Below are 70,968 nucleotides of genomic sequence, written 5' to 3' on the forward strand. Positions count from 1 at the left end.
TTTTCAACTGCCTTGACTCCCATACCTCATTTACTGTCTCTGTTCTCACTCTTATGCCTGATCCAGGGCATTTCCAAACAGAAGGCGCTGGTATACACGGATGTAGATCGGGTCCCCGAAGCCCCCTTGGGCTCAGGATGAGTACCATTGCCTCCACCTCCCGGGACTGAAGAAGAAAGACCCAGCTAGTACAGTAACCTGCTGCATAGTAACCAGGAGGACACAGGAGGAGACCCTTGCTCCGGGAATGGAGCTAGCTCGGGACTGAACGATGTTTCAATAACCTCTGCTGATCACCTCACTGTTTACAAGTCAGGGGAGGTTGTTAGCCCTCACTTCTCATGGTTTAGGACTAGGACTCCCTCCTGGGCAGGCAGCAAGAAGAACAGGGGAAATTAAGGGGACATGAGAAGGGAAAGATGCCCCTCACCCTGAGTTGTACTTTGCTTTTTCGATGATTGATCATCAAGAAACCTCAGTACAGCTGACAACTCTAAAATTGCCTCCAGAGATAACGTGTGTGTTTTCCAAAGACATCTCAAGCACGGATGTTTAAAATGACAACTCCTGCTCACTTAGGGCCGGAGTGCTTGGAACTTTGAGTTTTACTGTATTTACACTCATTTCTGATCCTTAATCCAAACAGTTCACCTCCAAAAACTAACTTGCCATTTGATTTACAAAAGGAAATTCTTCAAGAGAAAGAAGTACAGATGTTCACTTATTCTTGCTCCCCCCCCCCCCCCCCCAAGACAGGGTTTCTCTGTAGCTTTAGAACCTGTCCTGGAACTAGCTCTTGTAGACCAGGCTGGCCTCGAACTCCAGAGTGCTAGGATAAAAGGTGTGTCCCACCAGCGACCGGCCCTGACTTCCTCTTAATTCATTACTTACATTTAAAACCTTACTTAATTTTTAAACTTCATTGTAAACTACATTCTCTGACTAGGGTAATTTAGCAGCCACAGCATCACATGTATGGATGGCAAAGACACCCAAGTGCCACCTCCCCCTTGCAAAGCCCTCACCCACATCTTGGGCTGTGTGATTTTGGTTCCCAAGCACCCCTCCCCACCAAACCAACCTAAAACGTGCACTCTTTTTTACCGTCATAAATTCATGAGCCCTGCTTCATTCTGGCCCGCTTTACAATTCTCTTCTGCGGTACCGTCAAGGATCCAGCTTACCTGAGTGGAGGCTGCTTAGTGGGAAGGGTTGAGGTCAAGAGGAGTTGAAGAACTGAGCCCAGGCCAAGGCTGTCAGGGAGTGTGGTCATGATTTCCGGTGACCTGAGAATTAGATGGAGGAAGCCCTGAAGGGGTGAAGGGGCGGGGCGTCCCAGCACAGGGCTTTGCGATCTCCATTTTCCAGCCCCTATTTTGTTTCATTCCAGAGGCCGTGGGAAAAGCTGAGGTCCATCCGAGAGCTGGGGCTGCGTGCTCAAGGATGGCTGTCCATTGCTGGGCCTTTAGGCAGTTGAGGTTAAAAACAGAGAGGTCATCCTGCATTTTGGACACTAGATGGCGACACGTCCCTTCAGACAATTAAAGTGGCCAGCTAGGCTAACAAAACACACCCTTTGAGGTCAAAGAGCTGTCCCTGCAGTTTCTGGGTCCTCATTTGTGGATTTGGAGTGGGACATTTTTCTGTTTTGTTAGACTGGCCACGTTGATTGCTACGGAGCTAAACTGGTTCTAGATCTAATTTTCACCCAATGGGTTCAATCAACAGTTAGCTAGAGCTTGCTGTGTGCCAGTCATGGGCTATGTGCTCGGGCAGGGAGCTGGAAGGGATGCAGCAGCAGCAGCAGCAGAAGCAGCAGCCAGAAAGCATCCAGTATCTCCGCCGCTCCTGCAGCTTTGAAAGGGAGCCAGACACAATGTAAATGGCCACAAAAGAATGGACTCCTATCAAGAAATGATCGATACAGGGTGCTATGAAACCATATTAACTGGAAGAACATGACTTGCCCAGGCTTTCAAGGAAGTCTGCTCTGTCAATAAACCATACATATCCTGACAATTCCTTTGCTGCACGTGCACCATTATACCTGCCAAACATGCTTAATTATAATCCCATTCTACACCCAGTGAGCCCCCAACAGTCTATTATACCCCGCGTAAAATCCCATCCTAGACTCCCCTGTAGGCCTCAACTACAGATGTTATTCCACTATTTATTCCTTCCTCCTGTAACCACGCACAAATCTTTTTAGAGATATTTCCCCCATCCCCACATTCTCCACAATACCATGAATTTACTGACACATCTATTAGGAGAAATCTCATCAAACCATGAACTCTGATCTTACTGAGCTTCCTTCCTTCCTTCCTTCTCCCTTCCTTCCTTCCTTCCTTCCTTCCTTCCTTCCTTCCTTCCTTCCTTCCTTCCTTCCTTCCTCCCTCCCTCCCTCCCTCCCTCCCTCCCTCCCTCCCTCCCTCGCTCCCTCTCTTTCTTTCTTTCCTTCTTTCTCTCTTTCTTCCTTCCTTTCTTTTATTATTTTTATTAAGCTCTACATTTTTTTCTCTGCTCCCCTCTCTACCTCTCCCCTCCCCTTCAAACCTCTCCCAAGGTTCCCATGCTCCCAATTTACTCAGGAGATCTTGTCTTTTTCTACTTCCCATGTAGATTAGATCCATGTATGTCTCTCTTAGGTTCTCTGGGATTGTGGTTTCTAGGCTGGTTTTCTTTGTTTTATGTTTTAAAACCACTTATGAGTGAGTACCTGTGATAATTGTCTTTCTGTATCTGGGTTACCTCACTCAAAATAATGTTTTCTAGCTCCATCCATTTGCCTGCAAAATTCAAGATGCCATTATTTTTTCCTGCCGTGTAGTACTCCAGTGTGTAAATGTACTACATTTGTCTTATCCATTCTTCGGCCAAAGGGCATTTAGGTTGTTTCTAGTTTCTGGCTATGACAAACAATGCTGCTATGAACATAGTTGAGCACATGTCTTTGCTGAGCTGCCTTCCTAATGTCACTCTGCTGCACCTTACAGGTTCTATATTTTCAGAAACACGCGGAAAACCCAACGTCCCATATCACAGTCCTTTCACAGGCCTGCCATGGCTGCTGTTCCAGGGCCTAGGTCACTGCCTCCATCTAGAAATGCACAGACCTCTGTTGTCTTCTTTGCTTTAGGAAGGAGGTGAGGAGTAGGAGTAGAAGGAGGGGAGGAAGGAAGGGTGAGGAGCCTCTAGGTGCTCTCCTGCCTGCATCCAGTCTCACCAGTCCTAACAGCTCCCAGGACGGTAGGTAGCACAGGCTCCAGATCTGAGGCCTGACTTGGTCTCTGTCCATCCTGAGATGGGTGCCCACTCATTGTCTCCTCCTCCTCCCCAAAGGAGGAGGAGGCACCAGGCCCTTGTTATGGTTCAGCTAACTGATCACTTAGCCAGCCGCTTTCCCGGCTCCCCTATACCCTGAAGAGGAAAAGTACTTGGAGGAAAACATCTAAGGTTGGAAGAAACAGACTTGAAGGAACTGCCTGCTTCAACATTCCATGTCTCGCTCTCTCCCTCTCCTTTCCTGACCCCTCCTGTTTATCTGGTTTTTCTCTCGTGGTATAATTGCGCAGCTAGCTTCTGTAGCAGACAAGAGCTGGAAGGAAACATGCGACCCTCACCCACAAGCCAGGAAACTGAGGCTCAGAGACAGAGAACTATTCTGCCCAGGCTCTGCAGCTGGTCGGGCAGAAGCAGCGTTCCTGACGTGCCTCATGGAGTATTCCTCTGGCAGCTGCCCCTCATGCGCCTCCCTGTTCACATTAGTCAAGAAATGCTCCTTGCATTCAGAAGGCACGTCCAATGCGAACCACTCCAGAGATTGGATTTCAAAGATTGATAGACATGGCTTTTGCATTATCTGCTGTTTCAGATTAGCCATGCTGTGGCTTCATTCTTTGGGGTTGATATTGGGGGTGGGAACCAATTCTGAGTCCCTCTTCGAAGTCCTTAGCTCTATGTAGCCTGTGAGACTGGGCCTAGGAGGGACAGGGTGATCCATTCTATATTTTCAGTCTGTCAGGAGATTTCATTGTTTAAACAAACATTTCAATGAAGCCATCCAGCTGGGCAGTGATTTATGGCTCTGGCTACAGTTTTTCCCCAACAAAGATAAACAATCCTGCAACTCTTGGGACTGGGGCTCCTGGATCTAATAACTTGGAGCTGGCTGGACCACGCCAGCCATAGCCTGGTCTGGGGTTTGGTTAAGATCTGTTCACACTGGTCCTGCGGCTGAGCCACAAACCTTGGGGGACCATGTTGTGCTTGGAAGCTGGAACTACCTCTGTGGCAGGGAAGAATGGCAGGAAGGAGAGAAATAGCTCAGGGGTGGGGGTTTCTAAGTCACCCCCTCTCTTTCAGGAGAGGAGTCATGGTCTGTGTTCTGCTAAGTAGGTATCTGGTATTTCCGCACAACAGCTTCTGTTATTGTTGTTATATTATTACAGTATTTATTTTGTGCGTTAGGCAGGTGAGTAAGAGAGTTGGTTCTTTGCTTTCACAATGTGGGTTCCGGGGAGCAAACTCAGGTCATTAGGCTTGGCAGCAAGTGTCTTACCCACCAGGCCATCTTGCTGACCCCATGCTTCTGATCTTGCTTATCTTGGTAGTAGCACTTCGGTTTCCTTCTGTGGAGTTATGCCATGCTGTACACTGTATGTTTGTATAATCCTCAGGTCTTGCCTCTGAACTCAGGCCTGACTAACCAGAGTGATACATTCTTGAGGTCATAGCTGTGACCAAGGGGGTAGAGGTACATTACATCCTGTGAAGAACAGAGAAAGTCAGCTAGAGCTGCGGACAGGGAAGCAAATAGTTTCATTCCTCCTGGACTTGAAATGGGTGATATGTGAGTGAGATCAATCATAAGAGCTGTTGCTGCCACTTAATATCCAAGGGAGACAGACAGTGTGACAATGGATTGAGTGTTAGGATGTGGGAACTGAGGACCAGAGAGCAAGTCCTCTTCTGAGTGAGGTAGGTCTTGACTTGCAGTTACACAACTGGAACCCATATTTACCATCAGGAATAGCAAGAGACCAGCTAGGGTAGACAGTCCCAGTCCAGCGTCTGACTTATGTGGTTTACCACATTGGCAGTGGCTCCCCCAGTCTGACTACTGGCGTGGACGGCTAACCTCAACAGAAGGGTGTGGAGTTGAGGTAGATGCAGAACAGAGAGAAATGCAGCTCCCCTTCATACTTTTCTGAAGAATTCTTGGTGAAGTTGAGGGTGGAAAATTATTTTTTTCAAAGATTTATTTATTTATTATGTATACAGTGTTCTGCCTGCACACCAGAAGAGGGCACCAGATCTCACTATAGATGGTTGTGAGCCACCATGTGGTTGCTGGGAACTGAACTCAGAACCTCTGGAAGAGCAGTCAAAGCTCTTAACCTCTGAACCATCTCTCCAGCTCCCAAAGGGGACAATTATTTAAGGAGATTCAGATATATATCTCAAGAGAAAAAAAAATCAAATACTTTGAAGATGAGCATTATTTGATGGAGACATCACAGAAAATGAAATTTGGGGGTGAATTTTGAAAAATGAGGAACCTTTTTTTTCCGGTTTTTTCGAGACAGGGTTTCTCTGTAGCTTTGGAGCCTGTCCTGGAATGTGAGGAGCCTTTTTATAGGTAGAGATGGGCAGAAGGTTTGACCAGTGAATGAAGGGGGGAGGTAGAAAGAGCTATTCAGGAGGCATTGAGAAGTGGAGTTGGACGAGCGGCTGGAGACCATGTAGAGATACAGCAACTGAGAAGTTGGTGTCATAGTCAGATGCCTGTGTGGTGAAGCCAGCGCTTAGCTCAGTGGGCAATGGAGAGCTATTGAGCTCTCACCAATAGGAAAGGAGCCTTACAGGAGCTGCTTGTTGTGGAATATTGGTTTAAGACGTGTTACATCCACTTATGCTGCAAAATATTTGTTTAATGATGCAAAGATGGGCTGCATTCTTTTATGTTGCATTTGTTTAACTCTGTGAAGCTGTGTCACTTTGCCTGTCTAGAACACCTGATTGGTCTAATAAAGAACTGAACAGTCAAAAGCTGGGCAGGAGAAAGGATAGATGGGGCTGCCAGGCAGAGAGAATAAATAAATAGGAGAAGAGAGAAGAGGGAGAGGAGGGAGAAAAGGAGACAGAGAGGAGGATGCCAGGGGCCAGCCACACAGCCAGTCACGGAGTAAGAAGGAAAGAAAGGTATATAGAATAGAGAAAGGTAAAAGCCCAGAGGCAAAAAAATAGGCAGGATAATTTAAGAAAAACTGGTTAGAAACAAGCCAAGCCAAGGTCAGGCATTCATAAGTAAGAATAAGTCTCTTGTGTGTTTATTTGGGAGCTAGGTGGTAGGCTCCCAAAGAGCAAAGATTAAAAAACAAAAAAAAGCTACACTTGGGGCTCCAAATTCCCTAAACAAAGTCAAAAGACAAGGGCATGCTGGGAAAGTACTTGCTACACCAATGCCACAGCTACTTTCCTAAATATATAGAGTTTATCTTTTAGAGAGACCAATGCATGCTCTGTCTCTCTGTCTCTCTCTCTGTCTCTCTCTGTCTCTCTGTCTCTGTCTCTCTCTCTTTCTGTCTGTCTGTCTGTCTCTCTCTCACACACACAGAGACAGAGAGAGAGACAGAGAGAGAGATCTCCAAAGTAAAGGTCAAGAATAAAAAACTCAAAGACATTGAAGAAATTAAGGAAGTTGCCCAAGTCACTCAACCCTTTTTTTCGGTTTCCACTTTTCAAGACAAGGTTTCTCTGTGTAGCCCTGGATGTCCTGGAACTCACTCTGTAGACTAGGCTTGCCTTCAGTTCAGAGATCTACCTGCCTCTCCCTCTTGAGTGCTGGCATTAAAGGTGCAAGCCACTACACCTGACATCAACTAATGTCTTAAGTTTCTATTGCTGTAATAAACATGACCAAAAGCAATTGGTGATGGTTCGGGGGAGGTTAAAGGGTTTATTTCAGTTTATAGTTCCACATCACAGTCCATCACTGAGAGAAGTCAGGGCGGGAGCGAACTCCAGCAGGACAGGGACCTGGAGGAAGGAACTGAAAGAAGAGGCTGTAGAAGAACACTGCTTACTGTCTTTCTCCCTGTGGCTTGCTCAGCCTGGTTTCCTATATAAGCCAGGAGCACCAGCGTAGAGGTGGCATTGCCCACAGTGATCTAGATCACCCCACATCGATCATCAACTAAGGAAATGCACCACAGGCTTGCTCACTGGCAAATCGAACGGAGACATTTTCTCAATGGGAGTTTTCTCTTCCCAGGTGATTGTAGCTTGTGTACTGTTGACATGGAGCTAGCCAGCACTGCTAATACGCAGTTGTACTGGGATTTAGAGTCAGGCATTTGGGGACCAATTTGTCCTTCCAAGCATGGCTTTCTCAACTTCACATATCCATAAAAGAAATCCAAATTAAAATTGTAACAAAATATATTCTTCATACGTCATATCGGAAAATATCAACACACATGGAGGATGACGTTTTTACTCAAGTAAAACCACAGTCACATATTATTGGTGGAAGCATTAAGTAGGCATTCTGGAGGGCAGTCTGGCAGTATCTACCAACATTTTACACACACATTTGTTTTGACATAGAAGCTCTATTTCGGACATTTTTTCTAACATTTAGGTAATGGGAAACGTGGACATTTATTGTAGTATGTTTGTGACAGCAAACGTCTAGAAAGAAGCCAAGCGTCCACCAATGGGACTTGTGTGTGGGTCATGGAACGTCAAACTAGTAGAAGAGCGTTATAGAACAGCCCTAGATACCGTGGGGAAGCGGCCAGTGACCCGGGCAGACAGAGTATGATCCACACACGCCCATTTCTATATGCTGGCACAGAGACAGTCTCTGACTCTAGGAAGAAGGCTTGATGCCTGGGTGAAGGGAGGGAGGGAGGGAGAGAGAGAGAGAGAGAGAGAGAGAGAGAGAGAGCAGTTTATTATTATTTTAGAGAAGAGTTTATTTTGTTTTTTTGCTTTTTAAAAATTTATATGGTTGAAAAAACACATTTAAACTTGTATAAAGATCAACAAAAATTAAAAATGTACAGAGAAATAAAGCTCTGCTGTGGGGTTGTTCACAGAACTGGAGGGTAGAAAATGAAAGTCTGCGGTTCCACAGGTATTATAAGGGAATCTTACCAAGTGATTATTACTTTCAGATAGAAACACACAGCCTCATTTGTTTCTATTTTACATTTTAAATTGGTTTTTATTTGATAAACATGTGTGCATATGTACCTACACATATGTGATATCATTAATAGTTCATATGTTAATAGTTCATAGCACACACATACTGAATGCTAATATTTAATAGTTCATCTGGGTGTGTGCACATGTACTTGGAATCCAGAGGTTGATATTAGATGTCATTTGATCACCTTTTTTCTTTCATATGTGACGTGAAGACTCAAGTTTGCATGTATGTAGGCACACATCTATGTGCAGGTCATACATGTGCGTATACATATGGAGATCCGAGGTTAACACTGAAGAGGTTTCATCAATTGCTCTTCACCATATTCACAGAGTTTGAGTCTCAGCTGAATCCAGAGAATATCCGGAAGGATTGGTCTGGTTAGCCAGGGTGTTTTGGGAGCCCCATGTCTCTGCTTCTCTGCTTTCTGAGTGCTAGAATTATAGGAAGACCACCATGCCCACCCAGTATTTAACATGGATTGTGGGAATCCAGACTCTGGTCCTTGAACTTGTTCAGCAAGCATTTTATCTTCCTAGCCCTTGTTTCTGTTATTTTTTTAAAATAAAAATACATTTCTCTTCCCATTCTTTCTCTCTCTCTCTTTCTCTCTCTTTCTCTCTCTCTCTCTCTCTTTCTCTCTCTCTCTCTCTCTCTCTCTCTCTCTCTCTCTCACACACACACACACACACACAGAGAGAGAGAGAGAGAGAGAAAGAGAGAGAGAGAGAGAGAGAGAGAGAGAGAGAGAGAGAGAGAGAGAGAGAGAGAGAGGTATTTTGGTGAAACTCAGACTACACGGATTGTGCCCATGCAGTCGGACGGGCAGCAGTGTGGCTGAGCTGGGGAAGCCAGCTGGATGGATTCACTGCTCTTTGTCCCACCATGGTCCTCCTCAAGACCACTTCCTATGCTTTTCCAAGTGTGTTCTCTCTTCAAGAGTCCCCTGAGAGTCTCTAGGGGACTTGTGGAAGACCTGAACGAGGTGGAGAAATTAGCTGGGGCATGAGGCACTGAGAAGGGGACTTTAGAATGAAGACTTGGGGACTTTCAGAATATTAAAGAGAAGAAAGAGGAACTGAACAATGGCTGATGCCCAGAAAGCAAAAATGGAACAAAGTCAAGGTTGGAAGGATGCAGTTAGTTCACAAACAACACTTCAAAGACCACCTCAGAGGATTTCTTTAGAAGTTGAGTGACTAGGGCAGAAGTTATATGTGTTTACAAATTTGATACCATTTCTAGAGAGAGAGTGTGTGTGCCTGTCATAGTGCACATAAAGAGGTCAGAGTACAACTCTGGGAGTCAGATCTCCCCTCTGTGAATGCCAGGAATTGAACTCAGGTCATCAGGCTTGGGGAGCAAATGTTTTTTACCTGCTGAGCCATGTCACCAGCCTGACTATTAGGGTTTTACTGATCTGACAACGAAGTGTGAAAAGTCCCCTGTTTCCACCTTAACCCAACTAATTCAGAAAGATTTTAAGACAGAACAACAGAAATTTGAGGGAGTTTGAATGAGACAATCTTAAAGTCATCTTAAAATGACCAAGAGCATGATGGGGGCTCCTGGTGGGAGAACTCAGGCAGAGCTGGGAAGTGAGCAGGCAGAAGTAACAAGCTCAGAGCCGTGGCTCAAGGAGAACTGGCAGCAAGGTCAAGAGCAGGTGGGAACGAACAGTGACCTACTGCACTGGCCCCTCTGATTCTTTGTTCTTATGACCATGCCCCTTGCTCTGTAACAGTTTTAGGCGAGGAGTTTTAATGAGAAAGGGAATGGGATGCACAATTTAATTGAGCTCCCCAAGTGCGAGTTTATGCGTGTTATGTTTGTTATGAGGCATGCGACAACGAGGTGAGTGCTCCCAAGGTGCTCCAGTCCAGTCACAGAGCCAGACCCATCCGCATCCATTAAAGTGCAATGCAGGGTGGGGAGCAGTAGAAGAAAAGGCTACAGACGACCCTAAGGAGGATCCGTGACAAGGCCAAGGCCAAGGCCAAGGCTGGTGTTTAAGGCTGAGCAGGAGAAATGCGCACAGTAAGCTAACGGAACAGGGAAGCCCTAAGTAGACACTTGACTTCCAGCAGGAGCTAGGTCTGCCTTGTAACTGAGAAAACCCATCTCTCATTTAGCTCGTGGTCTTTGTGGGGTTTGGAGCCGCTTTTCGGGAGGTGCATGAGAGTTGGTGATGGTGCTGTGGGGTTGAGAATCTAACTTCCTTTTAATGAAGACTTAGGTATCTAGATACATTATGGAGGTGGGGTGGGAGCACACTTGGATGAGGAGAGGACAATTTGGCTCATGACGCTTTCGTGGAAGAAGGAAGGCCTGACAAACCCGATGAGGAAGCCAGTGGGGGCAGTGGCTGATGGATGGAGCCCAGGGTTCTGGGAGCCAGCTCTGACCTTCACAGAGGCCTCTGGTCATCATGCTGTCCATGCCCTCTGTGTGAGCCCCTCACAACCAGGACTGTGCCTGGACCCACCCGCCTCTCTGCTCCCATCTTCCCTTCTCTTTCCTCCCTGTACCGTTTCTGAGGATTCGTCATCGTTTATTTTTATGGGTACACAGGATGGGTGGAGAGAAGCCCTATTCCCCCTCAAAATGTTTCTCATAAATGCTTTAATCTTGTCCAGATATAAAAGTCAGTCTTCTCCCTTCTCCCCATCACAGCTCTCCCTGGAGGCAGACAGCATCCAAGATTCTGGCTGCCTGCATAGGAACTGGGTGAGGGGTGGGGATTGGGAAGACAGATGGGAACCCCTGGGAGGAAAAACCAGTCATGATCTCAAAAACCGCTTCCTGTTGCATTATAGTTGTTGGCCATGAGACCACTGTCCGCTGGTGGCTGCACATGCGACTTGCAAGTAATGTGATAAATGAGAACGGCCTGGGGATTCTTTCTGACAACCACGATCTTGAAAGTGGCACGCATGCGTGTTCAAGAGATGAAAGTAAGGGCTGGAGAGATGGCTCAGAGGTTAAGAGCATTGCTTGCTCTTCCAAAGGTCCCGAGTTCAATTCCCAGCAACCACATGGTGGCTCACAACCATCTGTAATGAGGTCTGGTGTCCTCTTCTGGCCTGCAAGCATACACACAGACAGAATGTTGTATACATAATAAATAAATAAATATTTAAAAAAAAAGAGATGAAAGTAAGAGCCAGCCTGTGTAGATGGATCCTGGCACGGGCCCCTCTGGATCTTTTTGTTTTCTCAAGGAACGCAGCATACAGCTGGAGGGACATGCATGTGAACTGTGCCTCTGGTCACTGTCTGACCACATCAGGGAGAGGTAAATTTGGGTGGCAGAGATTACATTTTCTGCATGGGAACAAGTCAGTAGCACATCAGAAAGGAATGCTAGTCTGAGGTCTCAGCCTCTTTTTATTTGTCTATTTGTTTATTAGTGTGTGAATGTGTTGTGTATGTCAATACACGCATGTCTGAGTACGCTCTCAGAGCCTGTTGGGTATCCTCCTCTGCCGTCTTCTGCCTATTTCTTTGAGGCAAGGTCTCTCCCTAAGACCTAAGGCTCATGTTTTCTCATCTAAGCTGGAACCTAACATGCCCCAGTGATCCCCTGTCTGTACTCCTCTTGGAACTGGAGTTAGAGGCATGGGAGTGCTATCTGGCTTGGATGGATGCTTGGATCCAAATTCCAGCCTTGGTGGTTGTTCAGATGGTACTCTTAACCATTGAACCATCTCTCTAGCTCCTTCCTTCCTTCCTTCCTTCCTTCCTTCCTTCCTTCCTTCCTTCCTTCCTTCCTTCCTTCCTTCTTTCCTCCATTCGTTTCCTTTCTTCCCTCCTTCTCTCCTCTTCCTCCTCCTCCTCTTCTTATTCCTCCTCCTTCTTCTTTTGGGTGAGCTCTCAAGTAACCCTGACTGGTCTTGACCTTGCGCTGTAACTGAGGTGACCTCAAATTTTTCTACTTCCGCTCCCTGGCCCCCAAGTGTTGGGATTACATGCATGTGCTACCATGCCCGGTTTTACGTGGTATCGGGATTTGAACACAGAGCTTCATGCATGTTAGGCAAGTATTTTTTTTATTTATCAACTAAGCTGTATCCCAAGCCCCCAGGCCCATTTTTGTTCACTGAGACATATCTGGAGTCCTATTGTCTCCCAGCTCTTGCCAGCCTCCTGCTGTACGCCCACAGGAATTCTTCTTGGGTCTGTGGCATGTGTATCAGGGGTGGGCTGAAGGCGGGAAAGGTGAGTGTGGCCAGCAACTGGGAATGGAATTCACAGGACACACAGGACTTTGGGGAGGTAGGGGGTGAGGGGAGACTCGGGGGTGTGAAGAACTGCCAAACAGAGAGTAGGGTTGATGAAAGTTTGATAATCTTTCATCTTCAGAACTTTTCATCTGAAGCATGAAATTTAATCAGATGTTTAAAGATCCTACAGAAACATGCGGGCAACACAGGCACAGAGGCCAGACTCTGTGGGCAGGTGCGGAATCTGTCTTATTACTGCAGTAAAGACAGATATTGGAACTGGCTGTGAGATTAGGTTTGGAACCCTGTTACGTTGCTGTGGGTAAACAGGCCCTGGGGGAGAACTGCTTTTCATTTCCTGAGATAGGATGAGCAGGAGTGGGGCGAGAGGAAGCGGTCGTGAATCTCTGGAGACAGCAGCATCCGCATCCTCGTTAGCTAGGGAGATGGCAGGTTTAAACCAGATGGCAAATATTTAATCACAAAGAGTATCTGTCAGAGAGAGAGAGGGAGAAGGAAAGAGGGCACGGCCTGGGTCAGGGAGCCCACATGTCTGGTGCCAGCACTGTCAGCCCAGACATCAGCCTCCCTGAGCTCCTACTGTGTGCCCAACCAGCGCTCTGCTAGCAAGCATCCCAGGGCGTTCACAGTATATTTGAAGCAAACGTCATTTCTTGGAGCACGTCCCAGTTAGCTATTGTTGCACAGGAAACTCATACAAAAGTTTGAGACTCAGGACGACTTAGTTTTCTTTACGCTTTTGTGGGTTGACTGCCTCAGTCGGGTGGTTTTCACTTGGGGTCCTTTATCTGGCTGCAGTCACTGTGGCTCACTCACAAGGCTGAAAGTTGTTGTTGGTTGGCCATCTGGGGCTCCTCCAGGGCTGTTCACTTATCCAAGTCTCCCCCCCCAGGGCTTTTTTCAGTGCGCATCAACTGTGCTCTAGGAAGAAATATTCTCAGAGCAAGCATTCCACTAGGTCCGGGCTTCTTGTAGTAGATGAACCTTGGAGGAACAAGGACATCATTGCCAGCACAAGAAAGGAAGGGGATGACGCTTTGCCTCTTACTGTTGGAATGCCATGTAGGCACAGGGAGATAAGGAGTTCATGGTGGCATCTTTTGAGACAAATTAACATATACATTGCCTGGGTCCATGGCAGGTTCCACTGGTAGGGTCTTCTGGGCAGCTGTATGGGGTTCCACACTTAGGACGGTCCCTTACTTCTTAGTGTAATGCTCTGTTGCTACTGTCTTTCACTGTTAAATTTCTGGGGTGGGGAACGTAGCTCAGTTGGTAGAGTGCTTGGCTAGCATTCAGGAAGCCCTGGGTTTGATTCCTACCACCGCATAAATCCCATAGTGGCATAAGCCTATAGTTGAAACACAAAGGGAGTGGAGGCAGGGGGACTAAAGATGAAGATCATCCTTGGTGACATAGTAAGGGTGAGGATTCACTAATGTTTCCCTCCGTCCCTCCCTCCATTCCCCTTACTCCCTCCTTTCATTCCCATCCCTCTTGTTCCTCCCCCCTCCCTTATCCTTCTTTCTTCTTTCCTTCTGTAATATTGCAGATGGGACCGAGGCACCAGGGCTTTAGACACCCTAGGTAAATGTTCTACCCTAAGCTACGGTCTTGCCTTTTCACCAGTTGCCAACATTCACACTGAAACAGCAATCACATCTGGTACTATATCCGGACAGCCTGGGGAAGAGGCATTGTGGAGGTTTTTCCTGGATTTGTGTGATGCAGCGAGGGTGGGCGTGTGCTGAACTCTGTGCTATGAGGATCTGACCCCTGTTCATGGGAACTTACATAACACCCAGAAACCAGTAAACTCCAGCCTTTGAGTCTGAGACTGCTGAGGGATGTTCTGGGTAGCATACAAAGACTATTCATCCTTGGAGTCTGTGATTGCTGAGGGACTGGTGTGGGACAATTGTCTATATTCTGTCAATTATGTTTTAAATAAATGCTGATTGGCCAGTAACCAGGCAGGAAGTATAGGCGGGATAACCAGACAGGAAGTAGAGGCAGGTCAATGAGAACAGGAGGATTCTAGGAAGGAGGAAGCCCATTCCTCCCCAGTCCTGCCCAGACATGGAAGAAGGAAGATGTGACCTGCCCTGCCGAAAAAGGTACCGAGCCATGTGGCTAACATAGATAAGAATAATGGGTTAATATAAGTTATAAGAGTTAATAAGGAGCCTGAGCTAATGGGCCAATCGGTTTATGATTGGTGTGGACCTGTGTGATTTCTTTGGGACTTGCCAACTGCAGGACAGAAAACTCAGTCAACAAGGGATGTTTTAGGTAGCATACAGAGACTATTCATCCTTTGCATGTTCTTTTGGACTCCTGTTCCAGCTCTCAGTCCACACTGGGAAAGGCCAGAAAAGCTTCCGAGAATTTTAGAAGTATCCTTTGACTTTTCCCACGCTCCCTTATTCTCATTCCTAGGCCCCTGTGTTGAGGATTTTGAAGGGAGGGGCTTCCTAGAATATCAGGACTGGCTAGTGGAGTGGATGTGGAGAGTGGCACGTGTTATGCCTGGGAGGAATGATGAGCTTTGGAAGCAGAAGAATGCCAGCTCAAGGTCAAGTTCCTGAGGGAAACCCTTTGAAAAAGCCTGGGGGAGGCTGGATCACATGCATCTGGGTTTGGGGAAAAAGTAGAGGACTGGAAGAAGGAGGAGGAAGGAGAGAAGAAGGAGGAGGAGGAAGAGGAGGAGGAGGGAGAGAAGGAAGAGGAGGAGGAGGAGGAAGAGGAGGAGGGAGAGAAGAAGGAGGAGGAGGAGGAAGAGGAGGAGGAGGAGGGAGAGAAGGAAGAGGAGGAGGAGGAGGAAGAGGAGGAGGAGGAGGAGGAGGGAGAGAAGGAAGAGGAGGAGGAGGAAGAGGAGGAGGAGGGAGAGAAGGAAGAGGAGGAGGAGGAGGAGGAGGAGGAGGAGGAAGCCTTTTGGTTTTCTAAAAGAGAATAGTGAGAGTTTCGATGCCCTGGATAAGAAGGCCTCCCTTCTAATCTATAGCCAGACACCTGGCAATTCCCCAAAGCACAGGGAATGTTTTCTAACAAGGCAAGAAATTGCTCCAAGAGCCTCCTAGAGGAGACCAGGCCCAACCTCTGATAAAGACAGATGGCTTGGTCGTCGCCACTCTCCGAACTTCATCATGCCGCCCAAGCATGACAAGAAGAAGAAAGATGCTGGAAAGTCGGCCAAAAAAGACAAAGACCCAGTAAATAAGTCCGGTGGCAAAGCCAAAAAGAAGAAGTGGTCCAAAGGCAAAGTTCGGGACAAGCTCAACAATCTAGTCTTGTTTGACAAGGCTACATACGACAAACTCTGTAAGGAAGTTCCCAACTATAAACTTATTACTCCAGCCGTGGTCTCTGAGAGACTGAAGATTCGCATTTCCTTAGCCAGGGCGGCTCTTCAGGAGCTCCTTAGTAAAGGGCTTATCAAGCTGGTTTCAAAGCACAGAGCCCAAGTAATTTACACCAGAAACACAAAGGGTGGAGATGCCCCAGCTGCTGGTGAAGATGCATGAACAGGTTCAATCAGCTGTACATTTGGAAAAATAAAACTTTATTAAATCAAAAAAAAAAAAAGACAGATGGCTTCTGGGAAGCACACCTCTTGTTTGTAGGTGAGGCTCAGTTTCCTTCAGGGAGTAGCATCCTACATGATGTTCTTAGTCACTTTCCTGTTGCTGGGATATACATCATGACCAAAAGCAATGTGGGAAAGAAAAGGTTTACTTTAGAGCCCTCAGGTCACATCTACCATGGAGGGACACCAGGGCAAGAACTCAAGCAGGAACCTGAAGACAGGACCTGAGGCAGAAACCATGGTAGAACTTACTGGTTTGCTCCCCAGGGCTTACTTAGCCTGCTTTCCTATACACAGGACCACCTGCCCAGGGATGGCACTACCCAGAGTGGGCTGGGCCATCTTGCATCAACTATCAATCAAGAAAATGCTCAATGGACTTGCCTATAAGCCAGGCTTACAGAGTGAGTCCTCTCCGAGGATGCTTCCCATGGGGAACTACTTCTAGATTTCTCTAGAAAAGAGACACTGTCAAAACACTCATCCAAGGCTTGGTGTGGGCTGCCAATCTTCACTAGTGATTGCCAGTTACCTCTTTGATTCTTTGACCTTCTTGGGCTACTCTTCAGGGATTCTGTATTAGTTACTTTTTTTTTCTTTTTTTCTTTTTTGTTATGAAAAAATGTACATGTTTATACAAGGCAGGTTGTGGCAGGACACTGGGCTCTCCCTGCTTGGGTGGCCCCAGAAGGGGGCTGGCGTCTCAGATGCTTATGTCTCTGTATCCTCCAATCACCCTTCCCAACCAGTCCCCAAGGAACCAGCAGCGCCCTGCCCCTTAGTAAGTGCATGCACACCATGTATTTCCCAGGGAAATAGTTAGCTGACCTTTGCCATTTCCCCCACACTTCTGAAGGAAGGAGCTGGGATCAGCCAGGCCCTCTCCCATGGTTATTTGTCTATTGTTGTAGTAGTAGCCATGAGAACAACAGGTATGTGTTGTGGAATATTATTTTTTATTTTATATGCATATATATGAATGTGTGTATGTATGTATGTATTTATTTTTCAGTTTTTTGAGCCTGAGTTTCTCTGTGTAGCTTTGGAGCCTGTCCTGAAACTCATTCTGTGGACCAGGCTGTCTTTGAATTCACAGAGATCTGCCTGCCTCTGCCTTCCAAGTGTTGGGATTAAAAGCATGCGCTAACACTGCCCGACTTTTCTATTGTAATAAAACACCATGACCAAGACAACTTAGAAAAGAAAGCCCTTCTTTGGGTTTCCGGTGCTAGGGTTAGAGTTCATGATGATGGGCAAAAACCTGGTGACATGAACAGCTGAGAGCTCACAGCGCTAACCACAAGCAGGAGACTGAGGACTAACTTGAAATGACCTTGGTCTTTTGAAACCTCAAAACCTGCCCCCAGTGACATACTTCCCGAAGCAACCCCATACTTCCTAATCATGCCCAAACAGCTTCCCACTGGAGATCAAGTATTCAAATGTCTAAGAATATTGAACATCTCAAACTACCACAGACTCCATCTTCAGGGAGTCCCTCTTCCAGACTCCAAGCCTTATACTTACAAGTGAGTTTAACCAATGGGACCCCGGGAGAAGATTGAAAGAAGGTAGAGAAGGGAAAGTTTGGGGAACTCTGTTCAATTCTATGGGGTCTCTAGCAGGATCTGGGACTCTTCATGGTTCCAGTTCATACCAGGTGTCTCCTCTCCATGGCTGTGGTTCCTACTAGACAGCCCTGGCTTCTTGATACTGTCAACTGTGCATCTCCTATGACATTTCCTCTGTTGCAAAGAGCCAGTCTGCTATCATGGACAGCCTGCCTTTTATGCACCCAGGAGGCCTGAAAGCCAAGGGGGATCTGGTTTTTCAATCACAGAGCCACAGTCCTAACTCCAGAGGGATGCCATAGGCTCAGCTCTGGTAAAAAGGTCCACCTTCTTTACTTATTCAGGTTCTTTTCAAGACAAGGTTTCTCTATAGAGTCTTGACTGGCCTGGAACTTGCTATGTAGACCAGGCTCACCTTGAACTCGCAGAGATCCACCTGCCTCTGCCTCCTGAATGCTGGAATTAAAGGCGTGCACCACCGTGTCTGGTGAGCCCATCTTCTTTCCATTAGCAAGTTTACTCTATCCCATGGCTTCTTACACTGACCCATATGGGATCAAGTGACCACCCAGTCACTTATGAAGGTCACAAAAAACTGGGAAACAGTAAAAGCTTTCTAAACACAAAACAGCAAAAATTGATCAAAATGTAATGATGATGGTGGTGATGATAATGGTAATGATAATAACAATAACAGCAAGGGGCCAGCAAGATGATTCCATGAGTAAAGAAAGGCATTTGCTGTGAAGCCGGATGACCTGAGTTTGATTCCTGGAACCCACATGAGTAGAAGGAGAAAACTAACTCCTGCAAATCGCCCTCTGCCCTCCACCTACACGATACACACACAAATAAACTAGCCTATAAATGTAATGAAATATTTTAATGTAAACAAAAATTTCAAAATCAAATGTCTAATGATTTCCAGGTGTTTCTGGCGGTGCTGTCCTGAACTGTGTCACACAATTCCAATACAGTTTTAGTTCTGAGCACACACAGTAGGCACATTGCTCTGTGCACACTGTCACACCACACAAAGCCAGTGTACACTACCTGAAACACCCTGGCCGCACAAAGCCAGTGTACACTACCTGAAGCACCCTGGTCACACAAAGCCAGTGTACACTAGCCAGAACACCCTGGCCACACAAAGCCAGTGTACACTACCGGAAACACCCTGGTCACACAAAGCCAGTGTACACTAGCCAGAACACCCTGGCTCAGATTAAAAAAATACTGAGGGCTGTGAATTAGCGTTTCTACTGTCCACACAAAGCTTTCATTGTTGTAAAACATAATGGTTTAATTAAGAAAAACAAGGACTTTTTCGTCTTTCCTACTATCATTTCTTGGTGTGTAAGTATCACATTAGTACATATTTGGATTATACTGGTTCATAATGTTCAGTTTAGACTGCTGCTATCTGAGTTGCTGACAGGATTTTACAATAATTATTCAGTGAGCTTTGGCTTGGGATTAGGCAAAATTTCCAACAATTTCGGAAATGGGTCCTAAACACATTTCTGCCATTTTGTGCTATATTTTTAGGCAAAGGGGCATTCTCAGCATTGATATAAATAATTGAGTATAAAATTAAAATGTCAATCAACTTTGAAAAATGTTAAATATGTTCTGTGTCTTGCAGAATCAACTATTCAGCCAAAATTTAATTTTTATGTAAAAATAAACACATCCACTTTATTAGTATGTAACTTTGCTTTTATCTTTAATAAATGTTAAGATTATACAAATAACAAAGACTTTATTTAAAATAAATGTATGATTTTTTTTGTCAGTGACTGCATTGAGCATTTCATATACTTATATAGCCAGAGTAAGAGTAAAAGGTTTTTTCTCTTTTTTAAAAATTACTTTCTAAATTATATATATGTGTGTGTGTGTGTGTTATGTGCATATGATCGTAGGTGCTTGCAGAAGCCAGAGTTGGATCCCCTGGAGCTGGGAGCTATAGATAGCTGTGAGCTGCTTGCTACAGCCTCTGGGAGTTGAACTTAGGTTCTCTGCTGCTGAGCAGTCTCTCCAGCTCTCAGCAAAGTTTCTAGAGTGAAAATCGGTTGTGAGGGAGAAAAACTTTCAAAAAGATTTCATTTATAATAATTAATTAATTAATTAATTTTGACACGGTATTCACTATGTAGCTTTGATTGTCCTAGAACTCTCTATGGGTGTAGATTGGGCTAGTCTTGAATTCACAGAGATCTGCCTGCTTCTGCCTCCTGAGCACTGGGATTAAAGTTTAGTTTATTATTTTTAATTACGTGTAGTGTGTATGTCTGCATGAGGGTATGCAAGCGCCCATTAAGGGTAGAAGAGGGTGTTGGGTCCCCAAAAACTGGAGTTACAGACTACCTGATGTGGATGATAGGAACCGTAAGAGCGGTGTGGATTCTTACCCACAAAGCCCTCTCTCCGGGCCACGGTTAAGGTCTAAGACTTCCTGCTGTGACATGGAAAGCAAGCTGAGGCAGCACCCAAAGTCACTAGCTGGTCAGGCCATCTTACTGGGGAGAAAACCCAGGGCCCCTTATGTATTGTCCATGTTACTGCAAAGGCGGGTGGCTAAGAGAAAGTGCATGGTTTGGGAGCCTGTGTGTGTGTGTGTGTGTGTGTGTGTGTGAGAGAGAGAGACAGACAGACAGACAGACAGACAGACAGACAGACAGGCACCCAGATAACACACACACACACACAGCAAAAGAGAGAGAAAGAAATGTCCATGTTCACTGCAAAGGCCAGTGGCTATGAGAAAGTGCATGGTTTGGGAGCCTGTGTGTGTGTGTGTGTGTGTGAGAGAGAGAGAGAGAGAGACACACAGAGAGAGACAGAGACACAGAGGGAAAGATAGAAAGAGAGAGACAGAAAGATATAAACAGAGAGACAGACTCACAGGCACCCACACACCACACACACACACACACACACACACACACACACAGAGCGAGCGAGCGAGCGAGAGATAGAGAGAGAGAGAGAGAGAGAGAGAGAGAGAGAGAGAGAGAGAGAGAGAGATGCTTAGATCCTGGTTCCTTTCTCCTGCACTTTCATCACGGAGACAATACAGTGCCAGGCTTGCCCTGGTGACTGGGGAAGGACTAGGGGCCTCATTGCTGTGCTCCCAGCTAATGGCCATCCGCTCCCCTCCTCTGTGTGGTGTGTCTTCTGGTGATGTCTCTGCTAACACGTGTCCTACTCCTGATACTCTTCAGTTTTCCTGGGTTCGAGACCCTGTTTGTCATCTCTCCTCCCTGCCTGGTGCCCACACCCTTAGCTCTACCCCTTCATTCTCTGCATTCTGTGATCTGAAGACAGACGTTCCTGCTGCTGCCTGACCGCTGAGACTTCAGCAGACCCCTCTGAAGACCATTGCTGTGATCCACCTGCTGCCAGGAACACCCTGCTACCGAGTGCTAGCTGCTCGGCTCCACCCTCCCCACCCTCGTACTGCTGCCGGGCTGCCACCTGTTGTCTGCTTCCACACCCTTGTACACAGCCTCGTGCCTGTCACCCTGGATGGCTGCCCAGCAGCTGCAGCTGAGGCCGTCCTGCCAGCACCTTCCCAAGCCTGATGGGTGGTCCTGCCGGGTTCCAAGCTCTCCCAGCCTGCCTCATCTGCTGCAATTGCTGGCCACATCTGGCTAAACACAGAGCTGGGAGAGCCTGGATTCACCTCTCAGGACCATTAGGGGAGGACCAGGTCTGGAAACCCAGAATGATAATGACAGTGTTTACAAAGGACTTACATTGTGGCAGGCATAGTGATTTGTGAGTTTGCTCTGTACTTTATGGCCCCTGCCCTCGCCACAGGGCATATACTCACTCTGACATCCCCTTTCCACAGATGCAACAACTGAGTGTAACCCATGTGAATCTACATAAGGTCTCCTGAAGCTCAAGTTACGGAGGTGGGACTCAGGCCTAGGGAGTTTGATTTCAAACTCTTGACCACTAGACCAAACACCCCAGCAACATCCTACACTCTACCGTTTCCAATGACCTGTTCCTGGTCTCAGATGAACTAACTAGAGGGGAAGGCCATGGCTAAGGCTTTGGACCCTTTCAGCCTGCAAAGACAGAAATGTCACCCTCGGTCATCACTAGGAAGGAGACTGGAACCACACCTCTGCTGGGACTTCTCAGACCCTTTATTCTCTCAGGTCCCAGGGAGGTCCTCAGGAGTAGTCTCTTGGTGGTAACATTGTGGAACAGTGGGAAAACAGGACTTGTGTGTGAGTGTAGCTAAATTCTCAGAGATCTTTTGAAGGGAAAGGGGAAAGAGGGATGGGCGTCTTGAGGATGGAGAGAAAGGGATGGGCGTCTTGAGGATGGAGAGAGAGGAATGGGCATTCTGAGGATGGAGAGAGAGGGATGGCATCTTGAGGTTGCTAAAAGTCATTCATGTAGGAGAAGATTGAGAACCTGGTAGTACAGACCACCTTAATGTAGCTCCCAGAGGAGACATGGGGAGGACAAAGAAGAATGAACACTAGCTGGGTTACTTCTGTTTCCAAACAAATGGTTCCATGCTGTGGTGTGGTGACTAGGAGGGAGGTGACCCAGGATAGCTAGAGATCGGCTCACCCTTCCACATCAAATCTGGACATAGTGATTTCTGCACCCCGTTTATTCTTGGGGAAACTAGTTCATGAGAGATGCCAAGGGAGTTCTCCTTTCCCCTACAGGTTCTCAATCACTGCTGGGTTTGGGATGCATGGCTTAGGCATGGAGATTGGCAATGCATTGTCCAGGCATGCCTAGAGTGATACAGCATGTGGGCTGTAGCCAACTCAGTCTTACTCATAAACCATAGCTCTGTCTCCGGATCTGGCTGGGCTGGACTGCTGGCGAGCCTGTTGCTACTCTTGCCCCTGCAGGTGATTGGGATCATGTTTGAGCTAGGACTTTTCTTTTTGATTCCAGGCACCAAGAAGGAAAAAGGAAAGGGAGGAGATGTTCTGGGTTATTCGAGTCCATGATGGTGAGAAGGATGAATCAAAAGAGACTGGCGAGAGGATTTATGAGTCAAATTCCTTGAAAGACCCCAGCAGAGACAGTGCGGTCCAGAGTGATGCGGGATGCTGAGCTCTGTTTCCAAAGGTGTTGATATAGGTAGTTGCCTGCCAACTTTGGTAGGCTTTGAATCCAGATGTAAGTTCTGTGTTTATACTGGCCTCTGCCATTAGCCTGAGTTCCCCTCTGGGAGAAAGTTCTGCAAGTCGTGACGGCATCAGGAGACAGAGGCTTGGCTGTGAGTGGGTAAGGCTCTGTCAGGTTCTGAGGTCAGTCTTGATATGCTGTACTCCAGAGTGTCTTTCATAAACAGTTCAAATTATTCCAAGTCTCCCCCTCCTTTTCATCTTGTCAAAGAGGGAGGTGTTGCCAAAGGTGAGGTGAGAAAGGGGCAGTGCAGTGAACCTCCCTCACAGTGCTGTGTGGGCTTGTCGAGACCAGGCGTGACCTCAGTTACACACATGTGCCCCACATGGTGGGCCATGTGTGCTGCGGCTGGGCTCTGGAGTCTGCGACACCCTCCATGCTTGGAAGAGTGTCGATCTGCTGACTTGGCAATATGGGTGGGGGCTGGATCACTTCTGCAGGCGAGGGGGCAGAAATCCCAGGGGCTGAGCTGTGGAGGGACTTTTCAGCCCCATGGCCCTGTACTCTCCCTTTTATCCCCAACCACAAGAATAGTGTAATTCTCCTCACATTAAAAGTAAACATCTGGCAGCATCTACAGTGCCCAAAATAAACTAAGAACTAATAGGAGGCATTTGTGACCACAGTGGGTCCTGGATGGAGCAGAAAGGGGTGGTTCACTATGTAGAAGCCGAAGTGGCTACTGGGAGAGTCTCGACTCATTTGTTTATTGATTTGTGATTAACTAATTGATTAATGCCCAAGATCCTAAAATATCCTGCCAATGCAATGTGCCATGGTTCAGGACAGCGGGGACAGTACACTGTCTTATTGGGACCAGATAATGGATCGGGGCCAAGAATGATGCTTGGTTCTGGGATGTCAGCTACATTTTACTACAAGTCCAAGATCAAAGACCCAAGGATCCAAAAACAGTGGGAATCTGTGTGGCAAAGCCACTTGGATCATTGCAGGGAAGCCAGTTTTCAGAGATGCAGAGCAGACTTATCTCAGAAGCAGTAAAGATCCCAGGACCCTGCCACTGAGCTATGCTCCTACCTAAGAGGGCCACATTTGGACATTGGTTCTCTAAAGCTGGTCGTTTGTGCCAGGCCGGGCAGTGGTGCTGGAGTAAACAGGAAAAAATACATTGACTGCTGAGGTCTGATTGACAAGCTGGAAACAGGGCCTGGGACTGACTGGCACCATCTGACAGCTGTGAAGAGGCTTGCGGATGAAATTGGGCATATTTGAACAGCCTCAAATCTATTCCTTGTGGCCACACTTAATGTAAGCGACAGACGGAGAAACAAATTAATACCAAAAATGTCGCCAGCTTTCACATGCTGGCAGAAGTGCTTCCAGCCTTGGACAGATTCATGAGCCTTTTTGAGTCTGACTACTATGCTTCATCACCCTCATCAAGCAGGTGGCATCATCACAGGGCTAGCAGCAGAAGGGAGAGCCAAGAAATGTGGATTTGGGGGAGAGGGGGTTGCTTGATTGGATACCTGGAAAGAAGGCATCTGGCTGGTACTTCTGAGATGGTTTTTGTCCTGGAGGTCCCAAACTGGCTGTCAGCTGGCTGCGTACAACTTGTAGACATGCCTTGTTTGATTCACAAATGTCTTCATCTTATTTTAATTTTAAATTTCAATTAGTGGCTCAAAGCACACAGATTGGAGGTCATAAAAAGGGGCTGGAAATATTGTTCAGTGTTAAGAGTGTGTACTGCTTTTCCAGTGGATCTGAGTCCAGATTCCACCACCCACACTTGGGCTCTGTAGCTACAGTTTAGGGGGATCGCTATCTCTGGTCTCCTCAGTCTTCTGCACTTCTATGCACACATTGTATGACCCACATACACATAATTAAGAAGAAAAGAAAGAACACACACATGTACAACACACACATACACACTCACAACATATATATATATATACACATACTCACACACATATACACACAATACACATACACATACCACATACATATACACACATGCACTCACACACATATACACACACAACATATACACATAAGCACCACACATACATACACACACACACACACACACACACACACACACACACACACACTGATTCCTCTCACATGCCTGTGCAGCTCAGCTTACACGCCTGGCCAGGTGGCCCTGATAACCACTGCTTCAGTGCCTGCCGGCTACTGTAGTTATGTGTGATTTCAATTCCCCTATTAAGCCATTAAATGAGTTCTTATGCATTAAATAATTAGCGAGGTTGGCTTTCCAATTTTTCAATTTAAATAAAGGTCATAAAATGGAATAAGAGATTTTGATCTTTTGGTACAAAGATTGAACTGTTTCTTCAATGTAGTGAAAGTATTATCTAAATAAAACTTTTTTTTTTTTTTTGGCTTGGCATATAGCTCAGAAACGGAGTGTGTTACCAGCACACACAAGGCCCAGTACCACAAAAAATATACAGTGCTATAAAAATAAATAAAGGCATTTTTATTGATCAGACAATATTTCAAAGTATAATGACATGAAATACCACAGCAAAACTCATTATATGCTAACATAAATAATAAACAAAAAGTAAAAAATATGGCATACATGAAAGACTTGGAAATAAAAAAATATTATTATAGAGAAGGACTTGGTCCTGTGTATTCCTCCCATTCTTTTTTGCATTCGTTTTATTCCCATCACTGGAAAAGCCTAGGTTTGCTTCCCATTTCTTTCATTTATAACTCTAATTTATGTATTTTCTCATATTATGGTATAATCCTCATCTTTTGTGATTCTAAATAATATTGCAAGGGTCATCTTTGTATAATTTTGTATCTTTGCTTTTATGAGTCAGGGTGTCACACAGTCCAGACCTGCCTCAAATCCATTATGTAGTTGAAGATGACCTTCAACCCCCGGCCCTTCTGGCTCCACCTCCCCAGTGCTGGGACTGCAGGTGTGCACCACAACACCAGTTTATGCTGTGCTGCGGATTAAATTCAGCCTCATGCAGGCTAGGCAAACACTGCAAAATGAGTCACATCCCCACCCAATAGTTGACTCTCCCTAGAGTCTGAGTTCCTCTCTCAGTATTGTTTTCCCTTCCTTTCTTCCTTCCCTTTCCTTTCCCCTCCCTCCCTCCCTCCCTCCCTCCCTCCCTCCCTCCCTCCCTCCCTCCCTCCCTCCCTCCCTTCCTTCCCCTTCCATTCCCTTTCCCTCCTATCTCCTTCCCTCCCCCTTCCCTCTTCCTCCTTTCCTTTCTTTCTTTTCTCCTGCTTTTGGTTTTCTGAGACAGGGTTTCCCTGTGTAGCCCTGGTTGTCCTGGAACTTGCTTTAGGCCAGGTTGGCTTTGAACTCAGAGATCCGCCTGCCTCTGCTTCTCAAGTGCTGGGACTAAAGGCTTGCGCCACAGTCACCTAATTTAACCTGTACTTTCTTAAGCTGCACGAATGGTCTCCCTAAGGACTGGAGCCATAAAGAGTTAACCCAGAAGTTTCTAGCCCAAATGTGCCCCGTGGCGGTGTCTTCATCTCAGCAAACTGCTGGGGAGGCTATTGGGGGAAAAGGTCATTTCAGTGTGTGGCAGAATGGTGGGCAATTTTTTTTTTTATTTTGGTATGCGAAGTCCATTCTAGAAATAGCAATATCTTGACATTCAAGCCAAACAGTACTAAATGTGCTCAGGAGATGTCTGCAGTTTAGAGAAGAAACTCATTTTCTCTCAGTAATTTCACGATGCTACACAGCTCAGCGATGAAGTCAGAAGATGCCTCATAACATCAAAGACTGGTACAAGAAGATACGGGACACTGGAAAACAAGGCAAACTGTCCTTTTCAATTACAGCATCTCTGAACCCTAAGTACAATAGTCATTTCTTAGAGAAATAGCTGCCTTTAAATTTTTTATTGATGGCAGAAAAAAAAATGACTAGACAAGGCCAGATCATTTGAGGTCAGTTTATATCCTATATACAACCTAGAGAGCGATGTAAACAGAGCAGTATGTCATAAAACCAAATGGGATACAAATAACTTCACACCGCCTCCTGCACAAGTTCAGATGAATTCAGTGGCTTCTCTAGGCTATGGACAGCAAAGCACACGGTAGGTTTTATTTTTATTTGCCTTTCTTGTAGCCACCAATTCCCGGTGGCCAATAAATAAGGAGGCTTATCTCATGATGAGACAGGACAAAATGAGATGCTTTTCTTGAGGTTGACTCCCTTGTGAAGAACCAGAGGTCCCAGAGGTGTGTCTGGGAAACAGCCCAGCAGCTTGAAAGCCAGGCAAGCCGGCAGGACCTCTAAGGGCAGGATTAGAGAGCACTTGAGCAAACTCCATCTCCTGTGGCAAGGCAGCCTGTCTGTGCTAAGGAGAAACCACGCTTCCATAATCTACCAGAGCTCTTTGAAGGGTCAAATAAGAGTGTGGATAAAGGGGAGGCAGTAGACACAATCTATTTACACGTTCCAGAATCCTTGGAAAGCTCTGCACCAAAAGCCTGTCCACAGAGCTGTCGCCATGGGGATGGGGAGAATGTCTGGTGACAAATAGGGAAATGGCTCTGAGATAAGAACTAAAGAGCAGGGATAAGTGTTTCTTTGGGTGTGGAAAAATGTTAACAGCGGGGCCGTTGCTGGGGAACTGATGTTTCTGGTGGTCGGGGTGAACGGGCCCTCATTGACTAGAGATGTGACCATTGGATCCCTTGTTTGATCAATCTCCTGCCACACAGCCATGTCTTATAAGTGGCTTTTTTTCGGATGTGTCTGGTTTTGGTGGCATCTCCAGTGATAGGATAAACTTATACAAAACGGGGGAGGTATATTCAACATGTTGACCAGCATCTGCTGACGACTAAGCGCTCTTCCAAGTAGGGGGAATCTCAATAAGGAACTGTAAGATGCTAAAGATGGAGGAGGCTCCTGAGAGGCCGAAGATGCTCAACGGGGGCCAAGGCAGACAAGTATCACGAAGGCTGTGTACTCTGCTCTGTTATGAACTGTCAGTAGAATGAGATACTGCGTTAGATAATAACAGCAAAATTACTCGTATTTATTTGTTAGTTTGTTTTTGCTTTTTGAGACAGGGTTTCTCTGTGTAACAGCCTTGGATGTCCTGGAATTCACTCTGTAGACCAGGCTGGCCTCGAACTCACAGAGATCTGCCGGCCTCTGCCTCCCGAGTGCTGGGAGTAAGGGCCTGAGCCACCACTGCCTGGCCTCCCATAGAATTTTAATAGCCTTGATATCTGCTTAAATTTGGAGGGCCACAGACCGTTGTATTATCTAAGATTTTTTTCCTTAGGGCCAAGTTTCATCATAGACTAAGAGTTCTTTCAGGTGGAAGGGAGTTTATAAGGATATATGCTGTACAGGATCCCCTGAAAGTTTGGGCCAAAGCTGCCATTTCACCAAAACAACACAGCAAGTAACTGCATATTATAAAAATGGAACTGGAGAGAGACGTTTACTCTTAAGCCTTCTCAAGGCAAGTCAGTCCTCCAGTGTAAAGGGGGGGGTCTTCTGATCTGTGCAATACCTCCCCCCCATGCTGCTGTCTATCTTGGAGGGCTGGCAACAATGCATCCACACCAACTTCCTCAGCCCTCTGACTGTATCTTGGGTTTGTCCTCTTGACAGGAGGTTGAGAAGAGACTATGATGAGAATGTGCCTCTGTCTGAGGTCATGGTGTGCAACTGTTTGTGTCGGTCACTTCCTTTCCACCTGACTCTTTGGGGGTTTTCCAGGTTCTGGCTCCCATTCCCCTCATGGTTTCAGATGGCGACAACTTAACTCTTACTTAAATCCCAGGTTGTCACACCACTCTTGGGATTCCCCTACGCCATACCTTTGTCACTCACTGTAATTTATAGTCACCGTGCTGCTTCTTGTTGGGCCTTTGGATCCTGGAGTAGGAGTGTCTTGCCAGCACTTTGAAAAAGATATAACAAAGTGGAACGGGGCCAGAGGAGAGCAGCCAGGCGGATGAAGCATGCTCGAAGGGAATTTTCAGAAGGATCTTGCTCTATCTTCTTCATATAGCTAGACTGACTGGCAGTTTTTCCATGCGAGAGGAACATTAGCCAGAGGGAGGTGCATAGGAGTTGGGGGTCCCGTGCAGCAGACCTCAGATGGGTCCTTCAGACCCTTTGGGGGCATCCTCATTTCTTGTGTGTGATGATGTCAGTGAACTAGTCCTGGCTTTCCATCTATGGAGCAGCCCCTTAAAGGTATGGTTGTAGTCTGGTGTCCCTTCCCTGTGGAGGGGCATGTGCGAGTGAATCACCCCAGCCTTCAAAGACCGCTATGCTGAGAGAGGAGATCGCAGACTTCTGGATACAGAAGCTAGGTTAGATTCTGGCTCTTCAGCTCTCAGGACAAACCCACATCCCAGGATCACCATGAGGATTAAAGGAAAACTGCATGTAAGGGCAGCTGAGAACAATCTGAATGTCCTCCTTGTCAGTCAACTCTCTGCCTCTTGATCCACGAGCAGGGGGCAACCATGCTTTACATGTTCTTGCCTCGGAATGAAAGCCAGAAGCCATTGTCATGAGCCGGGGGCGGGTGGGCACATTATCCCGAAGCCTCCTAATCCCATTTTCTGCTTTCACATTAATCCTCTTCCAAGTTTTTTTCTGTCTGCCACACACTCACTCCCAAGTCACTGGCCTGGGAGCTGGGCCTCACCTCGTGTAGTCAAAAGCTGTGCTTGCTTGGGGGTGGGGGTGGGCATCTCAGGCTGGACTGTGGATAGTCTGCTGTGCCTTGGTCCCTGCAGCAGCCTGGAAGTTCTTTGTGAACAGATTATGGGCAAACATTGAGTGCTCCACTAACTGATCATATACCACTGATAGTGTTTGCCACAGTGATCAAAGCACTTACTGTTGGCTAACACTGCTTAGGACATTTATGGACAGAATTTCATTCATTCCTATTCCGATTATTATCAACCTAAAATTTGCGACAAATAAATCCAGGGAAGTTATCTTAGCCAGATAGTTTATCTGAACAAAGGCGGCATTTCCCAGGGCTGCTGGCCCATCTTGGCCTGACTTTGGAGCCACCAAGCTCCATTGCCTGTTCATGTTGCTTCTCCCTTCCTTGACTTTGAAACAGAGCCATACTCCACGTCCAGCAGGTTTCCCTTCTCTGATGCCACCTGGAGCTTCAGTACTAACTGTCTTTTCTCCACCCACTGTTCCTGAGTATCTACATGGGGTAGAACAAGTCTAGGGGCTGAAGAGAACAGGTCCTGGTGTTTGGGGGAAGAACGATATGTAGCAGGGAGCTGAGAGATGGGTGGTCCTCTGGAGGGAAGAAAGCTGTTGCTTTACGATAGTAATATCCCGTTCTGGGCGAGCCATTGCCTTTGCAGTCCAGGTTCCAAATGGTTTCTTTCAATCTTGCAGGACTAATCGTGGCCATTTCTGCCCCCAGAAAGGGGTTTTGAAGCAATGCTCACAAATTTGAGAGAGAAACTATCTACTGTCCCATCAGTAACCTCTGTGTGAATCTTTCTGGAAAAACGACCTGTTCTCTAACTAACCTGGATCTCCCCCACACCGAGTTTGCCATTTTGCTTTGGGTATCCACATGTCCCTGCTCGATTTTTTTTGCAAACCCATAAAAACTGGCTGTTCTATAGACTCTTCCATCTCTCTGCTCTCCACACATTTCTTGCTTAGAGAAAGGCTCTGAAAGAGAAAAATGCTATGGACTTGTGGTGGGCGGTGGTGATGATGGGCATCCAGGGTGCACCAGGGAAAGCCAGACTGCTTGTAGGTTGTTAGGCTACCTCCTCCTCTCTTAATTATGTCTCCAGCAGTTAATAATAAAGATAGCAAGCATCCCATTACAAGGTTGACACTCTTGGGTTAAGGTTTCGTGTACAGAGAGTCAAATGTGTTCAAATGAGAACCTCCTTGGGGAAAGACATCCACCCTCATGTCTTTGTTCTGAATTTGACATGGAGGTTCATGCAGGAGACAGGCAGCACAGGAGGAGAGTCTGAGAACACACATGGCATGCTCAGTGCTCGCCACTGAGACTGTACTCCTCAAAGTCATCATCCCCTTAGGCGCACAGCCCTAGCCAGATGCACTACAGACACAACTGGGGCCGAGTAAAGAGCTTCTGAAGAACTCGTGGCTGAGGAGAATATTTGTCATGAAACATCATTTTATTAATTGATTAACTTTTTTTTACAAAAATAAACAATTTAATGAACAAGAAGTACAAAAGCTTCTGGAAATGCAAACTCCAGGAAGGGGAGGGCCTGGTTTTGGCTGCTTGGTGGCTTTCACTGAAAGCAAATGAGGCAGAAAGGCTCCGACCCTAACCCCATCCCAGGTCCTGGCTCAAATGCAATCTGCTCTTCCACCCTAGTCTCGGCTCATGTGGACGTGTGCACCACTGCCCATGACCCCTGGGCTGGCCTAGGAGCAACCTCTAGGGAGAGGCCAGAGACAGCCTTCCCAGGTACTGGTTCACGCGACATCTTGGAGCATCCATCCCACAGCTCCCCTGTTGGAGCTGCGCTGAGAGCATGCTCTGTGGCTGATTGTCCCCATGCAGCTCCTGTCCACTGTGGCTGATGCAGCAGCAGCAGCAGCAGCAGCAGCAGCACCATTCTGGCTACATTCTCAAACCATGAATGCAGCGATGGGGCTGCCCATGGAACTGTCCCAGTTAAGACTAGCCTGAGCCCTGCTCGCAGCCCAGAGCTCTGAAGAGGCAGTCAGCTCCCAACCAGTGATGCCCAGGCCGGGAGCAACAGTCTCAGACCTAGGCTGGCAAACTCACATTTTAACATCTTTGCATATTGCACGTTTGTCCTGGTCACATCAATTGGTCTGGGATGACAGTTTTGTCTGCAGGGGTTCCCAGGTGATAGCGCGACATCTTGAGTGCAAGTTACCCCCGCAGCAGGCAAGTCCAGCTGGCAAAGATGCCAGATGGTCAACTGAGCCCACAATCAGTCAGCCAGACGCCTTCACATATGTGGTCTTGCTGGCATCAGGGACCACTTGGCTCCATCCAGCCTTAAAAAAGACCAGCTTCCGACCTAGGGGCAAAGATGAGAGGTTACAGGTCTGGCTAATTGTCACCTGGGTGGTAGGGCCACTCTCTATAAAGTGGCTACCTTGAAGGACTCATACACACATCTCTCTCACCGTCTCTGCCTTCCCTTTGGCTTTTCTGAGGGGCTCCCTCTGCCTTTCCCATCCTTTGGAGCAGTCTAGCCACGCCTTTGGGATTCCTCCTCCCTCTGACTCACCTGTCCAGGTGGTCTGGTTGGTGACCACAAAGGCACGACACTGAGCATGGCTCTCACACACATCTACAGCCTCAGCCAGGTTGAACACAGACAGGAGGCAGCCGCCGTGGTGGTAGGACGGCCAGCAGCGGTAGTCCTCCTGGGTGATGGTACTATCTGGAATGCGCTGGTACTCTAAAGGATGGAGAGAAGAAAGTGAGAATGTGTGTCTAGGGGCGAGGCCAGCACATCCGGAACGGAAACGAAGGCAGCCAGAGCTGTTCAAGCTCGCTGAACAGCCAGGCACAGACTTGAGTTTCAGGACATACACATCTCTTCGATTTAAGGTCATGTAGCTAGTTTAGACATCACAGGATATATGGGGGCCCATGTGGGCCAGGCACATACTCAGAGATACCAGCTGTCTAGGTTGGGCTCTGAGATCAGGCCATTTTAAATATTTAGAATGGGGCTTCTCAAATATCATGGTACGTATGTATTTCCATGCAATATGATTAAAATGTAGATTCTGATGTAGGAAGACCTGGGGTGGGGCCTAAGGATTCTTGACTAGATTCCAGTCCTGCCCATGTGTTGCAAGGGTTCAGAGCCCCTCAGACATACTTGGTCCTGATACCAGGGAGAGGCCTGGGACCCCGGGAAAGGTGTGTGAAGGTTAAGAGGCATGTGGAACAACACAAAATGCTACAATTCAGGATTCAAGTGTTTGAGAAGGGTTGAGGTCTCTCTGAGGTGCAGCGCTCCAAAGATTCAGCAAGTGCAAAGGCTCTACCAGAGGCTGAGAGCGAGCCTGGTCTTTCCCAATGCCCTGGGAGTCCCAGTTGCTGACTGATAAAGCAGAAGCCCTGGGCCTCTGGCCACCCCACCCTCCTGCCTCCTTCTCCTGCCAGGGACTAGACCAAAGTCCAGGCAGGGTTGCCTGTGATTTATGGCCCCATAAACGGAGTCCTCCGGGACAGAGGCAGCCATTGTTCACCTCGTTAAACTTTATTTACAGGGCTAACGAGGGCTCCCCCACCCCTAAGGCTGGCTAGGCCTCCTTGAAAACCGAGGCTGCCCACCCCTTGCCCCCCTGCCCACCACTGCTAAACCCTAAGGCTTCTGTAGAAGGACCACTGCCTGTAACAGTAGCTGGACCTCTCCCCATCCCTGGGAGAAGGACCTTATTGGCTGGTTTCAGAGTAGGCCGCCCCCTCCTCCAGCTACCCTCTGAGCCCCAGGAGTGCAGAGGAAGGAAAGAGAAGCAAATGTGTATTGTGTTCCAGCTGTGTAATAGGAACTGTGCTAATTGCTTTTACACACCTTGCAGGCTATTTAATCCCCATAAGAATTTTGCTAGGTGAATTATTTTGAACCCAATTCATGGATGAGGAAACTGAGGTGCCAGGGGTGAGTCACACATACGGCTCATGGAGGGGTTTGAAGCCACTAGTAGAAAGGCAGAATGATAGCTGTTCTAGCTCAGCTGGGGCTGGGACTTCAAAGTGAAAGTTCCACTGTCTCTGTGACACCAAATGAGCCCCGAGAGTGGAGGGTAAGCCATAGCCCATGGGTGGGGGTCACTCACCGGCACTGTCGCTTGTGGAGTTCTGCAGGTACTGCCCACTCCGGTACAGATGCAGCACCATCTCCAGCTGGGCCAGGGTCTCATCCACCCCCCAGGTGAGCTCTCCTGCAAAGTGCATGCAGCTGTCATGGCATGCCCAGGCTCCTGGCCCTCCCCATGGGAAGCTAGCTACTGTTCTTCCTACAGCCAGCGCTTGGGCCCAAAGTCTGGTGGCTAGGGAGGGCCTTTACCACAGAATGCTGTCTTAGAATATAACGGGTCCCAGACTTCACACTGCCTAGGGTCATTCTTGTCCCGGTGTCTGATAGGGCAATGGCAGGTGAAGGGAAGCAGACAGGTCCTGAGGCTTACCTGTGGCATTGACGATGGTATCCAGCAGAGGCCGGAGGGAAGGAGGGGCACTATGGGGCAGGAGGTATGTGAAGAAGAACCTGTGGCAGAGAGGGGACAGTGGCTCAGGGGCCCAGCCTTTGGAGACATGTCCTTCCCTTTCATTTCCACTAGGTATAGACTTGGATGTGGCCTGGGAGCCTGACCCCTCACACAGGAACCAGCCATGTCTGCATTATCCCAGGGGCTCAACTCAGTGAGGCATGGGATTGGGCCCAGCTGTGCCTACAGCTAACTTCGGACCAAACTGGGACTGGAGGCCCCTTTCTTTGCCCTTCCTCATCTTCCAGGCCACACTGTCCTCTGTCTGACCCCAGCAGTGGAGTATCCCCATAGTTGGGGCTTCTCCGCCTTAGGAAGCTTTGTCAAGGTCAGGAGCTAGGGTGGAGAAGGGACGTGCCAGCCCTGGCAGCTCTGGGCCCTGAATGTGACACTATTTTAAGAAGCCTCCAGCTGCCCCTCCGACCCTGGTCTCCTTAGAGCTATTTTTATCTCCACAGCCACTCTCTCTCTTGACTGGGCCCCTGCGGTTTCCTCTGGTCAAGGTTATTCTCCCTAGCTGGCCTTCTGACCCCCATGGAGCTCTTGCCCTGCCAGCCCCTTCTTGGCTGGAGTCCCAAAATGTAGAGTGGTCACCTGTAGGCATTGTAGAGGTTCCGTTTCTCATTCATGCCCTCACACCAGCCCTGGGCCGAGCAGGGCAGGGTGAAGTTCCTGGCTGGAAACTCGAGGATGCAGTCAGCAACAGTAGAGCATGGTGTCTCCTCCACGCGGGCATCATCCAGGTCTGTCACCTTCAGCTCACCGTTCACTAGCACAAACTGCCGAGGGCGGAAGTCAAGCAGAGTGACTGAGCCCAGAGGGGAGTGGGCTAGGTGGTGGAGGAGGCGGCCGAGGCTGAGGCAGATCTGAAGACAGACACATAGGTTGGGTCAGGCCTACTGGACTCCCAGCTCTAGATTTAGCTTGGAAATTAGCCTTTCTCCTTTTCAGGTCCCAGTAGAACACAAAGGATGAGGTCAGGACCTTGAAAAGGTCACTGTTCTTCAGCTGACCCTTGGCTGGACTAAGCAAGCACATGGCACGGCAGGAGTGTGGACATGTGCACCTCCGCTGTAGGGAACACCAGGATCCTGTCTTGACTCCCTCTCTCCCCAGCTCTGTCCTTTAGCCCGTGGTTGAGCCATCCCATGCTCCTCCTCCCTCCTTGGTGGAGAAGTCGTCTAGGCTGCTCTGGGAGGCTGCCTTCTAAGGGAGAACTGTCCCAATGAAAAGCACAGGCTTACTCGAAATCGGTCTTCCCAAGAAGTCTGTAAGAGCTGGATCATTTCCACGGGGGCGCCCAGCTCTGTGATGGTGGTCAGTGTGTCCGGGATGTCCTCACTGTCCTGGTAGCAATAGCCATAGAGCTGGGGGAAACCCAGGGCAGGCCATTAGGTCACAGGATAGAGACAGGGACAGAGAAAGATTGGACTACCAGGAGGCCCCGCCCTCTGCCCTTGAAGCCTTCCCCGCTGCCTTTGCTCCAGCCGGTGGAGAACAGTGTTTCCTGGGAAGTTTGGCCTCTGTTCCTGAAGCCTTAGTTTCTTCTGGTTTGGCGTCAACGGTTAGTCAGGGAGATAGGCAGGCTAGGCCACCATGTAGCAGGCACTGTGCTAAATATACTAATGTGCATAATCAAGTTCGTATTTTTAAACTTTAACTTATTATTATTGTGGTGTGTATGGCATGTACGAGTGTGTGTTCAGGTCAGAGGGCGACTTTCGGGAGTCAGCTTTCTTCTTCCAGTGTGGGTTCTAGGGAGTGAACTCAGGCCATCAGACTTGGTGGCACGCAGTTCTACACACCCTGTTACCTACTGAGCCATCTTGCCAGTCTTCCAATTCTTACAATCACCCTATGGTGCGTGGCTATTATCATTTTGTCTGATTTGGGGTGGGGAAATTGACTCAAAAGAGTCGCTTAAACAGGTCCCAAAGCTAATAAACACAGGAGCTAGGATTCAATCGGATGTTACCAAGGATCCACAATCTGGTTCCTCTCCTAGGACATGGGCCAGTAAATGATTATCTGATACCCTCCCCTCCTCCGATCTGTGTCCATTTCTCTACCATCTCAACTGTCCGGAGCCCAGAGGCACATCTGAATAGTGACATAAATGGGAGACACGGTGAAGAACGGTCCTCAGGGAAGGTCTGTTTGGGGCTGTATGATCGTTCAGTTGTTGAACACTTCTTCTCAGAACCACCCAGCTGGCCAGGAGAAAGCGCAGGGGCAACCCTTTGCCACTGACACCCCCATCAGCATTCTGCATAGCTCTGGCTTACAATGGGCTCCAAACAGCCAGCACCCTACAGAGCACCAGCACAAAGGCCGGGTTGTCCAAGCCATACAAGGGAAAGTGAAGCTCTCTGCGGTGGAGGGTTGAGATGGAGGCCAGGGAGCCCACGGCCTAAATATGCCAGTACACAGCAGCTCCTCACGCCAGCACCCTCCCCCTCCCCAGCTGCCCTGCTTGTCCCAAAGACCCACTCTTGTCCCAGTGGTCCCGATCCGGTCCTATCAGAGAAGCTGGACTCAGCCTTAGTCTCCCAGGGTACTTGGGCTGTGGCGTGCAGGACCAGGGGCTGTCCTAGGTACCTTCTTTTTCTCTCTCCTTCCATACCCCCAGTCAGCCCAAGGAGGCCCCAGACTCAGGATGGGCTTTGGGGCAGGTAAAGAGAGCAACCCTGGGGCCTGGTTCTCATTTTCTTGCTCCAGTCTGAGCCTTTGTGGGAAATTTCTGAAGGTTATTAAACACCCGGAGGTCGTTAAATGCACTGTTAACGAGGTATTAATCAACACTCCTCAGGAAAAAATAAAAAGACACCATTAGCCCCCCCCCCCCCAGGAAGCATGAGGCTGAGCACTGCAGTTGCATCTTTTGTTCTTTGGAGAAGAGGAAAACACTTTAGCATGGTCAGAATCTGCGGCCCAGGCAGGCCTGGGGGCCCATCTGAGGCCTGAGGTCCCAGGATGATGGGCTTCGGAGAGGGAAGATTCTTGTGCCCTCTGACCCTGGACTACAGAGGCATCTATCCTCTGAGGAGAGTGTATGTGGAGGATAAAAGGGTCCAAGTTAGATCCCCCCAGGCAGTCCCCTAACGACCAGAGCCTGTGCTGGGAAGTGCACAGTGGGCCTCTGAGGCTTCCCTGCATCCACCAGCAGAGCCTACAGCATAACTTCAGGCTGTCCAGAGAGGGGGAAGGGGTCTGGGGCCTGGGATACTTTAGAAAGTCCTCTGGTTCCTCCCTAGCTCAGCAGTCAAACGGTTTTGAAATTTTCAATGATCAGGAGGTATCAAAACAACGTGTCCTCTAGTTCCTGGCACGCAGCTCTGAGGCCTCTTGAGCAAGAAGACCTGCAGCAGGCTGTGTTGGTTACAGGGGTAGCAGAACTGAAGAAGCCAGAGGGACATGACCTGGGAGTCAGAGAATAAGTGGGGACCTCACCCTCAAAGCAATTCCCAAGACTTAACAGGGACTTCCATTTTCTGCTAGGACCCTTATTACTTCTGTTCTAGGCTAACTAACTCCAACCTCAGACTGGAGACATCACAACTAATTCCAGGAGATGCCATGCTGGTGAGGGCATGGGTGAAATATGTTCTCTTCCAGCGTCTTGTCTTTCTCTGCTGCCCTCATTATTGGAGGGGACATTGCAGAGAAGGACCTGTCTGTGGGTTTGGGTGGGCATCTAGCTGGATACTTGTTGAAATGCTTAGTGAGGCCAGTGAGGTAGGAATTCCAGCAGCATAGGAAAGTCCACCGCATGCCAAACCTGTCCTGTGAAAGGGCCTTCAACAATTAAAGAACACTGAAGGTCCAGGTAAGTCACTCAAGGCCTCTCCACCTCTGCAGAATCTGGCTAGCACCACAGGGTTTCCAGAAAGTTCCCAAAGACCCAGAAGAGGAAAAGAAAATAAGATCCTCCCAGTGAGAATGGCCACGTAACCAACTGCTCACTCCCTTAAGCCCCAGTCAGTGTTAACCATACAGCTGGACATAAACACACACAACGGATAGCTGCCTGGGACCAATGCAGCACCTAGGGCCTTGACAGAGCGTGTCACAAGTGTCTGACCAGGACTGGGGGTGGACGGAAGACATGTCCTAGGGAGGCTTGGAGCCACCGGGAGTACCAGTAGCGTTCTGAATTCTTCTACTCTGTATAGCCTACAGCTCCCTCCAGGCCTGGGGCCCGCTTCTCATTTCTAAGAAAATGGATTGACCACTGAGTTTCTGGTCAGTTCGGTGAATCTGAGGGAATATGAGGTGGGTGGTGTGGGCAGGAATCACAGCTGGGGACTCTGCGCACACCTATGTCACCTGGCCAAGAGCAGTCAGTCATATGTCAGTCAGCTCAGACATTTGCAAAGGGAGCCTATGTCTTACCCTAGGCAGAGACCAGGCAGAGCCCTCAGAGAGGGGAAGTGGTTTTGTTTGGCCAGTGCTGGCATTGTGAAGGCCCCTTCTAAATCTTGGAGGGACAGCGTTAGGGTCAGGGTTGGCTGGGTTGGTGGGTGGCCTCATCCTTCCTGCCTGTGTCCCCAATGACAGGAACAGAGTCTCTCTCCTACGAGAAAGGTATGCATCTGGCTTTTTGGACCTTTTCGTCTCTTGGCTAATCACATTCAGAAGAGTAGCATTCCGACTAGCAGAACTTAAGTCTTCTGGCCTAAGACTCTGAGGCTTCCCCGTGCTTCAGTCGGACCCACTTGAAGTCCCAGGGAAGCCCCTAGTCACTTCTGGGAAAGGCTGTGGATTTTCTGGCCTCCTTGATCCCCTCCAATGACCTGTGAGCAGAGTGAGGAATAAGCGACTCTCTGAGAATCAAGTTAGACATCGGCCAGTCTCTGGTCAGCTCTTCCCACCCACACCGAGGTTTAGCACCATCTCCAAAGGCAGACATGTTACTAGACTTTGAAAGAAGTGGGGTTCAGTCGCTGCCAATATGGGGGATCCTGTTACTTCAGCTGGGAGCTGACTGAAGCTGGGCTTGAGGTCACTATGACTGGAGAGAATACTCTGGTGTTCAACCGTCAGCTTTAGCCAGCGGCGGGGTCCTATGTGGTCATAACTCCTTACTCACTGCCCTACTACCAGTTTGGGGTTTTTCCTGCCCTTGCCTCTGTCTTTAAGGGATATGTGTAAGTTGGGTAGAGTGTTTTACTCAAAGGGTGAGAGGCAGGCAGGGTGATGATGTACCCTAATCTGGGCTCTGCACCTAGCTGCAACCGGGACTCAGTCTTTGACGCCTCGTGACTTAACTCTGTAAGACCAAGGAGTCTTCCAGAGTGACCAGTCAGCCCCCTCATCCCGGAACCCCACTCTCGTACCTGCAGCACGTTGGGGTGCCGCAGCCGCTCCAGCAGCACCATTTCCTTGAGCAGCTTGTGGGCCGCCAGGCGATAGCAGCCCCTTCGCGCCCCGAACTCTCGCACACAGCTGCCCAGATCGTGGCCGCTGAAGTCCACTGCTTTAAGCGCCACCGCGGCGCCGCCGGGCAGGCGGACCCGGTATACAGCCTTAGTGTAGCCTGAGCCCACGTACTGCGCGCCAGACACGTTGCGGAGAGCGGCGCAGCCCAGGCGCGGGCCCGGACCGGGGGAGCCCGGGCCAGGAGCAGGGGGCCAGCCCGGAGCGCCGTCGGGCGGGGGCCGGGCCCGCGGGGGCCGGGGACGCTGCAGGCCCGGCCCTCCCGGAGCCAGGTCCATCAGGCGCCTCCGCTCCGGCCGCCCGGCTCCCGGTCCGGGGCCCCCGCGGGAATAGCGCTGCACCTCCTCGTAGCGCGCCCGGATCTGCCGGGCTAGCTCCCCACGGCCCCCGCGACGGCCCGGGCCCGGGGCTGCCGAGGGTCCCGGGGACTGGCCTGGTCTCGGAGGCTCCGAGCCCGGTGCGAAGAGCACGTTGAGAACGGAGCCCAGCAGGAAGGAGGCACAGAAACCCGCGGCCACGACCGCCCGCCGGCGCCGCATCGCTCCCCTCCCCCCCGGCCGGCCGCGCGCGGTTCCCCGGCCCCGGCCCCGGGCGGCTCAGGCTCCGAGGCGACTCCGCTTCGCGCCGCGCCGGCCCCCTACCCAGCCCGCGCGCATGGCCCGGGCAGCCCCGACCCCGGCCCCCGGCGGGCGGCACATCGGCCTGACACTTGCCTCCCTCCCGCCCTGCCCCCGCCGCTTATAAGGCCCGGAGCCACCCCCCTCCCGCCCCCGCTCGCCCGCCCGCCCGCCCCTCCGCCAGCACCTCCCAGCGCCCGGCCGAGCCCGTCCTCGGCGCCGCCCCCTCCGGCCGCCCGGGCCGGCCTTCCCCGCTGACTGACAGCGGGACCTCCTCCCGCGGCCAGCCCGGCCTGGGAAGCGGCGCGGAGGCGGCTCCGGCCCTGCCCAGCGCGCGGCCCCCGGAGCTCAGGCCGGAGAGCGGGGGAGGGGGCGGCGGCCAGCGGCGGGCATGGGTTCCAAGCCCGAGGCGAGGCGGGATAACGGGACCCGGAGGACGAAAGCAGAGCTGGCCGGCCAGGGTGCGGGGAGGTGGGGCGAGGCCGGCGGGTAACGGGCTCCAAGGGACAAGCCACCAAGGCCTGGGTGCGGGGGTCATCAGGGTGCATGGCTACCTCCTGGGGGGCGCGGGGGAGGGCTCAGGGTCCCGCCTTCCGCGGGAGAGGCTGCTGTGGGACAGCCCGGGTTCTGGGTGTGGTGAAGGGCGGCGGTTTCGGGAAGGCGGCCCGGCACCTGCGAGAGCGCGAGGGGTGTGGACTGTGGTCTCCGAGTTAATCATGAGCTTTCTGAGAGGTTCTGTTCAAATGCCTTCTCCCAGGACTTTCTAATTTTCCTTGTCCCCGAATCCCTACATCTAGACAGACGAGCTCCACCCCCATTTCCGAGATCCCCCAGTCTCTGTCCTGCCAGTAGGGGATTTGGAACCGTATGCACCAAGTGCATTAGTGTCCACGCACGTCCGTCTGTGGAGTGTGGGCATCTGCGTGTCTTGAAGGGGCTGCTGTTTCCCAGGAAGAGTGTGTGTGTGCCTTGTGTGTACCTTGGTGCTGACTCCATCAGAACTTCTAGTCCCTCCTCCTCCCTCCCTGATTGCATCATTAGTGCTAATTGAGGGGCTTTCACACGCCAGTGCATTAGCTGTTTGGAGTGAGCTCCCCCCTCCTGCGAGATAAGCCGCTGCCCCTCCCCCTTGCAGCTCTCCACTTCCCGAGGGCCCTGAAACTGTCCACCTAGGTCCTCTCACCTCCTCGGGCTCCCTCCAGTTTTCCTCTGGACTGAAAATCTTTCCCCTTTCCCTTCCGGCAGTGTCATGGATAGGTGGAGGAGACTGGGTGTGGGAAAGCGTAAGGGTGGGGGAGGAATCCAGAACCTTCTTTCTGAGGGGCTTTTTAGGGAGGGGAGGTTTTCCTTTAAGAGGTCTGACATTCCTGTCGAAGGCAGAAAGGGTCTCTGCGATTAGAAAGGGAATAGACATTTCTGACTAGTTCTTTTGAACATGGAAGGTGAGGTGGGGGGCAAATTTCTCATGCTTAGCCTGTGATCCTATTGGGGTAGGCCTTCTGGATTTGACTTTGTGGTCCCCTAAGACTCAGAAAGTGGGGTCCATGCTATCTTATTAGTCATGGGAAAGGCAGGTTGAAGGAAGCCATGATCCCCCCTGAAAGATTTGGGTTTGATGGAGTCCCGTGCTTCGGTCTGTTCCTGTTTAAGCTGCTCTGCCCGCCCTGGCCCATAGCTGCCGGGAGTGTGTGTGTGTGTGTGTGTGGGGGGGGGGCTCTGAGCAGATGCCCTCCCCAGCCCTCACACCAGATGTCTTTGGTCTAATTAACTGTGCTGAGAAAACCAACCTGGGTTTGTAAACAGAGCTACTGGCTAAAGTCAACATGGAACAGCAGCAAACAGTAAACAGTCCCCTTGCACACAGCCTCCATGACCCAGCCCCCACCCACGAGGGAAGAGGAGGAACCGGGTGGATCAGAAATCGCCTATCTGCCTGGGTGACCCCAAGATGACTGCCATTTCCTTGCCAGTTCCACAGTGTCTACTCAAGAAGTGTGAGGACCAGCTACCATCCTCAGATAGGTCTACCTGCCTTCCAGCAATTTCACAGGCTACCCAGTCAAACATGGCCATCTTTGAGAAAGCCGTTGTGGGGGGCATATTCCTTGAAAGGCTTTCTTTGGATCCTCTGCATGTTCATGACTCAGAGAAGCCTCCACGGGGAGGGATTGGTATTGTGGGTTTACAGCGCAGAGTTGGTGAATATAACGTGAACATTGTTAATTTCATTACACATCGTGTAGGTATTATAATAACATGTTCTGAAATTAGATAATTATCCCTATGATATCTCTGCCAAGCTTTGGTATTTCTGTTATGGTTTGAAAGTTCAGTGCATGAGGGCCAGAGAAATAGGCACAAATGTACACCGTGTGTGCACACCCAGAGCCCTGAAAACAGGAGTCCTCCCTCCCTCCCGGAACAAAGAGCCTTCTTCACACTCTGTGTCCTTCAGCCCTCTCTCAGACACACAGACGTGCACGATCAGAGATGGAAACAGGATTTTGGCTCCTAAAAGAAAGAGATTAAACCTTTGGCACTGACAGTTCTTAACCAAGTTTTGATTGTTTGGCTGTGTGTGTGTGTGTGTGTGCCACCCAGGGAGAGGCATTATTTTAAAGAACTGGGCAAAGCTACTGTTCCCTCATCTATGTTTGCCCAGCCATCCAAAGAAAGGCCAGGTAAGGCCCACACCACAGCCTGTGCCTCACAGGCCAGTGTCCAGCTTAGAGCCTGGTGCTGTTTTTCAATTCCAGCATCCCCTTGTTCCCATTCTTTCTGCAACTCCGACCCCACCAGGAGCCTTTAGACCATCAATAGCTAAACAAGGCTCCATGGTTAGACCCACTGTGTTTTCTTTCTCTTCCCTTCTTCCCACTCCAATGCAACAAACTAACCAGGATGCTGTGCTTGGGAAGGAGGCAGCTGGCCTAGACTCTACAAGGCTCCCTTATCCGGGAATTGCTTCTAGCTACTTCCTTCATAAAATCGACCCTCCTGGGTTGCTTGTGTTGTGCTTCCAGCCCAGGTCCCTAACACCCCGGGTGGCAGTGTTTTTCCTGCTGAAAGAACTGGAGGATGAACTGGACTGGTAATCCAGGCCTCCCCGGGCTCCCTCTAGCTCTCCATGCAGCCTGGCCCTCACCATCCCCTCGTAGAAAACCACATTCCCCAGCCTTGAATCAGGTGTGGCCTCTTGGCCATCCTCTGCCTTGTCCTATGAGACCCTTCTCTTCCAAGTCTGCCTTCCTGGAGTGCCTTCTCCCAGCGCTTCCCTCAGTTTCCTTAGCTGTTTCTTCACGCTGTTCCAGAAAGTAGTAAGCTGGAGACAACATTTCTGTGACCAGGAGGCCTGTGTACTTGGAATCCTGAGGCTTTACTTTAAGAAAATGTCCACAGTCCTTTGCTCAGGTCTAGGAAAAGTTGTGTAATGAACTCTGCATTTGAAGTCAGAGATTCAGTCTCAGTTGAGAGTCCTCAGCATGTGCAATCTAGTATTAATAATAGCAAATAAACATTTTTGACATGGTAGGCAAGGTGGTTGGCTATGATTCTTTCTCACAGCAGAACTGGCTTTGACTCCTTTGCCCTGTGGTTTCCACCAGAGAAATTGCTCAGGCTTCCAGGCTCCCTTCAAATTTGGAGTGTTCACTTTTTCCAGAACCAGCAGACTAGCAGTTCAGAGTAGCAGTTCATCAGAAAGGCCCTTCTCCATATTATGACGAGTTAGCAGAAGGCCTGGCATCAGCCTTCTGATGCCACAGTGGCCAAGAGCAGGGTCCAGCCTCAGCTCTGTCCCCCTTGGAGCCAGCTACTCAGGGAGGGGAACTACTTTCAAAAGGAAGGGGGTGGGGTGAGCACCACTAGGCAACCTGTTCCTTCACCCCGTCAGGTAGGAAGTGAAGCTGACTTTTCCAAACAAGACAAAACAAAAAAAAAACACACACAAAAACAGATGATGGAGGTCGTGTTTCTGACATACAGGACATAAAGGGAGTCCCAAATCAGAGTCCCTAAGAAATTATGGGAGATGGGGATAGGAGAAAGACTGGACGGAGGTGGAGTAAGATGCAGAAACATGAACAGACGAAAGCCCGGAATCTCGAGAGAGGTAGTCAGACAGAGATGGAGAGATCTGTGCTCAGGAGAGATGGCAGCTTTCTGGAGAAAAGCTTGGTTCCCTTGGGTGGGGCTCTCTGCCTGGAAACTTGAGCCCCTTCAGCCCTACAACTATGTCATGGGGCCAGGCCCTCTTTCAACACTGGAATCAAAATGTTCTGGGGCTCCCGACGCTCCCACAGCTTGGCCTGTTCAGTGCCTTTCCTCCTGTTCTTGTTCGCTGCCTCCTTTCTGCTCAGCGCACCCACTGCTCGGGATACCTTGTGGTGATCTCTGCTCCCCTCCATTTTCTGACTTTCTAAGGTTGTACTTTCCATGGCTACACTTTCTGGTACATGTCACCTGGGAGAAGTCATAAGGGGTTGTCTTTGGGGCTGGGACCCTGAACTGAATAGAGAAGCAGGGAGGTGGGAAAGAAAAACATCAAGGGTCAAACCCCAGGGCTTCTGTCTATCCTGGGCAGATGGAGTGGCAAGCTGAGGGCCAGAGAGTTGGTCATGGGAATGGATAGACCCTGGCAGAAGCTGGTGAACCAGAGGCTTTCTCAGGTTATACAACAGCCAGGTCTGGAGGTATGCATGCAGATATAATATATCTAGAGATATATCACATCACACACACAGACACACACATAGGCTAGAGATGATATGTCACACCTTCTCTGGCCAAACAATGCTCCATGAATAGATAGAAGAATGTTTCTCCTAGACCTTGGTCAAAGAGAAGGAATCTTCCCCCCCCCCCCCCCCACACACACTCAGTTTTTCAAGACAGGGTTTCTCTTTGTAGCCTGGCTGTCATCCACCTGCCTCTGCCTTCTGAGTGCTGGGATTAAAGGCGTGCACCACCACTGCCCGACTCTATGAATTCATTCTCTTTGCTGCAGCTTGGGAAGTGGAGGGGGAATAAAGGAGGGGGGTCACTGAGTGTGCACCTGACTCTAAACTTACAGAGGGTGGGCAGTTCTCATCTGATCCCCTCTTTTTCCTGGGGGCACACCAGAGAAAGACACTACTCCTACTCAAGAGAGTCTTGACTCAAGGGCCACTCTCAGGAGTTTACGGTATATCTGGGAAGATTCATCTCAAACCATTAGGACCTAAGTAAAGAAGAACATGGGAGGTCAAAGGGCAAAGGACAGAGAGGTGGACGAGCTATGCTGCCTGACCCTGATGGAGATCTGGCATGTTGGGAGGGCCAGCTCTGAACCAGGAAAGGCCCTGTGTCCCTGACGTGTACCATGAGGACAGAATGAGTGTTCACTCTGTAGACGATGAGGCTTGTGGTTTTTAAGGATCTGCTGAACGATCCAGCCTGTGTCAGCAGCAGTGGACCCTGGCCCAGGTTCCAGGCCTTTCTGCAACTTTTCATTAGTTTCTGAGGGCAGGGGACTCTGGTCCGAGGGAGAAGCAGAGGGAGGTACCAATGGAAGCCAAGGCAGAACTTCATTACAGTCACTTTCGCCTCCAGGTAACAAGGTTGGGTCGTAAAGATTTATTATTTTATTGTTCTTATTAATACTAATGATAGAGCACACTTATTAAGCGCGTTCCATTATCATATAATCTGCTTAACAACTGCAGGAGATAAACGCTATCATTATGTCCAATTTTCATGATGAGAAAATTGACATAAGAAGGCAGAGATGAGGTGCCTGGAGACAGCTGTCAGGAGGCTGAGCCTAAGCTTGGGTGCTGAGGCCTCTCACTACAAGGGTCTGCTGGAAATTCCCTCTTTTCACCTGCATTGTAGCTTACCATCTGTCTGGGCTGAGTTGATTTCTGCAACAAAAATCCCAGGGGCAGCCCTTCTAAGCCCAGAGCTGCCATCTTGATTAGAAGGTAAGTGCGTGGTGCTGTGGTGCTGTTAGAGCATTCAAAGGATAGAGGTAGACAGGGCCCTTTGGGACAAGTGGCTATGGGAACACCTTGAAGAGGTTCTGCAGTAGAAAGCCAGGTTTCACTCAGCTCCTATGTAGAGCATTTCAGAAACCCCAGAGGGCTCTGTAACCATTCCTCCCTCCTCTGTTCTGAGGATGAGGGAATGAACTAAAGAGAAATGATAGTTTACAAAGGGTTAACTTGATTCTGGGAGTCTGTGTGGAATTAAAATAATTATTTGAAAAATTCAGAAAAAGCGTGCACACATGCGCGCACGCGCACACACAAAGGAAGCAAAAATTACACAAAATCCTTCCATTAAAGTAGATTACCTGTAGGCAAGATGTGAGAGACATCTTGCCTGCTCCTCCAGCCCCATCTGCAGAGGTGACTACTCTGACCCCCGAGGTAGAGGCTCCTGAAGATGCCACGTGGACCCGTCAGCCCTTCCTCCACCAGCTTGCCTTGCTTTTTGCAGTCAAGTTCAGGGTTAGACACCTCAGGACTCTCGGTGTTTCCAAGCTCAAATCCCGGTCCTGGGCTGTTCAACAACAACAACAAACCCCAGAAAACCCCAAAGCAAACCTGTCAGTTGAGTTTGTTTCTTTTATTTCTTTATCCCTGTTCTCCAGAGCCTCGGCCCTTCTCTCACGCATGCTCCAGGATTGGGTCTCTTCCTAGCTCAAAGCATGCATGGGCACCAGATTCATCTGCCAAGAACACTGTTTCGAACACACCGTTTTCCTGCTGGGAAGATCTCTGATGATTCCCCATCATTTGGAGAGTAATTTAACTGGCGCTTACAGTTAGGCGCAACCTACCTCTTGGATTCTTGTGCGCACAAGTACTTTCTGACTCAGAGTGGCAGCCCAGCTGCTGGCTTCACCAATCTTAGGACTTCCTCTCCCACCTATCTAGGTGCTTATTCTTTCTGAAATTGTCACAAATGACCCAGGGCTGAAACTATACATTGTTTTCTCTTTCTGCTTTAATTCCCTGTTGAAGTTAAGAACAATGGGACTTGAAGTTCCTGTCGTGGTCACGCCCCTGCTCAGCTCTGTGTCTTGATCATCGACTTTAGTCTCTATCCTGTGGTATTTCTTGACATATTTCTCTCTATCTCTCTTTCTTTGGTTTTTTTGAGACAGGGTTTCTCTGTGTAGTCGTGGCTGTACTGGAACTTGCTCTGTAGATCAAGATGGTCTTGAACTCACAGAGATCCACCTGCCCTGCCTCCTGAGTGCTGGGACTAAAAGCATGCCTCACCGTTGCCCAGCTGACATAGCCTCTTTCTGTTTTGTTTTCTTTTGAGACAGGTCTTGCTTGGTAGCCCAGACTTGCCTGGAACTTGCTATCTAGACAAGATTGGCCTTGAATTTGTCGTCCTCTGGTCTCTGCCTCACAAATGGCAGGAGTACAAGTGTGTATTACCACACTCAGCCAGTCTTGACACTTTTGAAAATCTTTTCATGTGTGGGGTGGTGTGGACGGTAGTGTTGGTGTTAGTGGTGTTGGTGTGTGTGTGTGTGTGTTTGTATTTGGGGTGCATGTGCCATGGTACATGTGTAAAGGTCAGAGGATCCTGTCTATTTTGTTTGAGACAGAGTCTGTGTGGACTGCAAGCTAGTCAGCCAGTGAGCTTCCAGGGAATCTTCTGGCCCTGCCTTCCACCTCCCGGCAGGAGCTCTGGCATACAGAAGCCCTCCATGGTAAGAGTGTGGGTTCTGGGCATTCAAACTCCATTTCTTATCCTTGCCCTACAAGACCTCTGCTCACAATCATTGCTCCAGCCCCAAATATTCTTGATGAGAAGACGACCCTGGAGCCTCCCCTTCTGTTGTTGCCTTCTTATTTCTTAGCAGTTTGGAAACAGTCCTGTTAGAACATGGCTTCTGGATGCTTGTGCTCTCATTCCCTTTGCCTGCCGAGGCCCCAGACCTTCCCAGGGGAGGGTGGTTCCTTCTCTGTCTCCAGCTCCCAATGTCATCTCATCAGAAAGGCCTCCTCTGGCCACTGTCCATCATGCTGCTCTGGTTTACACTCTCAAGACACTGTTTTCTGAGATGATCTTGCCACATCTGTCACAGTTCTCCTTGCTGCCTCTAGCCTCCCCTCTTAGGAAGGCGAGCACCATGAGGGTGACTCTTTATCTTGTTTTTGGGTGTATGTCGCAAACTCCAAGTAGTGGTGGTGGTGAAGGTCTTTGGTAGTTCATTTGAGTGCTTCTCCTCCTGTGGCTTGGACACCATACATCTACTGATATGTTTATCTTCTGAATGAGAGACACCTGTCATACAGGAAAGGCTCAACAACAAGTGTGTCCTTAGCAACAAGAAAGCAACCACAAAAACCTCTTTTGTCTTAGCCCAAACCAGCCTTCTTCTTCTTCTTTTTTTTTTTTTTTTTTTTGTTTTTTGTTTTTTGTTTTTCGAGACAGGGTTTCTCTGTGGCTTTGGAGCCTGTCCTGGAACTAGCTCTTGTAGACCAGGCTGGTCTTGAACAAACCAGCCTTCTTATTGACTGAGCCTCACTCCCTGAAACTGTGATCTGTGGTTGTTTTGAGTTCAACTAAGTGGTGTCCCATTCCCTTAGGGCTCCACTCTGTGACTTTAAGGTGACAATCAGTTAATCCAATAACAGAATCCTGCTAATGTGCTAATGGGAAAGGGTGGGGGAAAAAGGCTCCTGGTTCCCTCCCTTCTGATTCAGGTAACATCTGTGCATTTAACAGGGCCCTTCTGGAGACAATTAAATTAATGCTTTATTGAAACAATAAAATTAATAGGGGCCTCATGGAACTCAATGAAAGGTTTTTAAAATTTAACTTCATTGTATTTTTAAGCTCTAAGACAAGCTTTGGGGGCGTGGCTTGGGGGTGGGTTAAGGGCCAAATTTTCATGAAATAGATCCCTGAGCAAACATTGAATGCTTGGAGGAATAGAGACGCAATTATTCCCTTTCCCTGTGGAAGGGCTACTTTGTTCTGGGGGCCTGACTCTGATAGGATCTTTGAACCACAGATCTGGTTTTATCTTGGGGACTATGTCACCTTATCCATTGATTCATTTCGGCTTTCATGGTTTTTTTTTTTTTTTTTCCAGCCTAGATTAAGTGTCTTATGAACAGGGATGCTACAATGACAGTTGCCAAGTTGAATGAGTGATATGATGAACACTGGGGCAAGCTGGGTGTGGTGGCTTATGGTGTCTGCAATCCTAGTAGCCTAGAGGCTGAAGTGGGAGGGTTTTGGTGAGTTTGAGGCTAGTCCAGGGTATGTAGGGCGTTTTAGGCCAGCCTGGGCTACTCTGTGAGACTGTCTCAAAAACAAAACAAAAACAAAGACCTAACCAAACAGCAATAACAAAACCCCACAAGGCATTCATTATGCCAGGACATAGGTGGGACATTTGCTTTCCTGGTCTTCATTTGTTTGTATCCAAGCCCATTTGCCCCACTTGGTTGTCTGTCCACCACATCCCAACCTAGTTCATCAGCCATGGTTATTGCATTTCCCTAGGAACCATGTTTGACCTCAGTAAAGGTCATGGTCAGAGCTTGTCAAACCAGAACCTGAGGTCGGAAGTTTCTGGCAACCTGTGGATGGTTCTTCTGGTGGAGAAAGGAACAGGTGTTCTCTGGGACAGGATTTCCTTACTGATTTGCTGGGCTTGTGTGATATGTGTGTGTGTGTTTGTGGGGGGGGGGTAGAGGCGTGAGACCCCAGATAGGGAAATTCTCCTGGAAGATGCAGTTCTCTGCCCAGATGGACGGAGCTGGCGTGAGACTGTCTTCAGGATTCCCCCTTATTCCTGTCAAGGTAGCACGCCGATTCAAACCATCTGTGATGTCTGAGTAGACTCGGCGATTCCAATCCTGAGCTCCTGGCTTACACCCTATGTGAGTGTGAGGAGCAGGCTGAGAGTATGGTTCAAATCCTAATGGATCTTCTTCCTGAACCCCACACTTCTTGTCCCCACCCCCTCCTGACTCAGGGCATGTGCTGCCCCTGCCCTTCTTTTTCCTTCCCCTAAGCTGCCAACACTCAGTGGCGGGGGTGGAGGAGGGACTCCTGAGCAGGAACTCAGAAGGTTCCTGTTGCCAGCTGCACCCTGAAGTGCTTCTGTGACTTGGGGCAAATGGTTTGGCTTTTCTGAGCCTCGGTTTTTTCATCTACAAAATGGGGATACAGACACCTGCTGCGGTTCTTTTGAGGATCAAATGAAGCACAGGTGTGAGTCACTTTGAAGTGCATGAAAGCAGGCAGAGGCTGCTTTCATTGCTGGTACAGATCTCAGGAACCCACCTTCCTTCCCCCATGACTCGGTTCAGAACATCTTTTGTCGTTGAAAAGGAAAATGAAGATTTGGGAGGGTTTTATGTAATTTCTTTACTCCCCTGCTCCCCCCCCAACCCTCTTGGCTCCCAGACTGGAGATCTTGGAGGTGTCTGACTCTTGCTACTCCTTTATTCCCCCATGTCTGTGCTGTCAGCATGGCTTGTTTCCTTCTTTGAAGTCTATCCCAGACTCACCTTCGCTTCCTGGTCTTTCTGTCATCACCACCTCCATCTAAACCATCATTATCCCAGCTTCTGTGTGAGCATCCCAACGTTTCTCCCTGGTTTCACCCTGGGGTGGGGGTGGGGCGGGGCTGATGCGTATTAAACCACTTTCACCCTACAGTTTCATTAGACCCACATTCTCCGTGCACGCTGGAAGTGTCCCAAAGCCTCTGGTCCTCTGATCTTTCCTCCTGCCTTCTTACAGGTTCACTGCTAAGATTTCCCTCTACAGCCAGACTGATATCCTAAGCGTCCTCAGGAAAGCCCAGCCCATTCTGACTTCCATGTCCCTGCATGGGTCACTTACCTACAGGGCCTGGGAACACCTTCTTCTAGTCTGTCTGCCAACTCTCCAGACTGTAGGACCCAGCTTGTCTCCAGTTCCCAGCCTCAGAACGGTCTTAGGAGGTTGTCTCAGTAGATGATCTCTCCATATTCTTATTGCTTATTGCAACAGGACTGATTTAGTATCAACTGTCACTTCCCGCTCCCTGTCATGCCTAATCAAAAGCCTGAGGGCCCAGTAGGATCTTTGTTGAGAAGGTGGACCAGGAGTTCTGGCTTGGTGCATGGAACCCGCCTAGGAGAGTCTGTATTAAAGATTTCTTGGTCCCTCTTTACCCTCCCCCTACCAAACTGTGCTCCTCTGAATCTCCCCCCTGCTATGTCTCCATCCATCAGTAATAAAGTAGGAACAATAGGGGGTTTCTTTCTAATTAAAGGGAGCAGTTAGTGTTTCCACTTCAAAGCCCTGAGAGAGAAGACTTTTGTTCCTCAGGCCGGGAGTCTGGGAACCCAGTTGGGTTGGGAAGCAGAGCTCCAGGCCCAGCCAAGCATTAAACTCATGAACCTGAGATCCCCCCATTTGCAGGCAGAGGAGCTCAAATTTAAAACAACAATGTAATTTGGTAACTTGGGCTCTGATAAAACAGTTGGGGATTTCTTCTCTCTGAGCGTCTGAAGCCAATGTTATTACAGGTGTGTGCTTGTCTCTCCCACACCCTCCCCTGCCCCTGTTGCCCCAACACACACAGCACACACATGTGCCATATCCTGCTCTCTCGTGGATCTGGGATTCACAAAGCACACGGGGCACATACTTAGTGCATTCCAAGCCTTGCCCCAATTCCTAGGCACCCCAGCCCAAACTCTCCCAGTTGCTCTTCCATCATCCTTCATCCCGAAATGCCTAGGACTGAGAAAGGACTGTGGTTGACAACTTGTCTGTTTTCTGTCCAGCTTAAAGCCAGCTTGCCGGGAATGCGTTCTCTTTCTCTAGTTTCTACTGGTTGTAGGCTGATCACTAACACAGGCCCATGCTGCTAAGAAACTAGTTCAAGCTTCTGGCCCCACACTGCCATCTCCAAGTGGCTGTGCTAAACACTTTTGTGTTGTGATGAAATACCCGATGGAACAAATCAACATACAGCAAGGAAGATTCATTTTGGCTCATGGTTTTAGTGGTTTCACACCATGGTGAGTCGGCTCCATTGCTCTGAGCCTGGGGCACAACACCATGAGCTATCCTGGTGACAAAAATGCACAATAGACAAGGCTACTCACCTCACAGTAGCTAGGGATGGAGAGAAGAAGGGAGGGAGGCAGCAAAGGAAGAGAAAGAGGGAGAGAGAGAGAGGCAGACAGACAGGCAGAGAGACACACACAGAGGGAGAGAGACAGAGAGAGATAGAGTGAGACAGAGATAGATAGATAGATAGATAGATAGATAGATAGACAGAGAGATAGATAGATAGATAGATAGATAGATAGATAGATAGACAGAGAGAGACAGACAGGCAGACAGATAGATAGATACACACACAAAGGGAGAGAAAAAGAGAGACAGAGAGACAGAGATAGATATACATATACAGAGATAGACACACACACAGGAGAGGGAGAGAGAGAGAGAGAGAGAGAGAGAGAGAGAGAGAAAGAGAGAGAAACAGGGCATAGCCCCAGTATCATACTTCCTTTAACTAGGCTCCACTTCCCAATAATTTGCTATCAAATTATGTTCAATAACTTTGTCCACTGATGAGATTATATCACCTGGCCACCAGGCTTTAACACAGGAATCTTTGTGTGTGTGGGAGGGAGGGAAATGGCATTTCATACCTTAATCATGTCAGTGACCCCAAGCTGAAGCCCTCATATGATCACAGCCTGAAGCTCCAAATGGCCACACACTGTCTTAAGTGTAGTAATAATGGGAAACACAGCAAAATCATAGACTTGGGTCGTTGGACTGACAAATCGTTTCAAGCTTAACCCACTGATTATAGAGGGGATGGAAAAACAGGTTTTTTTCCCTTCTTTGTTATTGTCTCAGTTCTGTGGTTGAATCTGTGAAACCAGTATCAACCTTCTATTCATATGTCCATCTCTCCGTCTATCTACCCATCTTAAACTGAGCACCTTTATTTTTTGTCACGTGGTAGGAAGCGCAGTTCAATATAGGCAGAGCCCATCCATCCTTAAGCGTCTTACTGTCAGGTTAACAGCACGACCTTTGATAGTTGAACATTATGTATTAAGATCCCACTTCACTGATTTACTAGCAGGGTCATTGTGAACCCAGTCACTTAATCTTTCTGAGTCTCAATTTACTTATGGGTAAACAGGGGACAAGAGCACCAGTGGTCTCTGGATTAAAAGAAGTTATTGATATGGTGCCTAGAACATAGAAGAGGCTCAAAGAATAAGAATGATCATTTAGTTCCCATTCCTCCTGAAGGAGATGCAGAAATACACACCCAAAAGAACAAAATCGCATGCTAAGAGTGTACTAGTTTTATGTGCAATATGAAGGAATCAAGAGACTGTAGGCCTGTGGGCTGTCAGGGAAGCTTCTGGAAGGGGAAGGCTGTCTTGGACTTCAGAGGAATTCGCCTGGCTGACCAGGCCAAGGAAGAAGAAAGAACATGCGTGCTCCACTGTGACCACAAATAGCATCTCTTTGCAGACGTGAGACTGGCAGGGTGGTCTAAGGATCACAGACATCGTTCCATGGCCCTTGGTGAAGGTGAGTAACATTGTCAGCACGTGAGGAGGTCTCGGGTTGTGTGATGGTGGGCGGTGACCGTAGCGAAGCAGTGACATGGTTAGGTCTTCCACCCTCCCTTAGTTCTGACCTTTCCTCTTCAGACCCCTTCCTCTCCCTCACCCCCTATTTTTTTTTCCTACCCTTTGTCCTGTGGAGAGCAGAGAAACACTGACATTTCTGTTTGCTTTTTCCTTCCTGCTGGACCTTCTGGTCTAAGGTCTTGCCTGACTCTATGGAGAGAGTCTGCTTCTACACATGATCCTGGTGGTGTAGGGCATGGCTGTGCTGCTGAGCCTTGCTTGCTCCTCTGATAATTTCTCCTTAATTGAGCGTAAAGAATGTGAGGAATGTGGAGCAGACTGCACGTGGGAAGAGGGCTGGACAGCCCGCTCAGGGATCCAGGTTCTGGACTCTGAGATGGGAGAACTACAGGCAGCCAGATGAACCCCACATGTGTGTCCATTCTGGGTTCTCCATCTCCTCTGCATAACATGGTGGTCAGCCCCCTTCTCCAAGCCTCGGTTCTGTTCTTCTCTCCGATTGCCAGAGAGTTCTACGTCTATGTCAAACTGACCATGATCACCTCCTTTCCAGGGTGTCTGTCTTTCTCGATTTTTTTGTTTGTTTTGTTTTTGTTTTTTCAAGACAGGGTTTCTCTGTATAACAGTTCTGGCTGTCCTGGAACTCATTCTGTAGACCAAGCTGGTCTCGAACTCACCGAGATCGCTTCTGCCTCCTGAATGCTGTGATTAAAGGTGTGCACCACCGCCATCTGCTTTGTCTTTCTTGATTTAAAACCATCTGATATGAAGAATTCTTATACATCTGTAATTCCAGATGGGCCTCTAAAGGCTGTCCATTCTCTTCTGGAGGAGGGAGGATGTTCTTGGCTGCCTAAACCCCTGGGACTGGACTGTGTGAAGGTGGTAGTGCAGGTTTGAACCCAGGGCCTGTTTGGCAGTCTGGGAAGTCACTTCAGAGATATCAGAGGGCAGGGCTGCGTGTGCTCCTCTGTCACCAGGGGATATTAGAGAAAGCTGTCCTGCCTTCTCACTGTCACGTGAGGAGAAAGCACGGGTGAAGATCACAGGCTTCTGCTCAGTCTGGGCACTGCATCAGCCATGTAGCGCGAGGCAGGGTTGTGTCCTCTTGTCGGATATCCTGGTGCCCCCTCCCCCCCCAGGTGTGTAGAGGTGGAATGGATGCACTGAAGCAAGCGCACGCACAGCAGGTGCGCTTATGCATGTCCATATGTGTAGGAGACCACAGGGAGAGGGCCAGCTCTGTCATGACCCCTGGACACTGTTAAAGGGAGAAGATGACACTGAAAACTACTTCTGAGGATTTGCACCCTGAGCTGGGCAGGTCTCAGAGCAGGCATGCAGAAGGCAGGCAAGAGACAAATACAGGTTGGGGCTCAACACTCCAGGGCTGCCTCTCTGACTCTCTGGAAAAGAAGCGACAGCTGTCTTTCTCTATATCCCCTTTCCTGAGGCCTGACCAGAGGAAGTGGGTGATTTGGTCACGGGAGGGACTCAGGTTATATTTAAAGAACTTCCTGCCCAGGAGAGACATTCTGTGGAGGTAGCCAGTCCTCCTGGAGCAGCGGTGTGGGCTGCTGTTTATATTTTCACAGACAGGATTGGGACAGGTTAAGGAGGGGCTGGGCAGACAGTTCTGGGTGACTTCTTCCACCCAAGGCAGTGCCAGTCACCTTCACATGCCCGTTTCCTCCACTTCTTTCTCTGGAAAAGATGTATCTGAGAGTTGCAAGCCTGAGAATACACTGAACATATTCCGCTGCTTCTTCTGGGAAGTTTCTGCTGTTAGCGATTTGCAAATTTCTCCCCAGATGAAAATTCAAAACAAAGTGGAAGTAAATGGGCCTTGTAAGCAATGGTGCAGGAAACTTTGTCATTGGGGTGTTTATGTGCACAGGGGTGGGTGGACTGAACAGGGTGCAGGCCCCTTCTTCATCTCTGTGGTCCCAGGAATGCTGGGTGTTTGTGAAGCCTGGGAAAGATGCCGACCTGCTGGGCTAAAAGGGACAGTTCTCTCCCTGTTCCAGAGACAGAGGCAGCTGCTGTTGCCCTCCCCGAGTGGCAGGAGGTACCCAAGAACAAGAGTACCAGTGCACAGAGGTCAAACCTCGCATCAGGACTTGCAGAAGTGTTGAATGGAGTGACGAGGTTTGAGGTGCAGGAGGGTGGTGTGTTTATTTGTACAAATCTTTTCTCCCAAGGAACAGGCTGAAGATTTTTGAGAAGCCAAACACTAAATACTTTTTCTTCCTCAGAGCTGTGTCCCTCCTGAAGCCCAGAAGCAGTTCTGTCCCCCTTCCCAGCCCCCATCTCCATCCCTGTCCACATCTGGGTCTACATTCCTGTCTAGAGGCACAGCATCCTTGGCAGCAGCCATGGCTGAGCCACATCTGGGGCACTGATGGCCACATCTGTTCTACCCCTCTCAGTCCTGGTTATTTCTATTCTCCCTTGCATCGTCATCTGAGGAGTCTAGAGGGGATCTGTAGATGGTGGGTCCCTAATCTTCAGAGCTGTCAGTTTCTACAGGAGGCCAGGGGTTGGGGGTGGGGGTGCTCCATGTCACCAAGCCTTCACCTCTGCTCTTATGGGTTCTTGGCTCTGAAGTTTCATGTCAGAGACAGCTAGAGACTGATTGTGCCAGAGGTCTCACGCCTCCTTGGTGCTACTCTGTGGCACTCAAGCCTTTCTGTCCCAGGAGCTGGGTACGCCGTCATGTTGTCACTGACTTGGAGTGTGTGGTGGAGGAAGAACGCTCAGGTTGCACATGGAAGGGGTGAATACAGGAGGTCAGAGGAGGGAGACACGCAGCTAGGAAGGTCTCTCCTGGCTGTCTCAGGAGTGAGTTCCTTGATTGGTTTAAGAAAGAAAAGAAAGAAAGAAAGAAAGAAAGAAAGAAAGAAAGAAAGAAAGAAAGGGTGTAAGTAATGTCAACATGTATCACGAGGACCAAGGGTTATATGGCCAAAGCGTGGGGTGTGCTGAGCATTTTTTGATGTGGTCTTTCATGGCTGGACAGACACTCTGGCTCTGAAGTTCCCGACAGAGAGCTTGGCCTGGAAGAAACAGAGGGTTCTAGGAAGGGAATACCTTTCTTCCGGTCTGTCTCAGATGTGTGGATCTCGGGAATTCTGCAGGCCCGTGTCCCTCCAGTTGAGGCCTTCTGGGGTGGGGAGGCAGATCTTCCACTAGCTTTCTTCTCTGTGCTCTCAGAGAAATCTTCAGGTCTGGAGCAGGAAGAAGAAACTGGCATGATCCTGATTGGGATCTTGTGCATGGTGAACAAGCCCCCTCTGTGATATGTATATGAGAGGAACCACTGTTTAGGTTACTGTCCCTATTCTGGAAGGCTCTGGCACCTTGAGAAGTTAGAAGGCCCCACCCATTACCTTGCTTGTTCCTTGCTATGAATCTGAATACTGGCTGGGCCCAGTTAAGACTCAGAGATCAATAAAAATGCCCCAAGAGGCAGGGTCAGGGGTGCAGTGATGAGATCTCTAGTGTTCATTTGGATTACCCAGGAATGGGACAGTTTTCATAAATTGACCCTTCTCTCCTGTGCTCTGACTTCTGTGGAAGCTCTACAGTTTCTACTGCAGGAGGTGGGTGGGGAGGGAGGGGGAAGCACACTACACAGCAAGGTTTAGGATTTGGATGCAGATAAAGGTGTGGGGTTGAATTCAACTGTTGGAGGGTGTGGGTTGACATCCTTTTGGGGGTTTGAGACTGTAAAGGGTGGATCTGAAGGTGGGGTGACATTTAGGACTGAAGTCAATGGAAGAGTGGCTTTCGAGGATGGATAACACATCTGGCTGCGTCTTAGTACAGACTCAAGGGAAACCCTGTGGCATGCTGGAGGGTCCTGCCTCCAGAGTGGGTGCCCTTGTCTGCCTAAGCCTGGCACTTTTCCCAGGATGACCCTCCTACCTATTTGGTGAGCACAAGATGAAGGCCTCCCTTGAGCAGAGTAGAGCTGGGAATGTGCATTAGATCAAGATTTGAAGGATTATTAGGAACTCGCCGCTCAGAGTGCTTGAATTTTAGGGAAATTCCAGTCCTCCCGCACCTAGCCTGCCTTCCTCCCACCTTCAGCCGATCCGATCTCCGGCCCACTCCGTTGTCTGGCCTCTGATTTTAGGACTTTGTGTTCCCAGCTCCCTTCATGTCACAAGGAGCAGCGATGAGGAAATCTTGGCCGGGCCTGGGTGGCCCTCTCATCCCCACCCCCCTTCTCCTCCCGTCTTGTCTCCTGGGGGAGGGTAGGACACAAAAGCCGGATCTCTCCTCTTTGCAGCCTCTCCCCCCCTCTCCCCCAGTTCCCTCCAGGGCTGAAGGAGGCCAAAGAAAACAGAGCGCTTCTCCGGCTCCCCCTCTCTCTGCCTCTCCCTCACTTCCTGCTCCGGGAAGATGGTTTACTCGCCCCCCCCCGCCCCGCCCTGGCAGAACCTGGCCTTGGTGTCAAGTTTCTGTAGAGCTCCCAGAGTCAAAAGATTGGACTCTAACTGGACTCTTTTATTTCTCTCCATTTCACACTTTTCACGTCTTCCCCACCCACGACACAAAGCTATATATCGCAGTTGCCCTCCCTGTGTTGAAACTCGGATCTTCAGAGGGTAGGAAAGTCCAGCGAAGGCGTTTTCTCTGGGGATGAAGGGCGAATGGGAAGAAGGTGAGGTGAAGAGTCAGGTGGCTCCTGGAAGGAAGGGCTCTGTACCGCGGGTAAGAAGGAATTCTGTGCACACAGGAACCAAATACTGTTCCTTTTGGCGCTTGAGACCCCAGTTCAATGAAGCTCCTGCTTGTAGCACAGAAGGGTGCCTGGAGCTAAGCGACATTGTGGCTGGCCAAGGGCAGACTTGAAAGACTGTAAAACAGTGAGGCCAGAGGACCAAATGGTCCCAAGTCTAGTTGGGGCCAACCGGGAGTCTCTTTTAGAAAGTTCTTGGGTTTTGCATCCCTGTTCAATCCAGTTCCAGGTTTAACCACCTCCCCCCTCCAAATTCCATAAGAGGCTTCTAAGACAGTTTTCTTTGCCTTGGAGAGACCTTTGTTGAAGAACCTTTGAATTCCTGAGGAGACCTGATGTCTCTGAAAGCCTGGACTTCTCTATACACTTATTGTAAAATGTAAATAATAGATAAATGCATACATAAATAGACAAAAAGAGGAGGAAGAGAAGGTAGAATCCAGAGGAGCCAGAAGGGAAGACTGCTTACAGAAATTATTATTAATACTGCCCTAGTTATCATCACCTACCTGAGCCTGCAGAGCATCTCACAGAGCTGAATGGTGGGATGAAGAGATTACATCCCCTCGAACGGGCCAACAGCAGTTCTGGGTTTTCAGATGTACACTTGTTTAGAATCTACTCTGTGCTGGTGGTGGTGCACACCTTTAATACCAGCACTTGGGAGGCAGAGGCAGGCGGATCTCAGTGAGTTCGAGGCCAGCGTAGTCTGCAATGCGAGTCTGGGACAGTTAGGACTGTTATGCAGAGAAACCCTATCTCAAAAACAAAACAAAACAAAACAAAACAAGAAAGAAGAAAAATGAAAAGAGAAAAAGAATTTATAAATCTCTAGCGGGACTGGAGAGATGGCCCTGGATAAGAGCATTCGCTGCTCTTCCAGAGGACCCAGATTCAACTCCCAGCACCCACATAGCAGTCACAACTGTAACTCAAGTTCCAGTGGATCTGACTCCCTCACACAGACATATATGCAGGCCAAATACTAACACATGTAAAAATTAAATAACTAAATAAGTAAAAAATACTTTAAAAATAATCTACTCTGGCCCAGTGCTTTGCTGAGCACAGAGGATAAGATAATGGATAAGAACAATACAGATAGTTTGAAGCCTGGTCTTGGGGATGGAGCCAAATTATCAACGAGGAAAGCCCAGTACCTCATCTCAAATGCCTAGAACAGAAGTTCATCCAGGTACGGCATTAGTAACAGGGCTGGGTTAGTGAGGGTCTTAGGCTGAGGGGTCCAGAGCAGGTTCCCAGGCAGAAGGAAGACTTGAGCCATGACAACATGATGAAATGCCGTATTTTATTGGGAAGAGCTCCTCTAGTTTTTGAGTGGAGGACTAAGAGCGTGAACAGGGATTTGTAGAATATGTAGTTTTCATTTGGAAAATTCCAGAAGAGCAACTTGTTTGCCGCTGCTAGAATTCACCACAGAAAGTCTTCTGAATCACTCTTGGGACTCATTCTCCTCTTTTCTCTAGAGTCTTCAGTTAATTTCTTTCTTTTTCATTCTCTCTCTCTCTCTCTCTCTCTCTCTCTCTCTCTCTCTCTCTCTTTCCTCTTTATTTATTTATTTTTTTCGAGACAGTGTTTTTCTGTGTAACACTCCTGGCTGTCCTGGAACTCTCTCTGTAGACCAGGCTGGCCTCGAAATCACTGAGATCCTCCTGCCTCTGCCTTCCAAGTGCTGGGATTAATGGCGTTGCCCGGCTGTTAATCTGTACTTCTAGGTCTTCTTGCCTCTCCCTGTTCAAGCTGTCTCTCCCTCCATAGCTCTGTCTTCCATTTTTCAACTTCCTTTTCTCTGTAGCACTTACTGCCATGAAGATTTCATCCTAATTTTTGTTCCCTTTGTCTCTGATCATGAGACTGTCAGCAGCTCCATGAAGACCAGGACTTCTGTATGCTTTATCCATCAGCCCTTGTGCCTGAATGACCTGAATGGCCCGGCACAGAGTAGAGGTTCAGTAAGTGCTTTATCCATGTTGGAAACACGCCTGTAGATCTCTAAAACGTGCCAAAGATGGTGCTTCTGAGAGACAACCAATGACTTTCAGATGCTAATTCACAGACTAGCAGCATCAGGGTCATTTGGGGATACTTAATAAGTAGTCTTTGGAATTCCTCTTCAACCCAGTGAATTAAAACCTCTACACAAGGATTCTGAATTTGACAAAGATGCCTGTTGATTCAGTGTACGACAAGGTCAGAAGCCGTAACTAGAAAATCTGGAGAACAGAACATGTCTTTCCTCAATAATAATCAGTAAGAGACTGGAGAATTCTATGAAGGTAGAGGGAGACCCACCCAGGAGGCTATTGTTCTGGTCTGGCTCAGAAACCAAGGTGGCTTGGACTAATATTGAGACAGTAAAGACAGGAAGACATGAATGGATTCAGGGGATGCTCAGGAGGTCAGATCTTAATGATTCAGTGCATATGTCAAGGAAGGAGAGAAGGTATTGAGAAAAACCCCTGGGTCCCAGGCTTGTCCAGATGCAGTGGAGGTGGAGACATCATCATTCAGATGAGGTTAGCACAGAGGGGGTTTGGGGCATAAGATTGCGAGTTTAGACCTATTGAGCACAGGGTACTTCTGGAAATTGAAAGAGAAAAGGTGAAGCCATCAGTCATGTACCCAGGCCAGGAGATTTCCAAAGCCATCTGGTCAGAATGGAAGTAGTTGATTTGCAACTAAGCCAGGAGACTGGCATCAAAGGAGACAACAGAGAAAAAAAAATGCAAACATATAGTTCCAATTGTGAGAAACGAAATTATGGGGGTTAAAATAAAAGTGCATGTTCTCTAAAGGAACACCAAATAAAAGGGCATGATCTATGCGACCAGACTGCGTGTGTAGCTCTCACCGAAAGAACTTGCTGACACAAATATGAAATGGTAGGCTGTGACTCACAGGGAAGGTAATTCAATTTGTGCACTTGCCTCTGACCTCGGGTGCCTTAGCTGAGCTTGGAGAGCAGTTCTAATTGAGTCAACACCATACTGGGTGGGGATGCAGGGGAGATATAACGCCTGCAAGCACCAGGGGAAGACACTGCACTTTAAACAGAAAGAAAACAATGGCTTGAGAAGAGGTGATTCACGTGGGGAAAATGGTTCAGAGTGGCAAGATGGCTATTGCGAGCTTCTCCAGCCTGGGCTTGGGGAGGGGAATGTAGGCTGTGAGATGCAGGACTAGCTTGATGACCAGGGAGGGTTCATTGCTCTGGGGTGAGGGAGTATCTTCCTTCTCAAGGGTCATTTGTTTAGATTTTGCTTACCAAGAAGAATTCAATAATAGAGAATGTTTTCTAAGCACTGAGCAGTAACTGAGAGCATTTTGCTAAGTCCTTTCCATGCATTATCTCATTTAACCAGCGCAATGATCAATGGCACAGATGACTTTATGGCTTGGGCTGCACAGATGACAGAACAGGGGCAGAGAGTAGTGAGCTAATTTGCTTACGGACACACGGATAATTGAGAAAGTTGAGTATCAAACAGACTGGCTTCCAGGCTCCCACTCCAGAATGTCCTCGTATTTGCATACTAGGTGGTTGTTTTCTTTGGGGACTTCAGTAAGAGATAGAGGGATCGATCCCACGTTACTTTAATTGGTTGGAACTCCTGCTTCCATAGCTGCTTCTGTGAAAATTTGCGGTCCATGTCTCTTGCCAAGAGTGTTAGAGGCATGTCCATGAGCTGGGGATGTAGTGCAGTTCACAGAGCTCTCGGCAAGTATACACGAAACCCCGTAAAAAAAACTGGGTGGTGCCCAGGTCTATAATTTTAGCTCTCAGGATACGAAGGCTGGGGTATCAGATGATGAGGTCATTTTCAGTCATATAGAGAGTTTAGGACCTTGTATCAAACAAAGACTATCCAATCTGTTATGAAAGGGTAGACCAGTAATTCTTTTTGTGTGTATGTGTGCAGGCCAGGAGAGGGCACCAGACCCCATCACAGATGGTTGTGAGCCACCATGTGGTTGCTGGGAGTTGAACTCAGGACCTTTGGAAGGGCAGGCAATGCTCTTAACCACTGAGCCATCTCTCCAGCCCCCTAGACCAGTAATTCTTAAACTGTGGGTTTAAACCCCTTTGGGGGTTGAATGACCCTTTCATAAGGGTCACATAGCAGATATTTATATTATGATTCACAACAGTAGCAAAATTACAGTTATGAAATAGCAATAAAAATTATGGTTGGGGTCACCACAACATGAGGTGTTGTTAAAGGGTCACAACGTTAGAAAGGTTGACAACATTGGAATAGACTCTATGTAGGTGCTTCTCTCAGCTCCTAACCTATGGACTACAGGAAACTCTTTCTGGGGATAGAATGACGCAAAATATCATCTAAGGGGTTTAACCAAAATGTGGACACTGTTTTATTAAAAAATTCTTTTTAGTAAGGTTTTAATGTTGCAATTTTCTTTTCTGTTGGTTGTAAACTCAGGCTGCTTAAATATATGTTTGTGAACACAACTCTGTACTTGTGTTTTAAACATTTTGTGGGGGGAAAATTTGACTCCCAGATGTAAGTAAGACTTAAAATGTGCAAAAGTATAGGGCAAGGCTAGGTCTTTCAATGTAGTCCTTTTGTAGAGAAAAATTTCCAGAAACCTCCTGCCCCACCCCTCCAAAAAGGTTTCACATGGGAGAAAAGTACATGCTTTGCAAATTCTATGTCTTGACTGCCAGCAAATGCCTGTAATTTGGAAGCTGTTTTGGAAGGTACGGTTCTATACTGCTCTATGCAATAACAAACATATGGGAAAGACTGGTTTTCCAGTTTTCTAGGCTTTATTTATTTATTTTCATTATTTTAAATTATATGTAGGTGTGTCTGTCTGCAAGGAGGAGCTGGAGTTAGAGACAGCTGTGAGGTGCCTCACATGGATGCTGGAAACGGAACTCAGGTCCTCTGGAAGAGCAGCACGTGCCCTTAGTCACTGGGTCGTCTCCCTGCCTCTCGGTTTCCTAGGTTTTAATGTGGCATTGGATTGCCCAGGTGACACTGAGAGAAGAGGCACAGCAGGTTGTCCTAGTTGGCAAGGGTGGCTGCTGCTTTAACTCTATTAGTTCTAGATGTTTAAAACTGGAACTAGGTGCAAAGTCATAGGAAGTTGTAGAAAAATAGGCAAGAGCTCATGCACTCTTCACTTGGTTGTCATCTGTCTGTAACCCCCCCCCCCCCCGCCCTCCAGTTCAGCTTGGATGTCATTATTAGTGATTCAAGAACAATCAACAGCAGTCCAGGCCCTTTGGTAGGAAGCTTGTAAGAAGAGTGTTTTAAATTTCCTCTGGAAGTTCACATTGGAGCAACAATTGGCCGAGTATGTTTTGTTTGCTAACCAAATTGGAAGACTTTTAAACTGCCCTTGGGAGTTTCACGTGTGAGACTCTTGTTAAGGCAGAGATCTCTGCAGAGTCACAGATCAAGGAGTGGCCACTTCTCTTCTCTCTCTCTTCTCTCTCTTTTTCCCTTCTCCCCCTCCCTCCCCCTCCTCTCTCCCTCTCTTCCTGTCTTTCTTTTTTTGTGGCTTTTCAAAACAGGGTTTCTATGTTCTGGAACTCACTTTGTAGACCTGGCTGGAACTCACAGAGATCGGCCCGCCTCTGCCTCTTGAGTGCAGAAATTAAAGGCACGTGTCTCATGTGCAAACCCTAGTCTATTTCTTTGGGGACACTGTCCTTTCATTCTTAGCCTGGTGGAATCTTGTAAAATGCCATGAGCTCAGACTCTGCCAGCTATTTTATCTGAAAGTTCTTTCCATTATGGTCCCTTGTCATCGCACCCAGATCATTTGTCTTCATGGGACCTGTCATAACTTGTTATACTGTGATTGATCATCTTTATTGTTGTTTTCTTGTTTATTGGCTTTCAGCACAGCTAGACTGACATTTTGGGATGTTTCATAAATGCTTGTTGAGTGATGTTCAGATGGTCAGAAAGTTAGGTGACAAACTCATTGGTATAGTCATTTTCTACACCCATCCAATTTTATTTTACTTTTAAAATTTATTATATGTGTTTGAGTGTCTTGCCTGTATGTATGTCTGTGCAGCACATGCAGGCTTGGTGTTCACTAAGCCAGAAGAAGGCATTGGATTCCCTGGAACTGAAGTTCTGGATGGTTGTGAGCCACCACATGGGTGCTGGGAACCAAAGCTGGATCTTCTGCAAGGGCAGCTAGTGCCCTTAACCACTGAGCTATCTCTCTAGTCCCTCAATCCAGTTATTTAAATCCTTTTCTTCAGAAGTGTAGAAGGAGCCGTGGGCTGTGTCCCACCACCCAGCTAGCTTTACACCCAAAATAATTACACAGAAACTGTATTCTTTTAAACACTGCCTGGCCCATTATCTGTAGCCTCTTATTGGCTAATTCTCACATCTTGCTTAACCCATTTCTAATAATCTGTGTAGCACCACGAGATGGTGGCTTACCAGGAAGGATCTTAACCTGCATCCATCTTGGAGAGGAGAGCTATAGCGTCTGCTCACGTCCCTTCTTCCCAGCATTCTGTTTGGTCTACTCAGCCTACCTAAATTCTGCCCTATCAGGCCAAGCAGTTTTCTTTATTAATTAACCAATGAAACAACAGATAGACAGATGACACTCCCACATCACAGAAAAATTACTAGAACTTTCTGAGACCGAGATCTCCACAACATAGTAGATGATGAGAACAATGACCCAAGGTGATATTTGATCAGCTTTAACTATATTCTGAATATAAATGGAACCTCCCTCTTCCCTCTGCTTCTGAGTGTATTCTGCTACGGACCAGTAGCTAGAGAGCTTTTCACATGTCTTAACTCGTTTAATTAATACAAAATCCCAGGAGATGATCGTTATTGTCCTCATTTTAGTGATGAGGGAACAGCTCAGAGCAGTGGCCCAGGCAGAGATAATGTAGCCGTGATGCCCATCATCTTCCTCCTCACAAGATAATGTAGCCGTGATACCCATCATCTTCCTCCTCACAAAATAATGTAGCCGTGATACCCATCATCTTCCTCCTCACAAGAATTCCACAAGGAGAGCTCTTCCCACACGTGGTCCCAGGGAAACCTGTGAGGATTGGGTTTAGTGTTCTCAATGTGTCTTTAATGCGACTGAAAGGTGTCAGCCCCAGCAGCGAAGGGTTAGCTTAAAAAAAGAAAGAGAAGGAAGAGGAAGAATGGGGCAACTATTGCAGCTCTGGTGATACTTTGGGGTCAAATGAGGCCTCAGGCATTTTCTGTAACATAAGTGCTTTCATTATGGTAACTGAGAAATTCGGGGTAAGGGAAATTACTAATTTACCATGGTTTTGCATGTCGCTCACCCTCTCCTCCTTTTGTGACTGCAAAAGAAAGGAAAATGTTTCAGCCACTTAAGTCACTTATATTCATGTCTCCAGTTTTGGGGGAGAGAGGGAAATGACAAACATTTGTTAGAAAAAACTTTTCCCACCTCTTCAGGATGAGGAAGGTCTTGCGAGCCTGTGCTGTGCTGTGCTCTGGGGTCCCATGTTCTCATAATGATTTGCTAGCAGGACAGGGCAGACTGCTGCTTGAAATTGTGACTGGTCCTAAGAAAGATTTAGTGGGGACTGTTGGATCTGAATCCCCATTTCCCCTGTGTGAAAAGGTAGCTTTGATAGAGGTAGAACCCCAGGAAGGGGTAAGTGCCCCAATAAATAGGACCTCAGTGAGCCGCTGTGCCCCTTTATCGCAGAAGTATGTAGGCAGACAGCCTTTCCTAAGAGCCAGAGTCATATCATACACCAAATCCAACAATGTTTCAAAAAATTAAATTATTATTATTATAGACAGGCTGTCCTGAAACTCGCCAAGTAGACTGGGCGGTCCTCAAACTCACAGATCCACCTGCCTTTGCTTTCCTGAGTGGTGAGATTAAGGGTAGGTGCCACCATGCCTGGCCTCTGCTAATGTCTGGATCTTGAACATCTCAGTCTCTAGAACTCTGAAGCTTAAATTTATGTTGTTTGTGGCATTTGGTGGCAATAACTCAAACAGAGTAGGGAAGACGTTGTAGAGTTCCCCATGTATTTGTCCAAAGTGACTTCTTCCTCGAACAGGGATGATTACCACATTATCTATTTATTCTTTTACAATTACACACATCCATAACTTTACGCATCCTTTGTTTTCTTTCTTTCTTTCTTTCTTTCTTTCTTTCTTTCTTTCTTTCTTTCTTCTTTTTTCCCCTTTTTAGGTTTAGGCTGTCCTCGAGTTCCCTGTGTAGCAGAGGATGAAGTTTAATATCCGATTTTCCTGCCTCATCTTCCCTTGTGCTGGAGTTCTAGGTATGAGCCACCATACCCATCTATATAGTGCTGGGGACTGACCCTAAGGCTTCCAGCAAGACAGTCAAGCATTCTTTCAACACATCTATATCTCTTTCTCCAAAGTGACTTTTACAAAAATGTACTTTACTTTATGTACTTGTGTTGTGTGTGTGCATAAGTGTATGCATGTGTGCATGTGCATTCCTGAGGTTAGAAGAGGGTACCAGATCCTTTGTAACTGGACTTGACAGGTGGTTGTGAGCCACCATGTAGGTGCTAGGAATCCAACCTTGATCCTCTGCAAGAGCAGCCAGAACTCTCAACCTCTGAGCCATCCCTCCTGTACCCTCCAAAGTGACTTTTTAAGGTCCAGTCTCTCTAGGACTTCTGCCTGAGGCAATATATCATATCGACTGAATGTAGTGCTTTATCTTAAGAAAAAAAAGTCTTTGCCTTTGTTGAAAATATCCATTTACAATGAATCATAATCTGAAGTTCATAGAGACCTTTGGAGATCTTGTTCTTTAGTTATTCAAAGTCACAAAGGCTTAAAAACCCAGCAGTTATTGGAAGCTACGTACAAACCCAGATTAGTAACCCGTGGTGGGTTCACACAAAGGAATGCTGTTCAGAAACGAGTGAAGGCTGCTGTTTACCTGGGAAGGTCTGGGTGATTCTATCTGTAATGTAATTACATTACATTAGGAACAAGCAAACAAAAGTTAGACACAAGCGCATGTAACTTCATTCTGTTTACATACAGTTTTAAAACAGGTAAGAGTGATCATCCGTGTTGGAAGTTAGCCCTTTGTGAGGTGATGCAGTGGAGAGACTTCTGGAATTCTGGGACTATGGTCTTCTTTGAACAGAACACACTACAGGGTACATTTGATTGTAAAAAAATCATATGCAGCAAATTGGGCACTTTCAGTATGTTAATTACACCACCAAAAGCACTAGAAAAAAGTGGGTTCAAGGGTTTGAGGGAGAGACTGGGTTGCTGGCAGGCATCCCAGCATCCTTCACTCCAGACATGATGGCAACCTCCATTCTATTCTGTCTCTCCCTGTGTGGTGGATGGTGGGAATGAGGGGTAGGCTCCAGGGAGACATGGTGGTCTCTAATTATACTTTTTCTTTTAGAAAATGAACCCCCCCCCCAAAAGGACTTTAAATGATAGTCCATGAAAGAACCTCCTCGATGTCATTTACTGACGAATTCCTCCAGCAGAGTGAACAACCCTCCACCCCAGGACAACACCACCCTGCCAGCCAGGCCTGGGTAGTGGCACCCAGAGGTTTGGATCACCACAGCCCTGCTTCTCTCCTTTCCTGAAACCTTTGACAGGGTCCTTTCTCTGAGTCTCAATCTCTACCTCACAGAATAAAGCCTGAGATTAGGTGAGGCTCCCCAGAGACCCTTGTCTGGTACCCGGCCTGCATGCACGCATGGCAGGCACTGAAGGAGCTGTACTCCTAATAGCTCTGATTTTTGTTCTGCACCATGAGTGATATTTTAATCTTGAGAATGAGAACGCCAAACAAACAACAACAACAACAACAACAAAAATTAAAGCAAGATCTCTCTCTCTCTCTCTCTCTCTCTCTCTCACTCACTCACACACACACACACACACACACACACACACACACACCTATTGAGTGACAGGGCAAGCCTTGGATTCTGACCATTGATCCTGACCTCAAGTGCTCCATCTCTTAGTTATACTGCCTTGAATAATGCAGGCTGCTTTGCTGCTGTGGTTCCTGGGAATTAGGGACAGGGTAGTTGAGGAGTCTTTTCTAGATCCATCGTTGTTGTGATTTTGAGGTTCCCCTGGTTGTAGTTCCTGGGAGACAACCTTTCTTCCCTCTCTCCTGCATCTCTAAACTGAAGTCTCACCCCACACTCCACTTCCTGGCCCCCTTAGAAGTGTGACCATATCATAATGTAAAATTTTAAAAAGTCCTAAGTCTTTTCTCAGACTCCAGGCAATCTCTTAATTGAAAACCTATGTAAAATCAAAAGCAAATTACGTACTTCCAACCCACAATGGACACAATACACATTATCATTCCAAAGGGGAGGAATGGGATCATAGTGAGGAAATATTGGATCAAAGCAAGATTGAAACCTGGTAGGACAAGCCCCAAATTCTACAGTTCCACGTACAATGTCTAAAGGCTTAGGTGGCTCTACACTTTCAGCTTTATTGCTTGAAACACAGACCTCGCTCTTGGGCTGACCCTGCCCCCTGTGCACAGCTTTTCTTGGCAGAGATCTCACTGCTGTGGCATCTCCCCCATCTTAGGAGCTCCAATGCAATCAGGCTTCTTTTCCATAGCTTTACATAAGGGCCTCTCAGGGACTCCATGTAGGACGTCCCTGAGGCATGGTACCTGGCCTCAGCAGTGACCTCTTCACTTGGGCATCTCTGCCCCTGGATGACACTTCCAAGTTCAGATGCTGGGCTGGGATGGACCATGGGTGCTTGAGCCTCACTACAGCAGCTTTGGTCTGTTGTTGTTTTGTAAGCTTTCTCCTTTCCCAGTTTTGAAGTTTAGTCTTGTCCCCAGGGCACACTTCACTTTATTCCCCTGCAGTTCAGGTTAATGGCACCAATTACTGGTGCTTGTCCTTAGCAAGTACAGCCTCTCTTGCAACACATGCCTGGACTGTAACATCAAGCTCGCCCGTGTCCTCTTCCTTCACAGTTCTTTTAGCTCTGTCTGTCCCTTTTGTTATAGACCTATGTAAAGCATTTACTAACAACCATGTCACAGAGTTAATATTAAGCTGTTTTGAAATCTTTTCTTCCAAAGAGCGTAATCTGTTACTTTTTTGTTTTGTTTTGTTTGGGACAGGGTTTCTCTGGGTAGCTCTGGCTGTCCTGGAATTTTCTGCAGACCAGGCTGGCCTTGAACTCAGAGCTCTACCCAACTTTGCCTCCTGAGTGCTGGGATGAAAGACATGCACCACCACCTCCTGGGAAGTCTGTTACTTTTAAATTTTTCTCAGACAAGTTTTTAGGACAAGGGCAGAAAGCAGTCACATTATTTGCCAAAATACCACTCAAGCAAGCTCCTGGCTCTGTTGCTAACATTGTTTCCTTCTGGTGTCTTTTGAACCTCCACAGTCTGTAAATCTCTCAGCACCGCTGTCTTCCTGCTTCCATCTCCGAGGGCTCAGTACGTCCTGTTGACAGCATTCAGCAGATTTTCTAGTCCAAAGTTGCAAAGTCTTCCACATTCTTCCAAAAATCAGCATCATCAGGTCTGGCCCAGCACTAGCCCACGCCCTGCACCAACTTCTTAGTTACTTTCCCCACTGCAGTGACAAAACACCATGGTCAAAGCAGCTCACAGAGGGATGGACTTACGTGGGGCTGATAATCCAGAGGGTTTGAGAGTCTACCATGAGACAGGCTGTGGTGGCACACACCTTTAATCCCAACACTTGGGAGGCTGAGACAGGTGGATCTCTGTGAGTTTGAGGCCAGCCTGGTCTACAGAGTTCCAGGATAGCCAGAGCTGTTACACGAGAAACTTGGTCTCAAAAAACCAAGCAAAGCCAAACCAAACCAAACCAAAACCAAAACCAAAACTGAAAGAAAACCCCTCAAAACAAGAGTCCATTATGACAGCAAGTCTTGGGCGTTGTGGCCGGAACAGAAGCGGAGAACTCACACCTTGAGCTACAAGTAGGAGGCAGAGTGAAAACTGGGAATGGCAAGTGGTTTTGAGACCTCCACCCCTCCTAAACCTACGCAAATAGTGCCACCCACTGTGTTATGTACATCTGAACCTGTGGGGGACATTCTCCCTCACATCACCACAGAGCCCTTGTGAGTATGAGATCTCGTCTTCCTGTTGAATCTCACCCTAGCTTATGCTAAATGGAGGGCTGAGATTTGTGGCCATGGATCCTAGTTCAGACCCCAGCAGCCACACCTGTTGGATTTCTTTAGGAGATTAGATTGTCGGTGAAGTCAGGGGTGGTGTTCAGGAGGCAAGAGGAGTGGCTGTGGTGACCTGGGGTCTGGCAATCCCAGCCATCTCAGATGGTAAAGCTGGATGAGGTGCTGGATTTGATGGTTCAGTTTAATGGCAAGGTTTGTGGGGTACTTGAAGTGGCCATGAGATGCCTGGTGGAGCCCAGAAGGC

General features: G+C 48.3%; 2 protein-coding genes across 2 annotated transcripts; one reads left to right on the forward strand and one right to left on the reverse strand.

The window, feature by feature from the left end:
• The first annotated feature begins 15,614 nt into the window (after positions 1-15,614).
• On the forward strand, positions 15,615-16,038 carry LOC130888526 (40S ribosomal protein S25-like). Its single transcript, XM_057791550.1, has one exon. It carries the CDS (start codon positions 15,615-15,617, stop codon positions 15,990-15,992), a length of 378 nt encoding a protein of 125 aa, XP_057647533.1. The 3' UTR covers positions 15,993-16,038.
• A 14,906-nt stretch (positions 16,039-30,944) lies between these two features.
• Positions 30,945-40,124, reverse strand: Pkdcc (protein kinase domain containing, cytoplasmic). The gene is made up of 7 exons (XM_057783926.1): positions 39,391-40,124; positions 35,299-35,421; positions 34,649-34,920; positions 33,974-34,053; positions 33,623-33,727; positions 32,056-32,229; positions 30,945-31,842 (listed from the first exon to the last, which is right to left on the reverse strand). Exons 1-7 carry the CDS (start codon positions 40,027-40,029, stop codon positions 31,757-31,759), a joined length of 1,479 nt encoding a protein of 492 aa, XP_057639909.1. The 5' UTR covers positions 40,030-40,124; the 3' UTR covers positions 30,945-31,756.
• Positions 40,125-70,968: the final 30,844 nt, after the last annotated feature.

This window comes from Chionomys nivalis, chromosome 1 (genome assembly GCF_950005125.1).
Source record: "Chionomys nivalis chromosome 1, mChiNiv1.1, whole genome shotgun sequence".
Lineage (NCBI taxonomy): Eukaryota > Metazoa > Chordata > Mammalia > Rodentia > Cricetidae > Chionomys > Chionomys nivalis.

Coding starts and splice junctions, on each gene's coding strand:
- Pkdcc (XM_057783926.1), bottom strand. CDS start 40,029: ATGCGGCGCCGGCGGGCGGTCGTGGCCGCGGGTTTCTGTGCCTCCTTC. Junction 34,054..34,648: donor AACCTCTACAATGCCTACAG/GTGACCACTCTA, acceptor TCTCTGCCACAG/GTTCTTCTTCACATACCTCC. Junction 33,728..33,973: donor TACCATCGTCAATGCCACAG/GTAAGCCTCAGG, acceptor TGCACTTTGCAG/GAGAGCTCACCTGGGGGGTG.
- LOC130888526 (XM_057791550.1), top strand. CDS start 15,615: ATGCCGCCCAAGCATGACAAGAAGAAGAAAGATGCTGGAAAGTCGGCC.